Here is a 72089-nt window from a genome sequence, read left to right on the forward strand (position 1 = left end):
GCTTTTTGTACGGACTGCTGCTGCACACCTTCCATTTTCTCACCCTTGTCCGTCGCCCGGACACGCCCTGGCGTGCCTTGTTGCCGTCCGGCGGCGGCGGAGGCCCCCGATGGGAGGCCCTCTACAGAGGTGTCCTCCCCCTTTCTATCGGGGGCCTGGGTTGGAGGGTGTTGCATGCAGCAGTCCCTTATAATAAGAGGATGCATAGGTTCATGGACTCTCAGGACACGTGCCCTTTTTGCGGTCTTGTGGAGTCCGTGGACCATGTATACATAGGGTGTTGTAGGCTGCACTCCCTTTTTAGTTATTTGAAAAACCTTTTATTGATGTTTTGTTTGCACTTCAGCCCCACGCTCCTGATCTATGGCCACCCGGTGCGGAAGGGGGTCGGGAAGGAGGAGGACCTCCTCGTGAACCTGCTCCTGGGCCTGGCCAAGTTGGCCATTAACAGGTCCAGGCAGCGGGCGATCGACGGGGGAGTCCCGCCCGATTGTTTGTCCCTCTTCCTTGGCTACGTTCGCTGCCGGATGTCCCTGGAGAGGGAGCACGCGGTGTCTGCTGGCACTCTCGAGGCCTTCCGTGCTCGGTGGGCACCGCGGGGACTGGGGTGTTTTGTTGACCCCTTTAATCACGTTTTGATTTAAAGTTTGTAAGTTTCCTTTAAACTTTGTTCTTGGTTTTACAGCTGACCTGAATTAAGGGCTGTGCCTGATTTATCCCAAGTTTGTTGATTTGGTTTTCATTTAAAAGATTATCAAGAGTTCAAATCTCACAATGGCAAACTATGAAACAACGTAACTTCATCTGAAACAGATGGAAACGGGTTTGTACTCGAAAGAGTTACATCTTCTTCACCTTCCTAACCCTGCCACTTCGTCTTGGTGCTCCCCTGATATCCACAGCAGAGATGGAGGCAGTCTGCCGACTGCTACACCCTGTCTATTATGACCTTAATGGCCGTCCTCTGGAGGACCAAGAACTGGAGGACCCTGGCCTACTTTTGGGTTCTTGATGTGAGGCAGTGGCACCCTCCTTGGCCTGTGGAGCTGGAGATGTGGGGGTTACAGGAAGAGTGGATTTGGATGGGCTGGACACCCTCACTGTCACCTGGGTGGATGGCTCTGGTGTGTGCACCTGCTGATCCTCCTCCCTATGGGTGCCTGAGGGCTCCTGCTGCCTCCTTGAGGAGAAGGGGAAGCTGGAGTGAGATCAAGCTGCCCCACAACCCTCTCATGTTGATACTATTGGAATCCAACTATGATGTCAGCAATGGAGTTCAGCCCACACAGCAGTACAGGACCAAGGTCTCCATGGTGGCTGCCATCCTATCAATGTTGGCTTTGGTCTGTTGGTAAGCTGGTGTGATCACCACAGCCTGAAGGTGAACTGACATCTCCATTGTGCTTTGCAATCTGAGGAGTGCAGGGGACATCCCCTCCTGGAGTTAGCAGGACAATGTCTTTATATGCATTAAATTTCATCTGACTACGTGCCACACACAAGAGAAAACAGACAACATAATACTCCATGAAAGGTGTTGAAAACACCAGCAATTAAGCCATTCTTATCAAAGGTTATCGGGGTTAGATCGGAATGTGGAAATCGAAACACAAGAAGATCAGCCATCATCTTATTGATTGGTCTAGCAGGCTTGAGGGGGTGAATGATCTACTCCTGTTTCTATTTCTTATGCTGTTATATCCCCAAGATTGCCTTAGCAGCTTCAGCAACCTTGACATGACCAAGTCATGTCTCACCTGACTCAGACTCAGCAGATATCAGGCCTCCAGCAATCCTCTAAGTGCCAGCAACCTGGGAAGTCCCTGCTGCTGCCTGCTGTGGATCAGACAGTGTGATGTGCTCAGCAGATTGCAGACCCCGAGACTACTCTAGAACTAGGTCCTGCCAAGGTGTGTCTCTCTGCCCTGGTGGAGGGTGTAAGTGAGCACTGTGACAGGTCTTCTGTTAGGGCGTCTTCAGGTTCTTCTTCAGAGTTGTCTTTGGGGCTTGAGTTGAGGACCTGGAGTTGTGGAACCACTTGGCTGCTTTCCAGATGTGCCTACAAAAGCAAGGAGAGATAATTAGTGCATGGCAGTTGCCTGTGGAACAGGACTCATCACTCACAGCATGGTTATCTGATGGAGGTTGCACTGCTGGATCCTCACTTGGCTGAACACCACCAACCTCACCCTCAGCACAGGATCGGTCCAGGTTGTTGCTGGCCAGGTAGAAGAATCTATTTTCAAAGTCTGTGAGGATCTTGATGTCGGGCATTCCTCCACCAGTCTACTTTTGTTGTGTGCCAGCTTGTCCTACAGGAGTACAGATGGAGAGAGTGTAAGCAGGACCCCTGCCAGGCCAGATGAGAAGGATGCTTTGCATGTTTAGGTGGTGAGTGGTCCCATGGATTGGATGGGTAAGGACATGATCTGCAGGGTAGATGTTGATGTGTGAGAGAGTGAAATGATTATGTCCCTTGAACTGGCAGTGAATGAGATCCCTGTGGATATGTGATGGGTTTGTATATGTGAGTTGAGAGTGATGAGAAGAATGACTTACCTTGGCGTAACAGAGGAGATGATTCATCCTCTTTTGGCATTAGTTGGCTATCCTGTTTTGCAGGGCATTGGCACTGGCCACTGCTGCCACCGCCTCCCATGCTGGATTGGTGACCTTGCTTGCTGGTCTTCACCCAGAGTGGAGGTAGAGGGCTTCATAGCAGGCCTCCACAGATTCCAGTAGGTGCCCAAGGGGGCATCACTAAATTTGGGGGCAGCATGTTTCTTCCCTTTGGCAGCCATTACTTTGCAGCAGCTTCCTATGCCTTAGAGAGTGCTGGGTCTGTGTAAAGGCACCCATTAAATATGGCGCCGAGATTACCAAAGGCCTGAGGTGTCATTGGGGTAGGTGAATCAGAGACCACCACACCAGTGGCCTGGCATGTTTCCCAGGAAAGCATTATTAATCAGGTGGGATGCGCTGAGAATGGGATGATACAAGGCGAAAAGCCACTATTGCAGCTGGCGGGTAAAATGCTCTTTTTCCCACCCACTACTGCACTTTGTGAGATTCTGGGATGACTCCTCACAAGGGCTTCAGGAAAGACAGGAAAGGGGGAGGAGTGGAGGTATTGATTAAGGAGACCCTTGTAGAGCTGGAGAAAGAGGATGACTCAGACGGATCAAGGACAGAATCTATTTAGCTTGCGCTAAGGAATCAAAAAAGTGCAATTATATTGCTTGGTGTGGTCTATAGGCCAGCGACTAGTGGAAACAATGTAGAGGAACAAATTTGCAAGTAAATTACAGAGAGATGCAACAATTATAGGGTACTTAGAATGGGGGACTTTAATTTTGCAAATATAGACTTGAATAATTTTAGGGTAAAGGGCAGCGAGGGTCAAGTGTGTTCAAGAAACTTTTCTCCAGCAGCACGTTTCCAGTCCAACAAGGAAAGAGTCACTGCTCGATTTGGTTCTTGGAATGAGGTGGGACAAGTAGATCAAGTGTTGGTAGGAGGACATTTAGGGGGCAGTGATCATTGCATCACAAGGTTCAGGTTGACTATAGAAAAGGACTAAGAAAAGTCCAGAGTGAGAAAAATATTTTGGAGGAAAGCCAACTTCAATGAGATAAGAACAGATCTGGGCCAAAGAAATTGGAGTCAAAGGTTGGCAGGAAATATGGTACCTGATCAATGGGCTACCTTCAAAAAAGAGCTAATTTGGGCACATCAAGGTATATTCCTTTCAAAGGGAAAGATAGAGCAAACAAATCCAGAGCTCCCTGGATGATAAAGAAGATAGAAATTATGATAAAGAAGAAAAAGTACACTTATGACAGCTGAATGTTCGAAGGTTCAGAGGGGAGGTGAAGAAGCAAATAAGAGAAGCAAGAGGAAATATGAAAAGAAACTGTTAGTAAACATTAAAGGGAATCCCCTTGTTTAGGAAAAAGATGCTATAAGGGGGAATAGGGATGATGAAGGACCATAACGTGAATTTGTGCGAGGTAGAGTGTATAGCTGAGGTACTAAATGAGGTAGTCTGTCTTTACCAAGCAAGAAGGTGCTACACAGGCCATGATAAAAAGGGAGGTAATTCAGGGAAGGGTTTAAAATTGAAAAAGAGGAGTTATAGGAAAGGTTATCCGTACTTAAAGTTAATAAGGCACTGGGGCCGAATGAGATGCACTCAAAGATACTGCGAGAAGTGAGAGTGGAAATTGTGGAGGGGCTAGTCATGAATTTTCAGCCTTCCATAGACTCAGGGGTGGTGCCAGAGGACTGGAGAATTGGAAACGTTACACCCTTGTTCAAAAAAGAGTGTAGGGATAAGCCAAGCAACTACAGGCCAGTCAAATTAACTTTGTTGGTGGGGAAACTTCTAGAAATAATCATTTGGGACAAAGTTAATAGTCACATGGACAAATGCAGATTAATTAAGGGAATCCAATTTAGATTTCTTAAGGGAAAATTGTGTTTGACTAACTTGTTGGAGTTTTTTGAAGAGGTAACAAAGAGGGTTGATGAGGGCAACACTGTTGATGTGCACATGGACTCCCAAAAGATGTTTGATACAGTGTTGCACAACAAACTTGTCAGCAAAATTATAGCTCATGGAATAAAAGCAACACGGATATGAATACCAGAAAACAGAGAGTAATGGTTAATGGATGGGCAGAATCTTCCCAGATTTCCACTGATTGTGGTAGCGGGTGGGAAAAATGACATTTTGCCTGCTGCCCGCAATGGTGGGTTTTCCCGTCATATTGTCACAATCCCACCTCATTAATCATGCATTCCTGGGAAACATGCCGTTTCACAGGTGGGCGACCACCGATTCGACCATCACACCATCACCTTGTCGCTTCCTCATGCCATGAGCCATAATTAAAGTGCAGCTACGCACACACATCTCAGTGCTTCCAGCCCAGGACTGCTGCACAGAAGACATGGCCCCGAAAAGCAAGAAGGCTGCAGCCCCACCACCATTGATTCAGTAACGTGTCCCTGGAACACATTTTGGACACTGTTGAGGCCCGCCATGATGTCCCTTACCCCCAATCTGAGTGAAGGCCAACAAACAAAGTCACCAATCCCACATGGGAGGCGGTGGCAGTGGTGGTCAGCACCAATGCCCTGCAAAAGAGCACAGCCACCCAGTGCAGAAAGAGGATGAATGGTGACTTATCCACCAGGATAAGTCACTCTTCTCATTACTCTCAACTCACACACTCACAAACCCATCACATATTCACAGGGATCTCATATCTCAAGGGACAACACCAATAACTCTCACACACACCCTCCCATCTCCATCAGGCTCATACCCCCTGGAGCTTGTGTCCTCATCCCGTCCATGATGCCGCTCAGCACACAAACATTCCATGCAGTGCCATATGTCCTGCTCACACTCTCTCTACCTGTTTTCAGGCAGGAGAAGCTGGCTCACATCAGCAGGGAGAGGCCTTAGACTGAGGGTGGAGTGGCCCACAATAGGCTCCTCACTCACTTTGAGGAGTGTGCCATCGCGCTGACTGGTGAGGACTTGGTCCATGCCTGTGGCGACAGTGAGGTCAGCGGCGAACACCCACATGAGGATCCTGCACTACATCATCCCTCTGTCAATGCAATGGTGAGTGCTCTCTCTCCTGCTTTTGACTCTGCTGCCATGCAGTAATTATCTCTACTTTGGTTCACAGGGAGCTCTGCCAAATGACTGACACCCTCAGCCAGCCAGTCCCTCAGTTCCATCCAGGTCCTCACTTCTAGCCAAGTGGACACCTCCTCTATTTAAGAGCTAGAAATAAGCAGCTTAGAAGACCCATCACAGCACTTACCCACATCCTCCACCAGCGCAGAGCTACATACCTTGGTGGGACCTAGATCTCGAGCAGGTTGGGTTCACAATCTGGTGGTCAGTGCACAGACACGTGTCCGAGCGGGAGAAGGCAGGTTCCAATGGGCTCCCCGGCACTCAGAGGACTGCTAGAGAAGAGGCATATGTGAGATCCGAGTCATGACGAGCCTCTGGATTCGGCCTCCTAACTCATCGTGCAGAGTCAGCAGGAGGTGGGGGAGCATCACACAGAGCTGTTCAAGCCCTCAACAGAGTGACACACGAATTGCAGGAGTGTGTCCACCTGATCTCTGATGAAATGGTGCCCACATGTGCGTGCCTGGAGGTATCCATGGGAAGGATGGCAATCACCACGGAGACCCTGGTCCAGCAGAACGCGGAGGTGTGTACAGACCTGAACTCAATTGCAGTAGTCAAGGGTGAGTTCCTCCAGTGGCAATGCAAGAGGGAAACAATGCACTTCAATGTCCCCCCAGGTGCTCCTTCCCCTCATGGAGTCAGGTCGTGGCCCTCGGGCAACCAAAGGAAGGGGGAACTACAGCTGGACACCCCTGTGTCATCTACTCAAGAGTCTCAGAGGCTGTCCTGTCCCTCTGAGTCCCCTTTGCCTGTAACCCCATCAACCTAGTCCTCTGTCACTGCAGAGGGAGCAGTTGGCCCACAGGAGGACAGCCAAAGTGAGCCTGGGCCTCCAAGGCCTTGACCGTCCAGAGGACCCATGCCAAAATCATCAGAGACAACAGGGTCAACCATTACACAGGCTGTCTCCATCCCTCCTGCAGATGTCAGGGCAGCACCTAGAAGAAGTGGTAGGCATAGAAAAGTTAAAAAATCCTGATCACCAGTGGTTGCACGGGTGAACATACTTTGTCAGTTTATTATCTGAAAATATATTCACTTACTTTTGATAATGTGTAAAGGTGTATCTCAGCTTCATTTACAGACTTTGTTTGTCCTTCCCCTGCATCCTCCCGCCGCACTAGCAATTCAGCTGCACACAGCCGACCCATGAGTGATTCTGGAGGGAGAAGTCTGTGTGTGTGTGTGTGTGTGTGTGTGTGTGTGTGTGAGGTGTTATGTGTGGGTGTAGGGCTTTTCAGAGCCTCATGCAAGCACTCTCCTCTCTCATGCATGCGGATCCTTCCTCCACCACACTCATCTCAATGTTCCGAGCAATTTCAATGCTGCCTGCTGGGATTCCCTTTCAGTTGTCCACCTGAGCTGACGTGCATGTCCTCCCACATTATTCTGTCACAGTCCTTTTTGTCAGTCTTTGGTTCCATTTTACCTTGATAGATTTCCTCCTAGTCCTCTTCCAAACCAGAAGTTCTCCTTTAGATTGTTCCTTGGTCTTCTCCATTACTAATCTAAATGCTATGATACAATGATTACTCTTATTCAAATAATAACTCATATTTAGTCCATTTTATCTGTCTCATTCCCCAGCATTAGATCCAGCAATGCCTTCTTCCTAGTTAGACTGAGACCTGACAGGTCAGGGAGATTCTCCTGAACATTGTTCAGAAATCCCTCCCCCTCCTTACCCTTTATTCTAACATTAGCCCAATCAGTGTTTGGGGAACTATACCCACTCTATAGTTCTCACACAGCTCTGTGATTGCCCTGCAGATTTCTTCCTCTATATCTCATATTATTTAGAGCACTATAGAATACCACAGTAGTGTGATCAAACATTTCTTGTTTCTTAACTCAAACCAAATGGATTCTGTCCTTGCCCCCTCAGGGACATCCTTTCTTTCCAACACTACACTATCTCTCCTAATCAGTATTGCCACTCATATCCCTTTCTTCCTCCCCTATCTTTTCTGAACGCTTTGGCCAGAAACTTACCTGTGTGGGGCAGGCTGGGCAGGAGTGGGCAGGGTCGGGCGCAGAGCCGAACGCGGGCAGTGATTAATTGCGCGTCACCATTTTACGTGGGCAAGCCATTTAAGGCCCACCCAGAGTGACGCACGGCCGGTAGTGCTACCTGAGCAGATGGGGGGAGGAGGGAGGTTTGCAGCCTATGCTCTTTCGTGCATGCACACAAAAGAGTGCAACAATCTCCCTGAGTCACGGAGCTGCCTCAGGGAGATTAAATACATATTGAAATTTTTTAAATAAAGAAAGAGAAAAATTATTTACACATGTCCCCTCATGTAACAGTGCCACATGAGCTGGGACATGTTTGTCAATTTAGCAAAATTTATTTATTGATTTTATTAAACCTTCAGGAAACCTCATCCCGCCTGTGGATGAAAGCCGCTTGGGCTCTTCGCCTGCCCACCAACCTTAAGGTTGGACAGGCAGCGCTGTTAATTATCCAAATTACTTCCCTAGTGGCCTTAATATGCCTTTGACATAAAGGCGCAAAGCCGCCTCTGGCGTGTTCCCGCCGAATGAAAGCTCCAAATGATGTGCAATGACGTCAGGACGCACGCCCGATGTCACCATGCATCATTTAGCACGCCGGCATGTCAGTCCCCCCTCCTCTGCATGCCCACAGCAATATTCTGGCCTTTGTATCCTTAAGTATTAAGCACGCAGTCCTCACCATTTTAAAGCCATGTTTCCATTATTGACTCTATATCTTATTCCTACACAGCTTTTTGTGTAGGAATAAGATATAGAGTCAATAATGGAATAATTATTCACTATCTTGTGTGTTCACGTGCATGCATTCTAAACCTGTCTGTGCATTCCTTAGTCTGCTCCTATTTAATATGGTAATAATTCCTTCTCTAGTGCTATCTAAAACTCTTACTCCTTTATGCACCTGTTTCCTCTTTTCTGTTTCTATATACTGATGTCCATCCCCCTGCCAATTCAGTTTAAACCATCTCTAACTGCACTAGGGAACCTTCCTGTAAGGACATTGGTCCCAGTCCTTTTGAGGTGCAGCCCAATTCTTCTGAACAGGTACCTCCTGGCCTCAAGGCCCATGGATCTTAAACCCTCACTCCTGAACCATGCTTCAAGTCACTCATTGATCCCCCTGGTCTTCCTATTTCTATTCTTGCTAGCATTGGAGTAATGCAGAGATTACTACCTTTGGGGTCCTACTTTTTAACTCCTTCCCTAGCTCCTGAAAATTTGGCCTTAAGAGCTCAATACCTGCCCTCTCTATGTCATTAGTTCCACAGCTTATGGCTCACACACTCCCCCACGCACCCCCATAGAATATCCTGCATTATCCCCATGTTATCCTTTACTCTGGCACCAGGGAAGCAATACATAATGTGGGACTCACAATGACAGTGGCAGAAAAGCCTGTCTGTCCCCTGAACAATGCAATCTACTATAATGACTGCATTTCTACACTTTAATGTACCCTCCTGTGCAGCTCCTTGCCCATTGATACCATCGTCTGGACTGCAACCCTTTGAGGTTTTCCCACATGGTGCAGGAATTGCAAGCAACAGGTCTCAGCTGTTGATTTATGATCTGAAAGAATTCTTCATTCCCTCTTTTAGAATCTAGTTATTACCTTGTTTAACCATTAATCTTAATTAATACCTCTAGCCCTGCTTTGTGCTAATCCTCTTCTTATGAAGTTACTTACCCCCATTGATATTTTCAATTCCTCAGCTCTGTGTTAAACCATTGCCCTATTTTAAGAAAGAAAAAAAAGAAAAATACCCATCAATCACTCATTTAACAGCTTTTCAATGATGTCACACTTTGATTTTCTTTTCTTAAAACCCGGTATGTCTGCTCCCAACTGTCACTCTGCTTATCCCCACCAGTCTTGCTCTGTTCTCACTCCTGATCACTGGCTTCCTCCAACCCCATTCTATTTATCACCAACAGTCTTGCTCTGCTCTTGCTCCTGGTCCCACTCCTGTACTGATATATTCAAAGCTTCATTTTCTACATTCTCTTTGGTAATTCACTGTCAATGGCAACCTAAGTTAGCCAATGGAATGTTAGACAAAGTAATTGAAATTAAACAACTTAAAAACCAATAAATGACCCACTTAACCTTTGGTAATGAGCCTGCCTGAGTTGATGCTGGCATTAAATCCAGGAAAATGACATGAAAAACTAAACTAGCTTATCAGGTATATTGCAGGAAATAGGAGCTTCATATTTCAGTTCAATGTTACTTTCTATCTTATTCAACTCTAATACAATTAAATTCCAATCGTCAAACCAAAGCTGAACTTTATGATATTTCAGTTCTCAAATTTGATTTCTCACCAGCCTTCCCCCAACCCCGTCCCTATCCCGCCTGGCACATGCCAAACAAAATTCAGTTAATTTAAAAACAAAAAACAAAAAAACTGCGGATGCTGGAAATCCAAAACAAAAACAGAATTACCTGGAAAAACTCAGCAGGTCTGGCAGCATCGGCGGAGAAGAAAAGAGTTGACGTTTCGAGTCCTCATGACCCTTCGACAGAACTTGAGTTCAAGTCCAAGAAAGAGTTGAAATATAAACTGGTTTAAGGTGTGTGGGGGGTGCGGAGAGAGAGAGAGAGAGAGAGAAAGTGGAGGGGGTGTGTGGTTGTAGGGACAAACAAGCAGTGATAGAAGCAGATCATCAAAAGATGTCAACAACAATAGAACAAAAGAGCACATAGGTGTTAAAGTTGGTGATATTATCTAAACGAATGTGCTAATTAAGAATGGATGGTAGGGCACTCAAGGTATAGCTCTAGTGGGGGTGGAGGGAGCATAAAAGATTTTAAAATATTTAAAAATAATGGAAATAGGTGGGAAAAGAAAAATCTATATAATTTATTGGGAAAAAAAAGGAAGGGGGAAACAGAAAGGGGGTGGGGATGGAGGAGGGAGCTCAAGACCTAAAGTTGAATTCAATATTCAGTCCGGAAGGTTGTAAAGTGCCTAGTCGGAAGATGAGGTGTTGTTCCTCCAGCTCCCCCATCACCCCCTACTCCTCAAACCCCTTCTGTGGCACCACCCCATGCCCACGCAAAAGATGCAACACCTGCCCCTTCACTTCCTCTCTCCTCACCGTCCAAGGGCCCAAACATTCCTTTCAAGTGAAGCAGCATTTCACTTGCATTTCCCCCAACTTAGTCTACTGCATTCGTTGCTCCCAGTGTGGTCTCCTCTACATTGGAGAGACCAAATGTAAACTGGGCGACCGCTTTGCAGAATACCTGCGGTCTGTCCGCAAGAATGACCCAAATCTCCCTGTCGCTTGCCATTTTAACACTCCACCCTGCTCTCTTGCCCACATGTCTGTCCTTGGCTTGCTGCATTGTTCCAGTGAAGCCCAACGCAAACTGGAGGAACAACACCTCATCTTCCGACTAGGCACTTTACAACCTTCCAGACTGAATATTGAATTCAACAACTTTAGGTCTTGAGCTCCCTCCTCCATCCCCACCCCCTTTCTGTTTCCCCCTTCCTTTTTTTTCCAATAAATTATATAGATTTTTCTTTTCCCACCTATTTCCATTATTTTTAAATATTTTAAAATCTTTTATGCTCCTTCCACCCCCACTAGAGCTATACCTTGAGTGCCCTACCATCCATTCTTAATTAGCACAATCGTTTAGATAATATCACCAACTTTAACACCTATGTGTTCTTTTGTTCTACTGTTGTTGACATCTTTTGATGATCTGCTTCTATCACTGCTTGTTTGTCCCTACAACCACACCCCACCCTCCACTTCTCTCTCTCTCTCTCCGCACCCCCCCACACACCTTAAACCAGCTTATATTTCAACTCTTTCTTGGACTCGAACTCAAGTTCTGTCGAAGGGTCATGAGGACTCGAAACGTCAACTCTTTTCTTCTCCGCCGATGCTGCCAGACCTGCTGAGTTTTTCCAGGTAATTCTGTTTTTGTTTCAGTTAATTTAAAACTCTGCAATCTAAATATGTTTGCTTACATTCCCATATACTCTGTCTTTGCCACTTTCCAATGCCTTTCTGTTTCCCAACATTTTGACTTATGATCTCACACCTTCCTATCTAGGGGTGAACCATTGCTCAGTTGTAGTATTATGATCCCTGAGTCATTCCAGAGATTTGAGCACCAGATCTGGGCTGACATTCCTGACTGAAGGAGTATTGCGCTGTTGAAGGTGCTGTCTTAGGATAAGATATTAAAGCCTCATCTGCCCTCTCAGAGGGCTTAAAATATCCAATGGCCCTAATTTCAATAAGAACTGACAGTTACCCCTAGTGAACTAATTAATACTTATCCATCAGCCAACATCACTAAAACAGATTATCTGTTCATTATCGCAATGCTTTATGTGGGATATTGTTGTGCACAGATTGGCTGTTGCAATTCCTACATTACAATGATGACTACACTTCAAAAATTCTTCTTTGGCTTAAAACACTTCGGGACATCTGAGGTTGTGAAAGACTTTATACAAATGCATGCTTATATTTTACCTCTTTTCTATTTTTCCTTAGTTCTGTTGAAGAGTCATACCGACTCGAAACGTTAACTGTGTTCCTCTCCACAGATGCTGTCAGACCTGCTGAACTTTTCCAGGTATTTTTGTTTTTGTTTTGGATTTCCAGCATCCGCAGTTTTTTGCTTTTATGTAAGTTTTATTCCTTTAACCATTGCCAACCTTGGGTAATTCAGTGAATTGTTAACAATGCTTTTGCAGGAGAATGGTAAAATGGTTGGAAAACAAGCAGATCTTAGATGGACCAGGTCCCAATGTTACACCAGAATTTCCATTTGACCTTGTAAGCTGCTGAAGCTACAGCCTGCCCCTCACAGATCCAGTGACATAAAGAGGGTGGAGCTCAGAACAGAAACTTTTTACATTGGAAATCTGTGTTGTTACATTATTCTTCTTTCAACGTAAATGTACTAAGCGTCCGCAAGGTCAATGGAACAATAATTATGGCTCTTTATTTGAAGATAAGACTACGTATGGATAGTAGTCACTGGGAGACTCTGAAGCACATGTCTGACCGCAAACACTACAGTTTACAGACTGACTACAAGTAATGGGACTAATACATCACATCTTGTCAAGGTAGTAATGATTGACAGTTGTTCAAAATACACACCCTTAAAGGTACATGTAATCCTATCCCAATATATGTGTGACCTTGGTTTTAAGAAAGATTGGAGCATTTATGAGGGCCAGTACATCGAGTGGGGAAAGACACACCAGATCTGTCCTCAGCACAAACAACAGTTTACCCTCTACCTCCCTGCTATTTTTAATAATTTGCCGGATTTGCATGTTAAACTTGAATTAATCTCACCGCAGAAGCTTACTGCTTGTATTCAATGGTCACCTTTTAACAATCTGATAATTGTTAATGCATGCCAATTAATGTCACAGAAGGAGATCTATTTAAACTCTTGTGTCATTCCTGCATGTAATAAATTCTTCTTAGAGATTTAACAAAAAGCATTTTTTACAGTTGTTAAGGTTTTTCTTAAGTTTCTTTCTGTTTCTTTTTCTCTCTCTCTTAATCCAGTCTTTCTAACCCATTCATTATTCCACTTCCTGCACCTGATTTGATTTTAATTCCTCCAGTAAAATTCACTCGGTTGTTGCTCTGTCTCGTCTCAATCATTAAATCTCACTTGTTTAGGAGACACACTGTCCATCCTGTTGCTCATCAAGATCCAGGATGCGCTGTTGTCCTCATTGTGCTGTTATCAGCCCATACTTCCAGCAATTTACAGTGCAAAATGTTTTCAAGCTGAAGAACAAGCTAACTAACAGGGCCTCAGGTTAGCACTTCATCCTGAAGACAACATTTCTGATAGTATAGTACTAGAACATCAGCCCAGATTTTTGTGCTCAAATTTCTGGATTAGGACTTGAACCAATAACCCTCTGACTCAAAGGCAAGACTCCTACCACTGAACCATGGCTGATGCTCCATTTGGTCTGTGTTCCTTCCATGTGTGAATTTACCTAGGGATTTGACTAATTTTTGCTCATGTTTAATGGAGAAATATTTTTTATTAAATGTTTGTGCTCATCAGGAATGGGGATGTTAGTGCTGGGATAGAAATCTTTCTAGTTCAAGCACTCAGCATCAGCCTCAAGAACAGCTGGAGCCCAGCCTGCTGCAGAGTAAAACTTAACATCTACAATAAGCAAAATCTTCAGATACTCGATATTTGATAAAATAAGAAAAAGCTGCACTCAACAGGTCAGTTAGCATTTGTGAAGGTGACTTAAAGCTTCCAGTGTAGACCCTTTGTCAATGTTTCCAACATTTTCTGATTTCCCTGAAAAAGACACCACCTTCTATTACAGTCCAACACCATTCTCAGCCCCATTTTTATGCATTAATGCGATTCATTGTTTTTCCATTTCTCGAATCAGCCATACTATGGTTTTTCTGACTCAGATTTCCATGTTGTGCTTAATTAATGGTAGCTTTGAGAGCCCATTCCCAGTAGAAAATGGATTCAGAGTACCCAACTCATTACACATGTGAACTTGCAGCAATCAGAGGCAATTTTCTTGCCATTTGTTGGGGCTAGATTTGACCCCAAGTCTAAAAGGTGAAAAGCTGGAGTCTTTATGCCATCTAATATGCCATCCAAATTTTCTAATGGAGAACCTTAAAAGGAATACGTTGCGTGCATTAACAAATGCACAGTTTTTTTTCCATTTTATATTTTAATACAAAGTATAATGCACAGTGATAGTCATACGGGGTTGGATATTGGAATAGTGAAACAGGGAATTTGAATTTGCCTCAGAATAGGTTTTCACATGAAAACTACGCATTAGGTAGATTACTAGAAGCAGAGACAGATCCAACATCTCACATCTACCACATATTTGTGCACTTGGAGATTGCATTACACCAGAATTGATGATCAGTTATCAGTGAAAGTAACAAAAAAGAATGGAAGTCAAATGTTATTCTGCCTCTGCATTTTCAAATGATGAATCAAACCAAAAACAGACTTCAAACTTTGCAAAATGTAAAAACAATTTTAAATCTAAAATTAACTTTTATTGACCTCAAATAAGGAGATCAACCAAGTGCAGTAAAGAAATTGATTCTGACCACAGACACATTGACATGTGGCATTTGCTTGTTTTTTACTCTCAGGATGTGGGTATCACTGGCAAGACCAGCATCTATTGTTGATCCTAAGGTGGAAATACGAAATAGGGAAGATGTACAAACAAAAGCTGCTGATTCACTGTCACTCATTTTATATTATTGCACGATGTCAAAATGACTCCCGTCAGTGGATTCCACCATGTAATCCAGACTGAAGTGTTTTATAGAAATAGTGCTTTTTGGTTGTGTAAGGACCTAGAGTATCTGAAACAGAAACAAAAATTGTTGGAAAAACTCAGCAGTTCTGACAGCATCTGTGGAGAGGAAGACAGAGTTAACATTTCGAGTCCGTATGACTCTTCATCAGAACCCAACTTAGAGCTTTGACCTAAAGTTTCTGTTAGGTTGCACTTTTTTTTACAGTGCAATTGATCTGAGATCAGCCCACTGCCAAAGATTGAGGAATTTCAAGTGTAAATTATGTCCAATGCAAATTGAGTTTCCAAGGTCCTTTGTGACAGTTTAAAAAAGTGTCTTGGAATCTGACCCCAACCACAAAACTGCCCAAGCACCCAAGTCAAACTAATCACCATGGCAAGTTCCCACTAATTGAGCCCTTTGCCAGCCTTTAAGGGGGCTCTTAAAATTAAACTCTTTATTTTGGACCCAAGATAACTAACAGGCAGTTTTTAAAAGGCTTTAGATATTTAAAAAATCTATTAATTTACTAAGAATCTGATTGGCGTACATCAAAGTGACTAGCAAATGTTTCTGTATAGTTTTTTAAAGTCATTTTCAGTTATTTAAAATCTGATTACTCACAGCCAGTGGACAAGTGCTTGTGATTAAAGATGTACTTTGTGATATACCTATTTTCAGATGTATTGATAAAAATGCACAAGGTTACTACTCTTAAATTATCAAGGAATATTATTTAATACAAAAGAATGTTAACATTACATTCTAAGTCACTGACTGATTGTAGTGTTTCATGGCAGATTTTAGGTTCGGGGGTGTACAAAGGAATTTGAATAAAAACTCCTTTGGAGAGCCAGCACAGGCACCACAGGTCGAATAGCTACCTCCTGTGCTGTAACCATTCTGTGATTCTCAAAAACAAATCTCTTCTGTAACGCAGAGCAGTTTTGAGAGCAACTTGCATCGGGTTGCCACTTCTTCCCAATGCAGAAACTCTACCCCAATACATACACCGTGTTCTCAGACGTGTTTAATCACCAGTTTCCATTGTTTAATAAAGCTGGACTTTTGATACGAAGAAAAGGTTCAAACAAACAAACCTTTATTTAATATCATTCCCAGCTGCTGTCGCTCTCAATTTGAACAATATGTTGCAAGACCTATGATTTGTTATGGGACTGAGACCAATACAGTAAAAGCAATCTATTTTCAAATAAAGTCAGTCAGCACTGAGCAGGACCCAGATCTTTCTGGGTTCATCTCTAGTCAAGTTATCATACACATGGATTTCATTTTTGTTTGTCTGAAATCTACCTCACTTATTTTTCAGGACCTCTTTATTCATTCGTTTCACCTCCTATTCCAATTACTCTTAGATAAGCAGTGTCAACTATTCCTGTTATAGCATCTCGTTACGATCCTTCTTCATTGCATGCTTCCCAACAAATTGCCCTCATTATTATCATCTGCCTTCTGCTACATGGTGGTGGAAAAGCAGCAGTTTCTTTCCAGACTTCTCCCCTTTATATTATCCCTAAATGACACTGAGCTACTGTGCAGTGATCTTATTGTATAGTGATACAAAGAAACTATACTGACTGAAACTTGCAATATATAAAACAGTAAATAAATTTATTAACACAATGTACATTGACCGGTTTTGATACTGCATGCGGAATGAAACTGATGATCAGTTTGACAGTCAGCAAATGTGTTATTATTTTATTATCCCTGATACATTCTTATTTTATTATGAAACAAAAAGCACAATGTAGACTAAAATGCATTTATTGCTATGACTTACCATGCAAATATGTTTCTGTTAACTTTGACTCAAAGTGCCAATGACACAAGACTGCTTCATTGGTCTAGGGACAGGGTGATTGCAGGAAGAGAGCTAGGTGGTGGGGAGACCTCATTACAGCACCATCCTCATTATATCTCCAAAAACTAATTGTCCCATGCCTGCTAACATGATGAAGGCACACTGAACTACAATCATTCTTCCAGTGATACCTCTGCAGACATGACAATTGTGGAAATCACATACAAAACACAATAACAAGTTACCTAATGCAAAATGACATAAAGCTGTAGACCATTGAAAAACCTGCAGCAAATCTCCTGTTGCCATACCACTCACTGTCTAATGCAATATTTCACACAAACTGTTTTGAAGATTGCAACACCAAAAATATCATGGAATCACAATGCTTCCTGGCAATTCCATATTGCTTTTAACAACAGTCTTTTGCAAAAACAATGGGTCAGATAATGGAAAATGTATCATGATGTTTCTCTAACCTGATCAAAACACGGCTAAACCTTCTTGCTGTCTTAAAACAAAAACAGAGAATTCTGGAAAAACTCAGCAGGTCTGGCAGCATCTGTGGAGAGAGAAACAGAGTTAACATTTCGAGTCTATATGAGTTTTCTTCAGAATTAAAGAGAAGTAGAATTGAGATGGATTTTGTGCTTTTTAAGAGGGAGTGGAGAAGGTGAAGCAAGATAGATGGCCAGGGATAGGTGGAAGCTAAGGAGAAATTTGACAAGGCTGTCATGAACAGAAGGCAAAGGGGGTATTAAAGACTAAGGAAGGTGCTGTTAGTGGCATAAAGGTAAGAGCAGAATGTGTTAATAGCAGAACAAGGGTGAGCTCCCTGTGAAAGTACAACATAGAAACAAGTGACAGATGTCCCTGTTTGGGGAGGGATGGGGGGCACGGAAGGGGGCTTTGGTGTTAGGGAAAAAGAATAAAATCAATGGATATATAAATATAAATAAATGAGAATAAAATGTTAAAAAATGGATTAAAAAGGAGTAGAGATGGAGGAGAGAGGTCATGTTCTGAAGTTGTTGAACTCAATGTTAAGTCCAGAAGGCTGTAAAGTGCCTAATCGAAAGATGAGGTACTGTTCCTCCAGTTTGTGTTGAGCTTCACTGGAACATTGCAGCAGGCCACGGACAGTAATGTGGGCATGAGAGCAGGGTGGTTTGTTGAAATGGCAAGCGACAGGAAGGTCTGTGTTATGCTCGTGGACAGACCAAAGGTGTTCCGAAAAACGGTTTAGTCTCCTCAATGAGCATCGTGAAATTTGCCATTCTCCTGCTTATTCCCTGTACCCTTGCACATTGTTTCTGTTCAAATAATCATCTATTGCTCTCTTGAATGCCTCGAATGAACCTACCTCCACCACACTTCTGGGCAGTGCATTCCAGACCCAAACCACTCGCTGTGTGAAAAAGTTTTTTCTCACAAAACATTTGCTTCTTTTGCAAATCACTTTAAATCTGTGCTCTCTTGCTCTTGAGTCCTTGATGAGTGGGAACAGTTTCTCCATATCCACTATATCCAGCCCCCTCATGATTTTTGAACATCTCTACCAAATCTCCTCTTTGTCTTCTCCTCTCCAAGGAGAACAGTCCCAACATCTCCAATAATAACCTCTTAATAACTCAAGTTTCTCATCCCTGGAACCATTCTTGTAAAACCCGTCTGCACTCTCTCCATTGTGATCACATCCTTCCTATAGCGTGGTGCCCAGAACTGTACACAATACACCAGCTGAGGTCTAACTAGTGTCTTATATAAGATCAGCATTACCTCCATGCTCTTGTACTCTATGGTCCTATTAATAAAGCCCAGGATACTGTCTGCTTTATTAACTGCTCTCTCCACCTGTCCTGCCACCTTCAGTGATCTATGCACATATACACCCAGGTCTCTCTGCTCCTGCACATCCTTAAGAATTGTACCCCTTATTTCATATTGTCTCTCCATGTTCTTCCAACATAAATGGGTCATCTCACATTTCTCTGCATTGAACTTCCACCTATCTGCCCACTCCACCAACTTGTCTATCTCCTTTTGCAGTTCTATACTGTCACAGCTTTTTCCCTAACACCAACACCACCCTCCGCACCCCCCATCCCTCCCCAAACAGGGCCATCTGTCACTTGTTTCTACAACAGTACACAGCTGGTGTATTGTGTACAGTTCTGGGCACCACACAATAGGAAGTATGTGATCATGATGGAGAGAGTGCAGAAGAGGTTTACAAGAATGGTTCCAGGTTTTGTATCACCCACAAGATTAGAAATTGTCCCCTGTACACCAAGATCTAGATCATTAATATATATAAGAAAAAGCAAAGGTCCCAAAACTGAACCCTGGGGAGCTCCACTACAAACCTTCCTGCAGACCGAAAAATATCTATTGACCATTGCCCTCTTGTTCCTATTATGCAGCCAATTTTGTATCCATATTGCTACTGTCCCTTTTATTCCATGAGCTATAACTTTCCTCACAAGTCTGTTGTGAGGCACTGTATCAAATGCCTTTTGAAAGTCCATGTACACCACATCAACAGCATTATCCTCATCAACACTCTCTGTTGCCTCTTCAAAAAACTCCAGCAGGTTAGTTAAACACAATTTCCCCCTTTGAATCAATGCTGACTCTTCCGAATCAACCCACATTTTTCCACATGGCTACTAATTCTATCCCGAATAATTTTCTCCAGAAGCTTCCCCATAAACTGACCGATCTGTAATTCCTGGGCTTATTCTAACAACCTTTTTTTAAAAAACAGCATAACGTTTGCAATTCTCTAGCCCTCTGGCACCTCTCCTGAGTCTAGGGAAGACTGAAAGATTATGGCCAGTGCTGCTGCAATGTCCACTCTTACTTCCTTCAATATCCTTGGATGCATCTCATCCAGTCCCGGTACCTTGTCAACCTTAAGTACCGACAGTTTATCCTTATCAATTTTGAACATTTCCAGTGACAGAGTTTCCTCATGTGTCACTGTGGCCTCAGTGGCACCTGCTTCCTTGATAAAGACAGTTGCAACATATTCATTTAACAATTCAGCCATGGCCCCTGCCTCCATGTCTAAATCCCCTTGTTGACCCCTATTGGCTCTACTTCTCCTTTTACCTCCATCTTACTAATTATGTGCGGTGAAGACTTTGGGATTCCCCTTTATGTTAGCTGCCAATCCTTCTCATGCTTCCTTTTTGCTTCTCTTATTTGCTTTTTCACCTCTGAACCTTCTGTGTTCCGTTTGGTTCTCAGTTGTATTTTCTACCTGACACCTGTCATAAGCACACTTTTTCTTCTTTATCTTGATTCGTATCTCATTTTTCATCCAGGGAGCTCTGGAATTGTTTGCCCTACCTTTCCCTTTTGAGGAAATGTACCTTGACTGTGCCTGAACCATTTCTTCTTCATTGTTCAACTACAGTTTTTCCCGCCAGCCTTTGGTTCCAGTCTATCCAGCTCAGCTCCGTTCTTGCCCTATTGAAGTCGGTTCTCCCTCAATTCTTACTCTAGATTGCCCGTTGTCCTTTTCTACCATGATCCTAACCTTATGATACAATGATCACTGTCTCCTAAATATTCTCCCACTGACACTTGATCTACTTGGCCCACTTCATTTCCAAGAACTAAGCCCAAGAGTGCATCCTCTCTTGTTGGACTGGACACATACTGCTGTAGAAAATTCTGAACACAATCTAGGAACTCTTGCCCTCTCCGCTCTTTAGACTGTCTCAGTCTACATCCTGATAATTAAAGTCTCCCATTGTAACTATTCTATAATGTTTGCACCTCTCTGTAATTTCCTTGCAGATTTGTTCCCCTAAATCCTTCCCACTAGTTGGTGATCTATAGACTACGCCGAGCAATGATATTGCTCCCTTTCAGTTCCTTAGCTCTAATCAAATTGATCCTCTTCTTGAACCCTCTGGGATATCCTCTTTCTCCAGGACTGCAATACTCTCATTAACCAATACTGCCACTCCTCCTCCTTTTCTTCCTTTCCTATCTTTCCAGAACACCTTCTATCCAGGAATAATTTAGCACCCAGACCTGCTCTTCCTTGAGCCAGGTCTCTGTTATCACCACAAAATCATATTTCTGCATGGCAATCTGCACCTGTAACTCCACAATCTTATTTACTATACTCCGTGCATTCACACACATGCATTATAACCCTGACTTAAGCTTCGTGGACAGGATTTTCCCCTTGTCCAGCGGGCAGGCCCAGGAGCATCCATGATACTGACCACAACCCAACCACAATTTCAAGCTGGCGGGCCAATTAAAGCTCGCCAAAGTGAAACACTGCTCTGCACTAGTCGGGAAGGGCCGAGCAGGGATGGGGGCTTGTTGGCCGTTGGGTCCAATGATGACATGGCAGCCAGTTTAAAAATGATCCAGGCAGCCCCAGAAAGGCTGCCAGGAAAGGATTTCTGTCTGCCGTTCTAACGATGGGTCCGAGTGTGGTTGCAGACCCCAGATAGGAGGGCAGGTCAGGTGGGCACTCGGCCCCCCCACTTTCCTGATGAGTGCCTCTCAATCCTCCTGGAGGAGGTGGCTGCCAGGAAGGACACCCTTGATCCTGGAAATGGGAGGAGGAGATCGCTGCACCTCACAAAGACGGCAGCTCAGGTGAGCAGCCATGACATGGTGCAGCCCACCTGGGTCTAGTGCTGGAAGCGCTAAATGACCTGCTGCACTCAGGAAGGGTGAGTAGCATGTTGACATGGGTCAGTGTGCAGAAGTGTTAAGGTCTGGCCATCTCCCCATGGATCTCAGGTTGTTAGAGTCTGAGAACCAACTGTCAACATGCCAGAGTTGGCCAGGGGGTGAGTCTTGGCTGCTTGAACTGAGTGCCTTGTGACTCACTGGATGTGCCCTGCCAGGTGCTCCTCAGCTGGGGTTGGCCAGGCTGCAGTGACACTGCAGGTAGAGAGTGGACTAATCAATGCTCCTCTGTCCTTTCAGGAGAAGACAAGCAATAACCAAGCTGAGAGGGCATGTACAGCCGAAGGTCCTCCCAACCTGCAGCTGCTCTCCTGCTTTGAGTAGAATGCCCTAGAACTCGCGGGTCAGCACACCCACATGCAACTGGGCATGGAGAGCAGGGGTGCCAGACAAAGGTAAAAGCACAGTGCACAGAGGTGAGACTTTCGGATTGTGTAAATATCCTAGTGTAGTCTCTTCATTGATGGGAGCCTTGAACCTGGAGTCCCCATTGATCATGGGAAGATGATGGCACCATGATGCAGATCTCCATTGTCTCACCAGGGTACCTGGCATGTACTGTGACAGCGTGATGACTTTAACTAATGACATGTCCATTCAGTGTCCGATCTGTAGACCCCAAAGGGCCACCATGACACCACAATCCCCATTACCAGGGTAACAGAAAGCTGTCTTATAACTGGAAGGGTTCACATGATCCGAATCCTCCGGGGGCCTGGCAGACAGCAATGAGTCCTGAAATGAAGCCTGGAAATGCTAAGAATGAAGCCCGATCAGAGATGAAGCTGCCAAGTACCAATAAGCCACCAGCTGCAAACTATCTCCAAAACTCTTCACTACTCATGCTGGCAATGCTGCTGACCCTTTTTATCCAACACTTGGATGAGGTTTGTGAAAATGTTGTTTGGCCGCCTGTCTGTTTTGCCTGTGCGATGAACAGAAAATCGCATGGGCAATGTAAAATCACAGTCAATTGGATTGTTAAGGGTATTGTTAATTAATGGCGGGCACCACTCTGGCACCACTCGTGTGCCTGCCGAGTGAAATAGCATGCGAGTGAGAGATTACGTCAGGATGCTCATCTGACATCATCGCGTGCTATTTTACTCCCGATCGGGTCGGGCACGCACCGCCTGTGGGACAAAAAATTCTGCCCCATGACTTCTCCCCTACTCCGACTCTACCTATTAACTTACTACTTTCTGTACTAGTGCTATCTATCTTTCCCAGTATTTTCTGCACCCAGATATTCCTCTCTAATACTCTCTCCTGGCTCCCACACCACTGCTGTGTTAGCTTAAAGACACCCCCCACCTCCCATAGCACTAGCAAAAGAAACTCAGTCCCAGCTCTGATTAGGTGAAATCTGTTCAGCTTGTACAGGTGCCAACTTCCCCTGAGCCCGTCCCAGTGTCCCAGAAAGCTAAAGCCCTCCCTCCTGCACCATCTTTCCAGCCACAAATTCATCTGCCTTACCCCCCTATTTCTGTACTCACTTGCATGTGGTACTGGGAGTAATCTGGAGATTACTACATTTGAGGTCTTGCTTGCCAATTTTCTACCTAGCTCCCTAAGTTCTGAATGCAGGCCACATCCCCCTTCCTACCCAAGTCATTGGTACCAATGTGGACCGTGACCTCTGGCTGATTATCCTACCCCAGGAAAATGTCCTGCAGCCGCTCTGTGACAATCCTTGACCCTGCCACCAGGGAGGCAACATACCATCCTGGAGTCACGTCTAAGGCCACAGAAACGCCTGTCTGTTCCCCTAACTAAGGAATCCCCAATCACTATAGCTCTTCCTTTCTTCTTCCTCCCCTCCTGCATAGCCGAGCCGCTCTTCATTCCACAAACTTGGCTCTAACTGCATTCCTCTGAGGAACCAACGGTCTCACCAGTGTTCAAAGCAGAAAACCGATTTGCAAATGGGATCCCAGAGGACTCCTGCACACTGCCTGGTGGTCACTCATTCCTTTTCTGCCTGCTTGGGCAGAAGCAGAATGGAAATAAAAAGCTAAGAATTAGAAGAGACAGACACCCTGCTAAGAGACAAAATTAAATGAGAAAGAACAGCTAGAGAAAAGCTGTGAGATAAAAAAGAATGCAATAGCAATTAAGTTCAGTTGTGCTGGTTACTTCAGTGCAATTGACCCAAAATTGACAAAAGAAGTTCACAAAATTGGGGAATTTCAAGGGTAAGTTACATTGCAAGGCAACTATCAGTGATCTTTTACACAAGTTTAAAATCATTACACTGGAAGATGAATCCTCCCACAAACCTGGACAGACCTTTATATTGAATTATTCACCAATGCGTGTTTCTGCTCATAGAGTCTGTAGTAGTCCTTTGGGGACCTTCTTAAATTTAAACTTTAATCACAGGTACAAGAATGTTAATAGGCATCTTATAAATGCTTTCGGGCTTTTTTTTTAAAGACGATGGAACTGACTACTGTACATCAATATGACTGGAAAGTAGTTACTTTTTCAATTACTTTGAGTAATTTAAAATCAGGTTACTCCCAACTGTAACAGGGAGTTGATTAGAATGCTTATTCTCTCTGATTAGAAAGCTTATTTTCTGGTGATAAGCCCATTTTCAGCTGTATTAATCAAACAGAACCGGGGCAGGATTTTCGGGTCGTCAGGCGGACGCGGCAGGCAAGCCGGAGAGCGACCGGGAAATGGTCTGACAACAGCGTTTGGCCCCCAATCGCAATTGCACGCTGGTTGGCCAATTAATGGCCAGTCAATGTGAAACGCGTGCTGAGAACCTCAGCACTGCCAGGGTCGGGGTTTGAGGAGGGCGAGCGAAGGAGTCTGCACATGCGTGGGGGGTGTGCGCACTGAAAGCTCTCTGAAAGCAGTGAGCTGCCTCAGGGGCCTGAACAATTTTAAAATCAGCAATAAAGATTTTCAAAAAAATGTCCCGACATGGAACTCACTCACAATATCAGCAGAGTTAAAATTCTGCCCAAAAATTCATTTTTATTTTTTATTTAATTGTGGAAACCTCATCACGTCCATGGGTGAGGTTTGCTAAAAAAGCAAAAGGCCGCCTGGCTGACTCGCCTGCCCATTAACCATAAGGTTGCACGGGCAGCAAAAAATAGATTTTAATGAATTGATTAAGGGCCTTAATATGCCTCTTCATTTTTAGCAGGCACGCTGCCAACTCTCACGCATGTCCGTGGACTAAGATATCACGCAAGTGTGAGATGACATCAGGACGCTCGCCCAACATCATTACATACTATTTTATGCCCAATCAGCTCAGGTGTGCGCCTGCCCCGAAACATAAAATCTTGCCCCAGGTTACCATTCATAAATATATCAAGGAATATTTTTTAAAGCATTTCCTTTCTGAAAAAAAATTCTAAAATGCTGAGCTGGCACATGTTATATTCAATGATATGCAAATGAATCTGAGTGGCGCCTTGGAGAAAAAACACTATGAAAACCAATGCAATTTTGCGCGCAATTTGTGCCTAGATATCCGATTGTGTGCAAAGCGAAAACTCTACCCTAATAGCTCGAAAGCTCTGGAAAATGCATCCTTGGACTAATAAAAGGGCCATTCTCATCAAGGCTCAAGCTAATTGTGAAAAAGTACTCAGGTATGTGTGAACTTTAAATTCAGATGGGTGAATGTGTTGAAATTAGAAAAGGTTATATACCATTACACCAAATCTTTTAAATTGAAAACAGGAAGAAATAAACAGGAACCAACAGGAATTGGACATTTTGAAAATCTGTATAAACAATGGGCTCAATTTTCATCCTGAAATGGAAGTGGGCTTGGAGACAAGCTTGCTGGGAAAATTACGGCACCAAGTGTGATGCCAGTTTCCTGACACTCCAGTGATTTTGGCTGAAGCGAACTGGCTGAAATGCTGGTAACGAGCCACTTGAGAACTCATTGCAGAGCTGATTTAGAGTTTCGAGGTGATGCATGGGAAACACAGAGTCAGCAGCCAGTCTGAGGAGATGAAGCGGCTGCACGGAGGGCAGCCAGTCAGTGAAGCAGGAGCTATTCCTGATGCCACATAAATGGTGGGATATGCAGAGAGGAGCTCATGCATCATCAAAGTGGCCGCTGTGTGAGCAGGGATTGCAGAGTGTTTCAGGTGGAGGCACTGGGGCAATTGCAAGTGGAGTGCAGCTATTGCGAGGTGCAGCAGAGGGATCCAGCCAGCTGTTCCCATGCAGCTGGTGATGAATCAGGCCATTCCTGGGCATGGGGTTCAGTTACTCTGAGGCGTTGATAAGTAGTGATGAGGAGAAGCTGTGTCAACAACACATGTAGTCCCCTGGTGCAGATGGACACACAGGTGATACACGAAGGTGGTACACTCACCAAAGGCTGTATCACCAAAGACTCAGCATCCTGGTCATGTCGGAGCAGCAGCCCTGCCGAAGGTTGTGCCCACCAAGACAGGTGGTTGCTGATTTGTGTGCCCTCATGGAGAAGGAACTCAGGCCTCTCCAGTCATGTGGACAGCCTGCCAGTAAACATAAAAGTGACAATGGCCTTGGGTTTCTTTGCCTCTGGACTTTTTCAAGGAGCAGCAGTGGGTCTGTGTGGCAACTCAGAAGTGGCTGCTCATCATGGCATCAGGCACATGACAGCTACCCTATATGAGAGGGCATGGGAAACATTGACTTCCAGGCTGATGAACCCACACGGCCACTGATCTCTGTGAACTTTGCCTCTACAGAAGGATCCCTTCAAGTGCAGGACATGGTTGACTGGACCCACGTGGCTGTGAAAGTCCCAGTAGTGCAACCAAGGGCATTTAATAATTGGAAGTGATTCCTCCCTCAACATCCAACTGGTGTGTGATGACCACAAGCACTTACCACAGGCGTGTTCAAGGTTTCCTGGCAGTTGCCATGGCACCTTCATCCTGAGGCAATCGCAGGGGCTGCAGCTGTTCAGGGCACCAAAGAGGCTCCAGGGGTGGCTGCTAGGGGACAAGGGCTATGTATTGTAGAAATGGCTGTTAAAACCTTTGCGCAACCCCACAATGGAAGCAGAAGGTTGCTACAACCTCTGCCATCTCAACACAAGGGCCACCATTGAACAGGCCATTAGACTGCAGAAGATCAGTTGGGCACAGCGGCAGGTCCAGCTGTTCCTATACAGCTGGTGAGAATAGAAGTCATTCCTGGACATGGAGCTCAGTTATTCTAAGGTGTTGATGAGTAGGGATGAGGACCAGTCAGGGGATGCCCTCCAGTACACTCCATCAAGGGTTTCTTGCATGGTGGTGGTGTGCTATGCTATGCACAACTTGGATCTCCAGAGAAGCGTGGACTTTGAAGAGGAAGATGCAGAGGAGTGGCCCATGTCTTTGTGAGGGAGGAAGGTGTGGTAGAGCATGGTGATTCCGCATCGCATGGCCTTTCAGAGGACCAGCTGAGTTATCAAACAAGTGACCAGGACGGCAAGGAAGCTCAAGCCACACTGATCCAGGCTGCTTTTCCTGAGTACAGCATATCCTGGATTGTATTTGGCCCAGTACCACATCTCTCCTCCAAGAAGAGCCCGCATCCAAAATGCCCGCTATGCATCACCACTGGCCATACAGTGTCCCCAACAATGCATCTTTGCATCAGACATACACTTCATCATGCTGGTGCCTTAATGTCCTCAAAATAATAGGAAGATGCAATTCAGGGTGCTACCATGAACCATCTGATTACATCGAGGGTTTGTCAGTGAACAGAAGCATTACAAAAGTCACCAAAATGAACCCCAAAGTGAAAATATTGACGTGAAACCGTCTGCACTTGGCCATTCCTAAGGCGTGCTCACACTATGGTTGAGGCAGAAGTGGATGCAGTCTGCTTGTTTATTTCCGGATGTGGCTAAGGGGCGGGTGGCACCCATCGTTGGCATTTTGATGCCATTGGGGCCACCAGGTTGGTTGCCCTACCTGCGTTGATGCAGTCTTGGTCACAGGTCTTGTTATACAGGTGGTCAAGGGAGTGGCCGATGACACAGGTGCATGTATGTTTCATTTGCCTGAAACATTGTGGAACACATCACATGAATGGACTCCTCTATTTCCCACCCAATGACTCCACATTGCCTCAGGGAACTCTGATATTTGGCCATACATCTCCCACTATTCCAGAAATACCCACCTTTGTATGTGAACCCTGAAGCTCTGCATCTCCGCTCAGCCAAGCATGGCTAGTGCTATCCTCCATCCTATGAGGGGGACAGTTTACAGCTGGCTGTGCCTCTGTCACCTCTTCCCACTAACACATGATGTGCTGGTCACCTTGTACCATTTGTTTAAACTCACATGAGGCCCCAACCGAACTGAATGTACTGCGCTGGTGTAGGATGTGCCTGACTGTTGTGATAGTGGTACTTTGGATTCCTCACCTGCCTCTGAAGTTGCCGCTGACAGTTACAGTGGTATGCTGGCCCTATGGGAGACATAAGACATTGGTTAGGAGAGTTCTCCTCTGTCAGTCGATGCTGAAGTAGAGCAGCAGCACTCTGTTACACATTATGCATTGGCATGGACTACATACAGGAGGACAGAGTTCCATTCACTTCACGTGGAAGTGATAACATGCTTTCACCCTCTCTTAGATTGGCACCCATCTGACCTGCGCCGAACTCCTGCCAAGCTGTCACTCTGGCAATTTTAAGAGCCTTCTCCTCCATGACTATCAGCAACATGCACAACTCCACCTGATTGCTTACTCACACTTTGTGTAATCTTTTGTTTTGCAAAATCAAGGGTGAGGCAGTTAAGGCCATGGTGCTCTCCTTCTGCACATCTTTCACATTGCTCTCCAAGTGTCCAGTGTCACCTCCGCTACAAGGGTTTGCATGTGAGTATTGTCCATGACTCACCTTGGCACACATATCCTCACTGTCACTGAGCGCTGTGCATCCTCAATATTTCTCAGTTCATAGATGTGCTGGTGACTCCAGAACTGGAGACCTGTCATCTGGATGTCACATTAAACTCACCTTGTCAGAGCTCAGAAAGTCATTGAAGTGCTTTCTGCACAGCACCCATGTCCTGCTGACCACAGGGTGGCTGCTCATCTCCCTGAGCTATCTCCAGTCATGTCTGCTTTGTCTGGAAGCTAGTCACATCAAGTGGAATTAGGTGTAAATGGTCCTGAGATCAGGCTCTGACGCTGGAATGAAAATTCACCCCAATATTCCTATATAAAAATGACTTTACAATAAATAGCATGCTCCATAATTTACCTGGACCAGTGTTGCTGACCAAATTCCACATGGAATGTGGCCACATCTTGTATGGAAGCAGTTTCTTTGTCCTACCCTGTATCCTGAAATGGAAAGAAAAATGTAATAAGACTGTGCATACTTGTGGTAATGGAAATGGTGGTCACATTGTCAGGAAAGTTAAAGGCCTCAATCACCACAATTATATTATTGCATAATCACATCTTTGTTGCTCCAAATATTCATAGGAGGTGAAATTGGCTATGGGAAGGGGCACAAAGCAGGTGGCATCCCTTTGGCAGCCTGTTATACACTTCACCGGATTTTCAACCTATTGATTTCAATACTGCTGAATATCAGGTGTTTGGTATAATGGAAGGCAAAAGTGATTCGATCTGTTTTATGTCTCTGCCAATGCCCAAGTTCAGCCACAATGAACTGAAATCATAACAATTTTGGATGAACAAGAGGAAAAAAGTTGAACTATTCATTTTGAATTTTTTTAAAATTCAAACATGTATGATTGCAGTTTAAAATAAACCCATTAGTGCATCTGAATCCAAACTGGCAACATCACAGACACATGCACAAACATGGCACACAGGAAATGGATTTGCAAGAAGCTGTGCAAATATTTTAAGAGTGTTGATTCATTATACCTGCATGTACACAGAACAAATATTGTTCACCTTTCTTCAATGTGCAGTAAATTTGGTGTTGATTAACTTTAAATAGTCCGGACTTCACAACATCTGTTTGCAAAAATTCTCTATACAATAGCAATTTAAATGTAAGCATTCCCTCCAATCTGGAAGGGCAAAATCACTTTAGCACCTTCATCATTAAAGTCAGTTAATAATGAGACAATGTAAATGTCACAAATATATTTTAGCATGTCTTTAATAACATTTGCATACATTTTTTAAATATTGAGCCCTTTACAGCACAGAGGTTAGACGTTAAATTTTTAATAACAGAATGACAAGTAACAATAATGTAAATACGTATTTTACAGTTCGCAAGGCTTTTTCCATTGGTGAATTTATTAATGGATTCTTCTGACATTTTTAAAGATGTTTTTGTGTTAGACAAAGCATCAATTTATAACTGTACTCTTTAATTATTTACAAGAATAATGTCGAGAAGATTTAATGTAGTTTGTGAAGAACAGACACAATTGTGTGTACACACACGATTGGTTATGAGGCAATCTAATTAAACAAGTGGGCAGAATGTAATGGATTGGAAGTTCTGTACACTCAATCCTCTGCCACAAAGCACTGCTTTTCTATTATTTCAAACTTTACGTCATTACAAACTTTTAGCCCTTTGATCCCACCATAGTCAATATAGCCTAATGACTAATGATGAAATTAGCAGATAACCTCATCATGGAACCTGATCCAAGTTTTAAGACTTGTGTTAACTAATATGTTTAAATGGGTTAATGCTTCTGTTAAAATAATGCCCAATAGCATTGTTAACAGCAATTTATATGCTTATAAGAAATGTTATTCCAATTTACTTTTATTTACAATTACAGCTAAAGCTCAATATCTTATGAAGATACCACAAGAAAACTTTGCATTTATATACCACCTTTCACATTCCTAAGAGTCCCAAAGTATAATGAATTACATTTGGATGTGGTGACTGTTACTTTGTAGGCAAATCTGGCAACAGATTTGTGCACAGCAAGATCCCACATCAGCAATGAGTGGATTAACCAGTTAATTGATTTTTGGTAGTGTTGGCTAAGGGATAAATGTTAAGTCAAGACACCAGAAGTACACCACTGTGCTTCTTTGAAAAGTGCTGTGGGACCTTTGATATCTAGCTAAGCAGGCAGCATGGATCCAACAGCTTAATCAGAAGATGACACCACAAATAATGTACCCTTCAGCAATGGAACTCTTTTTGATTGCCATTTCTCTATCATTAAGTTTGATGGCAGTTTGTTAATCAAAATTTCAGATACGGACTTCAAAATAGCTTGGAGGACACATAGAAAGTGGCTACTAGCGATAAATACCAGCGTCACTGGGGCTTGTGCCTTATTGTGAGTCATTGCCTTCAGGAAATGAAGAAAGCATTTATTGGAAGATAACTGGTGACCGTGTTTGTTCATCCTGACTCAAAAATTCTCAGAAACTGGATTGAATGTGTAGTGGCTTTGTACAGCAGAATTATCTGGCATATCATCATGCAGAGTTTTCTAAACCATGAGAAGTCTGCAATATTTGACCAGTTTTCCAGAAGAAGTCAAATCAATGTTCAATGTTTCACCTCTTCTTTTAATCCCATCAATACCTTATCTCCACTAATTATGACAGTTATGTCTTAAAGTAAATGTATCAATGAGAATCTATTGTAGGCAGTATGGGACTTGTGTCCCAAAACTTTTATTACCTTGATTTCTGATGACCAGACAAACATACCTTCCTGGCAATGATCTTATCCTATGGAATTTTTTGAGAATCACATTTTGATGTTTTAAATGTTTATTGTAAGTATTAGCTTTAAACTAAACAATTTACTTTTTGCTATGATATAAATCAAAGAAAAAGGAAAACAAAGGGAAATAAAGAACAATCATTCCATGTATGTGTGAGAATGATAATGAATAACTGTGTAACGGTGAGGATGTGTGTGAGAATGATGGGGAGGATTTGTTTGAGAGTGATAATAAATAGCCATAAAACAATAGTGTGTGTGAAATTGATAGTGAATAACAATGTGACAGGGAAGATATGTATAATAGTGATAATGAATGACTGTATGATTAGAGTCATTCATGACGGACTGATGGAAAATGATCAACTTCGGAATAGTAGTTTGCAACTATGAACAAAGATGATCAATGTTGAACTAATAATGAATGATGACAGGACAATGCTCATGTAAAAAGCACCAGAATTATAAAGTGCAATTATTTTTCTGAATAAAATTTTAAAGGTGCCAAATCATCTCTTGACCTTGTAACTTCTGTCAGCTCAGTTATAATTGGGCTAGGAACTGAGAAATCTCATCCAACTGAGGCAAATCAAGGGAGTTGAGTTTTGGGACTCAACCTTCCAGTTTCCTGTTTGGCTATCAAATGCCTGATTGTTTGTGTCACTGGGTTGCTCTGTACAAATTCTTCCAGGTAGGTTAGTTACTGTTTTGCGGCCCATTAAGTATGGGATGGCTGACTTAGATTACATGTTTAGAACTTTTGTTTTTGCTTCACTTCAAAAGGCTTGGTTTGCCAACTCTTCCATGCTGTTCTTAGCATCATTGAAGCACAATAAGTAAAAAGACAGCAAAGGCCTCAGAAACCAAAGGTTTCCTGTTCCTCTTTGACAGACAGAAATGCAGTATCTAAGTGCCGCCTCCAGTCAGTCAGGTAGAGCTACTCTTATCTGCAGGGCCACTGAAAGCAATTTCTTTTATGCAAGCTGTATGCAATATCAGGGCAATGATGCCACTTCACAGTGTTCTACGAGATTTTATGCAAATTGTAAGCTGTTACAGATCCCTGGCATCAGTTACCTATGTGAGTTTCGCAAACATCAGACCACACACTTTGGTTCAACTAATGAAGTGAATGTTTTCACAACAGTTTTAACAGCAAATTTCAAACAGCAAGTTTAATCTGACAACTCCATCTATGATGCAAGTTAATGTTTTGAAAACCTAAAAGAGAAACCTGATGACAAGGAGACCAAGTGGAGCAGCACACCATATTGCAACCCACCTCAGGCACAATCAGTCATACAATTTTGTGTCCACATATTTAACCATCAGATAGCCAAGGAGTTTTTATTTCACACATTTCGAGATGTTTTGCAAGTAATGTAGTGATGAGTATTAAAGAAAAGAATGAGAACAAGCTATACAGTTTAAACAAAGGATCTCCATCTTAACATTCTCACCAGTTTCATTGAAAGCAATGTTGAAAATAATCATTAGTTTCGCTTTGAACTGCAGTAGAATCACAATTATTCTCTAAAAGATTTGAGGTATATAATATAAAAAATGATTGCAGTTGATAGCAATAAGTGGCCTTATGGGTTACTAAGTAACTGAGACCGTGCTAAGCCCCTCAGAGGTTGGAATATGTCACTGAGGCAGCCCGACATGATTCTGCCCTATTTTCCCAGCATGCCTCCCCTCAACTCTGCCTCCAACTCTGTCTTCACAGGCTGGGAAAATCCAGCCCAATCTGACAGGAAATAAATAGAAAAGTAAATGCAAGATATTTAACATAGTGAATTAGAGGGTACGCCAAATTATTCCATGTGGTGCACAATATGTTATCAGGCCTGTTGAGTGATTGCAATTGAATAGTCACATTTCATTTTTATCAAGGGATATCGTGTAAGGTTAGAGATAATTTGTGAATGACATGTTCATGTGCACCTTTGTGATTTTCCGTTGCATAGAACATTTAAGATTTCTACTTCATTGTGTATGTGTAAATTTGTGTTGTTGTGCTGGTGTATCTAGTATGCTTTGTCTGGAGTATCTTGGATATATATAATAAATATAAAAAATCTTTAGTGAAAATAGCCATTAACAAGGGGCCATAATAATCAGACCAGCTGCTTAAAGGTCTGGTTTTTACCTGCAATTTTGGGTCTAATTGGTGATTACCATGATTTAAACATGCCTGTAGGCACTAAATCACATACCTGTCGATTTAGCACTCAAGCACAGAATAGGAGTATTTTTTGTGGATCAGCATGGGTAACTTCCACATATCCACTTCCACTGTAGCTAAGGAGTTCTCTAGTTGGCACACATCAGGAGATTTCAGGCTGGCTCAGGGAGCAATGGAAAGGGGGCACAGGTTCTCAAATGCAACATTGGAGCTCCTGGTGGACAAGAACCAAAGAAGGAGGGATGTTCTGTACCTGAAGGAGGGAAAGACTCCTCCTTGTCCTCATGTCCCTTCCGTCCCTCTCTTCTGCAGCAGCTGGTGCTGCTCTGCCTGGCCTCAATTCCTCTTCACATTCCTTGGGCCCTAGCATGACGCCCATGGCCAAAGGTTCTCTTTTTCCCGGTAACTCTTATTTAGTCTCCAGTAAGGTAGGTAAACACAGTGGGGGTCCATATCCAACGACAAATGAACAGTGAAAGTTAGCTTCAGTAGCACGAGAAATCTTCAGCAGTGACTTCCTTTCTCTGTTCAGCTGGTTGCTGTTAGGAGAAGTCATTAGTTGCAGCAAAACAGCCAGTAAAATGGCATGCAGCTTTCTCAATGAATGTTAGTAGTCACGTTGATTGTCAGTGGAGGCCTTAATGATCCTCAGGGCAGCTATACAAAAGAGCTGTTATTCAGCAGTGGAAAGGTATGTGTGGGTCATGATGGCATTGAAGAAAACAATAAAGACTTGCATTTGTATACTGTCTTCGGGATGTCCAAAGTGCTTTACAGTCAATATCTTATGACTATTGAGGCCCCAGGTGCTGGAAGTGCTCTAGAAAATCCGGGGATTTAGGATTGTGGATATGTGACCCAGTTTCTGGTAGCACTGGGAGAGGGAATCTGGGGACTGACATCATGGTGGGTGGAGCTGGATGGAGAGTCAGCATCTCCTCCACTTTATCTTGTGCACCCAGTTTCCTCTCACAACTCATCAATGTCAGATGCAAGATCTGCTTCAGTCTCATCTCACATCATTACCTTAGCCACTTAAATGTTGGCACTTAATGTGCCAAATTAGCTAGAAGCAGTGATTCACAGCTCAATGTAATAAATAAGAAAAATTGATGCAAAGGGAGAAAACAATGGTGGAAATAGCATGACACAAAATATAGAGTCAGGGAATTGTTATACAAGGTAATGTCACATTTACAGCAATTGTGTACACACACAAAACTTATAAGGTAACATTAATAGATCTCCTTTTGCATTCTAATTGTGAGTTAGAGGACAAATTAAAGATAATATCTGAAGCTTGAGATGTCACAAATTAAAATGTGACAAGATATGACTGCGACACTTGCAGGGAACATGTGCTATACCTAAAACAACTAATATCTTACAGATACTTAACCATCAGGATTTCTTCTTTTTCATCTCTCTTTATTTGTCAGCAGGGACTGCATGACAGGAACCTTCATCAGCTTTCCACAATCAAACCATATGCTTTGACAAGTAGTGACACTGGGGTTTATTTTATCAACTTGGAATAAGGGGAATATAGTAGCTTCTTTCAAACAATGTTGTTGGTGTAAGAAATGAAGCCTAAATTTCAAAATAAGAGCAAGCAAAATGAAACTATAAGAAAGACAGAATAAGAAAAACAACCAAAGAATAACAGCAAATTATTCCATCAAGTGTGTCACAAACTGAACTAAGAAATTGCCAGTTGACTGAATCACATTATCACACATATCACCATTATACACACAATGGTGTTTGATGAGAGAAAGTCCTGTTACAATGAGCAATATTTCCAAGATTATTACTGACTTTGTTAAATGTATGATATTGGGGTTAAGCTTCTGCAATGATTGTGTTGGTTGGGGAATGCTGGAGTGCAGATTTCATACCCACTTGAATGACATACACCTGGCCCCAATGGATCTTCAAGAGTTCGACCTAAGTATATATTCTAAGCAAGCCCCCAGCAAGTGAATCATTCTCTGATTCAGGGGTAATATGGTAAATGCCTGTCTACCATAGTGGATGCTTTGGTACCCATTTTTCACATGTAAAATGAATACTGTTCTAGCGTAGTGGTTAATAGATTCAACAGGGCCACCCAAAACATGGTGGCAGCAGTGGAGACATCAAAGTAAAATATACATTGGTGTTATCGACGGAGCCACAGATTGAAGAAAAACTTGAGGTTGAATCTTTCGTCACTCAGGTGGCGGGTACGCGCCCAATCTGATCGGGTGTAAAATTGCGCAAGAAGATGTCGGGCGAGCATCCTGATGTCATCGTGCACTCACATGATATTTCACTCGGTGGGCACATGCATAAGCCGGAAGAACACCCGCCAACTATTAAGAGACCAATTAAACTCATTAATGGTGCAATTATCTCTGATTTTTTGTGGCCCGTCCAACCCTACAGTTGATGGATGGGTGAATCAGCCAGGCGGCCTTTGCATTTTTCATCAAACCTCTTTCAAGGGTGGGATGTCATTTCCATTATGAAATAAAATAAAAATAAATATCCATGGGTAGCATTTTTATCAGCTATATTTTCAGGCGATTGATTGTGAAGCATGGACATTTTTTTTCAGCTTTTAAAACCTTTATTTGGGCATTTTCAGATTTGCAGCTCCCTGAGGCAGCTGTCTGTCTTCAGGGAGCTTTCTCGCAGTGCATACCTGTGCCCGTGGTGACATCATTGCCCGCCCTCTTTCAACCCCCATCCCGGCAGCGCTGAGCATTTCAGCGCACATTTCATGTTTGCTGGCCGTTAATTGGCCAGTCAGCGTGAAATTGTGGTTGGGGGTCGATCGCAATTGGTGGCCCGTTTCCTCACCACTCCCGGGCCTGCCGATCATGTGTGCCCGCCACAGGCAAAATTCAGGCCTTGATTGCAACTCATACTTACAACTTGAAGGAGGAGGAAAACTGGAGAGTGGTAACAATGATTGCATTCAGCGAGCAGTCTCTGCCCCTACCTCGCCCATTTTACTGTCCCAAGAGCCCGCAGAGAGGCCAAGTGTGGGAGATATGTGGCGGGATCTTCTGGTCCTGCCGCAAATCAATGGACTTCTGGCTGGGGCGCTGCCTCGCCAACGGCAGGTCCCACATGCAACAGGGCCAGAAAATCCCGGCCATGGAGATGGCATTTCCTCAGTAGCTTTGCACCTTCAAGCAAAAGAGCATAAAGATCAAGACAGTTTATTTTTGTGAGGCCGGTACAGACGACGTCGTTCTTTTGAGGCAAGGGGTGGAGACGTACACTAGAATTTGATACCATTCTCAAGGCCTTTGACACATATTTTATTTTTCCATGACATCCCATGATCGATCAAGTGGTTTGGTACAGGAGGAAGGCCAAACTCAGAGAAAGAAACTGAGCTATAATTCGGCACAACTCCAAAACTTCACACTGACTGGGCAGTGACCCCACCCACACGAAAGCCTGCCAAGCTGGGCAAAAGGGTGGGAAGCTCCACAATTGCAGCCATTTTGAGATGCTTACGCTTTGGAGCGAAGAACCAGCATAGACACCAGGGCTGCCCAACCGGGGATGTGGAATGCTTCCAGTGTGGGAAAACTTGATATTTTAATCGTTTCTGAAAACCCAACAACTTTAATCAAAGTAGAAGGGAGGAAAATATTTATGAAATACACTCCATCCAAGAAATTGGAAATCAGCACAAAGATGAATTAGAGTTTCTAGGGGAAGTTAATGGTCTTAATCAAGGCTATTGGTCTGTTACATTGCAACATAAAGGCTTTGATATCATCTTCAAAACTGATACAGGAGCTGGCGTTAATGTACTAGCAGGTGATCTGGATTGGCTTCAACCAATACCCTTCACCCATTGGACATCAGGGGCAGGATTTTGAGGTCATTGTGTGGGAGCAGCCGGGAAATGATCCACTGCCCACGATCGGCCCCCGACCATGATTTCACACTGGTGGGCCAATTAAGGCCCACCCAGCAAGAAACAAGGCTCCAGACTGGCCAGGAAGGGGCGGGGGACTGTCAGCCACTGGGTCCAATGGAAGGCTGCCACAGAAGGATGTCTCGTCTGCGTTCCCAAACCGATGTTACGGAGTCAAGTGCAGCTGGACATGGCAGGCGGGAGGGCAGCTCAGGTGGGCGCTTGGCGCCTCCCCCTCTTTACCGATGAGTGCCTCACTGTCCTCCTGGAGGACATGACTACCAGATATGGGAGGAGGAGGAGGCCACCACATCGCACCAAGAAGGCATGGGAGAAGATGGCAGCAATAGTGATTCGGCGCACATGGGTGCAGTGCCGGAAGTGCTTCAATTACCTGCTGTGCTCAGGAAGGGTGAGTACCATGTTGGCATGTGTCAGTTGGCAGAAATGATAAAGTGCGGCCGTCTGTCACCACCCCAATGGACCTCAGAGATGTTAGAGTCTGAGTGCCAACTGTCAATCATGCTGCAGCTGGCCAAGGGAGTGAGCCCTGGCTGCTTGGACTGAGTGCCTTGCAGCCAAAGGGCCATGACTCGGGTGACCTGCCAGCTGTTCCTCAGCTGGGTTTGGCCAGGCTGCAATGGCGCTGCAGGTAGAGAGTGGACTAATCAATGCTCCTCTGTCCATTCAGGAGAAGACATGCCATAACCAAGTCGAGAGGGCACATACAGCTGGAGGGCCGCCCAACATGCTGCTGCTCCACTGGTTCGAGCAAGATGCCCTGGGACTCAAGATCAGCACACTTCACGTGCAACTGGGTATGGAGAGGCAGGGGTATCAGATGACGGTAAGAGTGCAGTGTACGGAGGTGAGCATTTCAGATTGTGCAACCATTCTCATGTAGTGTCTTCATTGATGTGAGCCTCGAACCAGGAGTCTCCATTGATCATTGAAAGACGATGGCACTGTGATGCTGGTCTCCATTATCTCACCAGGGTACCTGACATGCACAGTGAGAACGTGATGATTTTAATAAATGACATGTCCTTGTTCTCTTTTTTAGGTTCGACAGCAGGCATTCAGTCTGTGGACCCCGAAAGACTACCCCTGACATCGGAGGACCACCGAACTCTGTTGCACCTGCATCACATCTGCTCTCAGAAGCAGAAACCAGGGCAGATACCAGCACCTCAGTGGGCATTAGAGCAGCAGCTAGTATCTCAGTGTACATTGGTGAGGGCACTTCACACTCGCTTGAGGTGCAGGTAGAGGCTGAGAGTGCCAAGGGCACTGGTAGTCGGAGGATTGCTGGACACCAGGACGATGCTCAGTCGAAGGCTGATGATGAGCCTCTGGAGTCATCCATTAGGTGGCAGATGCTAGATCCATGAGGATATGCATGCCATGATCTCCATTATGGAGGAGTCCATGTGGACCATGAGCACTGTGCTGAGCATCATGGTCAAGCGCACTGTCTCCTTCATTGAGAAAGTGGTGAGCCTTATTGAGAGGCAGCTCCAGATACAGAATCAGGAGCTCCTGGGGTTGTACTCGGACCTGCAAGCCCTCACACCGGCACTGAGCTCAGCTGGTCAGTGCCAGTGTGAGAGATAGATGAGGCGCCCAGTATCCCAGCTAGGTGCCCGTCCATCAATGGTGAGCAGAGAGGTCCAGAGCGACCTCACGTTGGTGCATGAGCTGCCCTCTCAGGGTGCTCTGGATGACAGCAGCAGCCCCTCCGCCCCTCTGTCAGTGAATATAGCATCTGGTGAGGCTGCGATCACTGGGGAGATGCCAACCATGGCACTGGCGGCTCCCTCCCAGCTGGGGCCAGCACAGATTCCACTGGCCAGAGGACGACCGTCAAGGCCATCGAGGCCAACAAGACAGCAGAGTCAGCAGGCTGTCTCCAATGCTGGTGCCAGCGAGGGGTGGGGGCACCTAGATGTAGCATTTGTAAGCCTAAGTTAAAAGCACCATGAGCACAGGAGGGTCAGGCCATGGATGTCATTTATATTTACTTTATCTATACTGGTCTACGAATGAAGACCAGGGAAGTTTATGTAAATAGTTTGGAATTGTTGCAATGAGATAATTTGTTTTTGCCATCATGACCTGAGTAAGCTTCACCTTTTTATTTTATTGGTGTGGGGAATGCTAGTATGTACTGCTGGATGTAGGTGGCTCTGAACTTTACTGCACATGCACTGAGTGTTCTTTGCGTTCAAACGAAAGAGCCCTTTCACACATTCGGGATGGAGGCGGCAGTTCTGGCATATGGTTAAAGCTGATCTTTGGTAGTGTAGCTGAAGGAGCATTGTATCAAGGCATCCTTCATGCCCCTGCTTCCCTGGAGGTCACTGAGGTCTGCCTCCATGTCCTGAGCATTCTCCTCACCGTGCTCCTCTTCTGACTCAGTGCTGGACTCATGACCTGTGGCCTGTGCAGCTGTGTTAAAACCCTCTTCCTCCAGTGGGTCCCCCCTTGCCACTGCCAGGTTGTGGAGAACGCAGCATGCAACCACGATCAGTGACACCCACTCTTGTATTGTAGTAAATGGTCCAGGCATCGGAAGTGCATCTTGAGAAGATCTATGGTCCTCCCTACCACCATGACCCCTATTATAATGCTGCTTTGCCTCTGTTCTTGGGTGGCGGAGAGATGTCATGAACCACCTTTTCAATGGATAACCCTTGTCTGGCTGGAGCTCTGAAGAGCCTCGGCACCTGGGAGTGTCTGAGGATGTAAGCATCATGGGAGCCTCCAGGGTACCTTGCACAGACTTGTAGAATCTGCATCCTGTGGTCACACACTATCTGCACGTTCATGGAGTGGAAGCCCTTCCTGTTGGCAAAGGCACCCGGCTGACCCGGTGGCATCTTGATGGCCACATGTTTGCAACCGATGGCACCTTGGATGCGGGGGAACCCAGAATTTGTTGCAAAGCCTCTGGCTCACTCAGCCTGTCTGGCCCGGTCCATATGGAAATGAAGGAAAGTCAATACCCACCTGAACAGAGCTTCTGTCACCAGCTTGATGCAACTGTTGACAGCTGATTGGGAGACTCCACAAAGATCACCTGCTGAGCCCTGGAAAGAGCCAGAGGCATAGAAGTTGAGGGCCACTGTGACATTCAAAGCCACAGGCATGGGGTGCCATCCATACAGTCAAAGGTGATCTCAGGCCCAATAAGCTGACAAACGGAAGTCACTGTCTCCCTTGAGAGGTGGAGCCCCCTTCAGTATTGCACCTCGGATATATTGAGGTAGCTGAATCCCCACCTGTAAACCCTGGCAGCAGGAGAGTGGCATCTTCTGCGGCCCCTTCCACCTTGGACTTCCTGCTGGCCCTAAAACCCAGGACCCTTCCCTGGAAGCTGCATTGGAACACCTGGCCTCCTCCCCCTTCTGTCGTTCCCTTCCTCCTCAGAGGAGATGCCACCAGCAGAGGTCACAATCCCCATTACCAGGATAAGGGAAGACTGCCTGATACCTGGAAGGGTCCATACAGTCTGAACCCTCCTTGGGCCTTGCAGACAGCAATGAGTCCTGAACTGAAGCCTGGAAATGCCAAGAATGAGGCCCCGTACAGAGAGGAGGCTGCCAAATATCGGTGAGTCACCAGCAGCAAACTACCTACCAAATTCCTCACTACTCACACTGGCAATACTGCTGACCCATTTTATCCCGCCCATGGATGAGGTTTTTGGAAATGTCGGCTGGCCGCCTGCCCTTTTTGCCCATGCGACGAACGCAAAATTGCATGGGCAATAAAAAATCGCTGTCAATTGGACTCTTAATGGCCTTAAATGGCCTGTTAATTAATAGTGAGCACGGATCTGGCACCTGCACGTGCCTGCCAAGCGAAATATTGTGCAAGTGCTACATTACACCCGATCAGGTTGGGTGCACATCCGCCCGCAGGACAGGAAATTCTGCCTCAGATTGTAGGGCCCAGGTGGCACAAACCTTCCAATCAGGGCAGAATAGTTGCTCCTCTTCGATACAAGTGGCAACAGAACGTTGATTCTTTCTATGTTGTCCACAAACAACTCACATCCTTATTGAAAGGAGATGTTGGCATACTTCTAGGAATTCTGGAAAAACCAGGTGATGCCCAGCATTTGAACAACTCAATGTCTTTCAGGAACAATCTTCAATTATTTATTTAGAAACAGTCGAACTTCATCCTACAGCAGTTGAGGACATTTATTCAATGAGCCGCAAGTTCCTTTCTATCACAAAGACACCATCCACTAGACCCTAGGCAAATTTTGAAGTTATGAATCTCTCAGTTCTTCATGAAGTTAGTCCACAGCTGGCAATACAGAATGCGCTGCATTGCAGCTGACGGTGACCATCCCCATGACCAGAATTGGCCTTTTCCTGAAGGAAGTGATAAGGAAGAAGCAGTTGCAGCACTGAGTGCTCTATTGGAGGATGAGTTCCTAGAGGTAGATTAATCTTTCCAATAGATAGACGCAACATATGAAGCCTCGGCTGCCTTTTCTGGGGAGTCAGTGTGTTTCTAACAGCTGAGTAGCATTCAGATCTGAAATACAGCTGACTCCCCAGAAAAGACATCCAAGACTATATTTGGTTGTCCATGAAGAGTCTTCCAGAGAGAATACCTTGTCTGATTCCATGTTAGCATCCATGGAGGATCACACTGCCAAAGAGCTGGTAGCTTCCAGGGCTCCAAGTCAATTGAGGCCCAAACTTCAGTCCCAGCTGAAAATCATCCTCCCTCTAGAGTTGTATGTCAGCACAGAAGCTGAGGCAGAATCTTTAGTACTTCTAAAGCTTTACAATCCTGTGCGATAAACTTGTCTCCGAGTTATTCGGCTACAGGAAACTCATTTTCATTTTGTTGCTGAAATTCACCCCATTGCAGAAGATGCTGCTGTCTTGTTTCCATACACTCAGCAATTCTTCCCATTGCCCATGGTGGAGAAGACTCATGCAGAAAGAAGTGTGGCTCTCTTACCACTGCCTAGGGAAAATAGACATTCCTTCCAAGACACCATCAGGAAATCATTTCTCCTTCTTTTCCTGGAAGGTTTACTGAAATTTTGTCATTTTTTCCTTTGTCGTCCAGGTTCATTGGAATCTCAGATCTTCAATACCTTTTCTATCTTTGATGCAGCAGTAAATGATGTGACTCTAAGAGTCTTCATTGGTCATTTGCCTTCTGATTGTCTTCCTTGTGTGCTTTGAGGAAGTAAAACATTCATTGGAGAGTCCTGCTTTCTTCTCTCCTGGTCCCAGAAAGTCCAAATGTTGATGCTCTTCTGTCTTTGAAAAAGACTCATTGTCCTGGCAGTTCAGTAAGCCTGCAACCTACATTCTGCTTACCAGCAAGCTGCAACATTTCTGTCCCATTCTGCTGATGATGATGTCCTCCAAGATGAAGACAAAAGTCCACATATCTCCAAGACATCTTCCTAAGGGCCAAGATTACTGTGGGAGACTGAATCCCTCAGGACTGACTTGGAGTGGGAAGAGCAGGTGTTGGAGTTGGGTAGAATCTGTAGTTGTAAAAAGGCAATTTTGGAATGGAAATGCGCTGTAAATAGTTAAAGACATAGGCCAGAATCATCCCAGATTTGCACTAAGTGTAGTAGCAGATGGGAATAACAATGTTTTACCTGCCGGACGCAATGGTGGCTTCTCACACCGTATTGCCCCAGTCCCATCACATTAATCGTGTATTCCCATGAAACATGCTATTTTGGTGGTGGGCAATTTCTCAATTCACCTGCCACACCATTACCTCACCACTTCCTCACGTCGGGCACCATATTTAAAGTGCTTCCATGCACATACCTCACAGTGCTTCCAGCTCAGGACTGCTGCACAGAAGTTACGGCCCCAAAAGGCAAGATGAATGCAGCCCCTGGGTTTAATGGCGTGTCCCTTGAGTGCCTTTTGGATGCAATGGAGACTCGTCATGATGTCATCTACCCCGGTCTGGTCTCAAGAGGGGCAGCAACATCTTTAATCCAGCATGGGAGGCAGTGATAGCAGTGGTCAGCGCCAATGCCCTGCAGAAGAGGACAACCACCCAGTGCCACAACAGAATGAGTTTTCTCATCCATTCTGCCAGGGTAAGTTACTCTTCTCATCACTCTCAGCCCACACACTCACAAACACCTCACACTTCCACAGGGATTTTACACCTCAAGGGATGACACCACTAACTCTCACACACACCCTCACATCTCTATCAGGCTCATATCCTCTCAAGCTCACATCCTCATCCTGTCCATGTCTCCACTCACAACACAAACATTCCATTCAGTGCCATGTGTCCTGCTCACACTCTCTCCATTGGTTTTCATGCACGAAAAGCTGGCTCAAAACAAAGGGAGAGGTCCCAGACTGGGGGTGGTGTGGCCCACATTAGGGCCATCAGTTTGAGGAGCATGCCATTGTGCTGACTGGTGAGGATCCTGCACCACATCATCCCTCGCTCAATGCAAATGTGGTGCTCTGTCTCCTGTTTTTAAATGTGCTACCATGCACTAATTATCTCTACTTTGGCTCACAGGGAGCTCTGTCAAGCAACTGACACCCTCAGCCAGCCAGTCCCACAGCTCTATTGACGTCCTCACTTCCAGCCAAGGGGACTCCTCCTCAATTGAAGAGGTGGAAATAAGCAGCCTAGAAGACCCATCACAGTGCTTACCCACACCCTGCACCAGTGCAGACACACACCTCGGTGGGACTTGGATCTAGAGTAGGCTGGGGTCCACAATCTGGTGGTCGCCACACGGACATGTGTCCGCAACAGGAATAGGAACGTTCAGCCAATCTCCTGGACTTGGAGGACTGCAGGTGAAGAGGCATCTGGGAGGTCCGAGTCAGATGACGAGACTCTGGATTTGGTCTTCCAACTCCTTGTGCAGAGTCAGTGGAAGGTGAAAGGAATATCACGTAGAGCTGTTGGAAGCTCTCAATAGAGTGGCACGCGAGTCGGAGGGGTACGTCCGCCTAGTCTCTGATGAAGTGCTGACCACATGTGTGCGTATGGAGGTCTCCACGGGGAGGATGGCGGATGTCATGGAGACCCTGGTCTAGCAGAATGTGGAGATGTGAGCAGACTTGCACTCCATTGTGGTAGCCATGGGTGAGTTCCTGCAGTGGCGATATGAGAGGGAAATGGGGCACCTCGATGTCCTCCCCAGGTGCTCTTTCCCCTCAAGGAGTTAGGCTGGGGCCCTGGGGCACCTGAAGGGAGGAGGAGCGGCAGCTGAACACCCCTGGGTTATTCACTCAGGAATCCCAGAGACCGTCCTCTCCCTCCAAGTCCCCTTTGCCTGTGAGCCCCTCAACCTCGTCCTCTGTCATCACAGAGGGAACAGTTGACCCACAGGAAGAAGCCAAAGCAAGTTGGAGCCCCAATTCCTCAGCCCTCCAGAGGACCCACGCCGAAGGTATCAGAGGCAACAGGGCCAGCCATTGCACAGGCTGTCTCCACCCCTGCTGCAGATGTCAGGGCAGCACCTAAAAGCCTAAGACATTCAAAAGTTAAGAAATTTTGATCACAGTTGGTTGCACAGGTGAACACATTTTGTCACTTTATAATCTGGAAATGTATTCACTTCCACTGAACAATGTGTAGTGGTATCTTTCAGCTTCATTTACAGGCTTCGTGAGTCCTCCTACTGCATTTTCCCCACCACTAGCTGCACATGAACGATTCTGGAGGGAGAGGTGTGTCCATGTGGCAGGGCCTTTTGGAGCCTCGTGCAAGCACTCTCTCATGCACATGGATCCTTCCTGCTCACACTCATCTCAATGTCCTGAGGATTTTCAATACTGTCAGTTGGCGTCCTCTTTCAGTTGACCATCTGAGCTGACGTGAATCTCCGCCCACCCACTCATCACACTCTCATGCAACACCTGATCTTGCCCACCACGACTCTTGTTTCATTTTTGATTTAGCCAGCATGGTAGTGCTACAGTTTTTCATTCGCTCCCCCATTCTTTCCCCTCCCCCAGTCACCCATTTCTTTTTCCCATCACCATCGACCCCCTGGCTTCCACCTCCCCACCATGACCTACCAGCCACAACCCTTTTCCTTTGTGGATGCCCAGGTGAATGTGCACGTTCCCTTCCTTCCTGAAAATCTAAAGCCCCATCCACATTCACTTCCCCGACTTCCTCACTCCCAATCCCAGGGTCCATGTCTGCCTCCAAGTCGCCACCAACCACCCTCACCATCCCTTCTACCAATACCTTGAACCCTCACCCTCCCACCCTACCACCTCACTCTGCTCTCACTCATTCTCACCATTCCCTCATACCATACCCACCTTCAGTTTGCTCCCCAGGAGGCAGTCATGGACTCATCAGAGCACTCCCTTGCATGTTCACATGGACATTCCACCCTCTGGACTTCTTCATCCCATGGAACTCCTTCCCCCCTTGGCACTTAGCCCCTTCCACCACCCACCTCCCCAGACTCCCTGCCTCCTTAGTCCTTCCCCCTTCTTGACTCCTTCAGAGACCCTTACTACTTCCACCACCCTTACTCCTTCCCCTCACCAGACTGCTTCCTCCACCCTTCTTCCTCCAACCTTACTCATTCCCCCTACCTGAACCTTTACTTCTTCATCCACCCTTATTCTTTCCCCGTTCCTGAGTCCTTCTGGCACCCTTACTTCTTTCTTCACCCTTAGTCCCTCTCCTCTTGCATTCCTTCCTCGCCCCAGACTCCTTCATCCCCCTGGACTCCTTCCCCTGTCTGCACTCCTTCCTCCCCCTGACTCTTTACCCTCTCTGCACACCTTCTCCCCTCTGAACTTCTCCTATTACACCTTCCCCCCCTTACACCTGCCTCCCCAGTTGCTGCCTCCTCCCCCATTATCACCCTTCTCTCGTAATCCCCCCTCCTCCCAACCTCACCCCCTCAACACCTCTTCCTCTCCCAGTCAATCCTAGACTTTCCTCTCTCATCTCACTGGTAGACCTTCCTCTCCCTAACACAGCTGGACCGTCTCTCCATCCCTTCCACCATCATCCATTGTGAGCAGACCCTCAAAGGTGACTTTCCAACTTCCATGAGCTGCTTCATGGCAGAGCCATGTCCATGAGAATCCACCTAGCAGGCTGAGGGTGTTCGTCCAGGATCCCATTTCTGTCAGGCTCCAGCATCTTTTGCTCCTTGGATGTCCATGTGTGAGCAAGGCCCTGGCGGAACGTCCTGACATCTGCACGTTCTACTTGTCAAGACGTGTTCGGCGCTGGCATGTTTTCCTGCTAATGTGGGGGGATGATTCTGGTGAGCTGGGCTTATAATGATATGCAGATTTATTACAATGAGGTTCCCAATGTCCGACGGTGGGAAAAGCAGCTCGCCATTGATGGACAGATGGTATGATTGCAAACTGGTTTCACAGCATCATGAAACCAATTTTTGACCTTCTTACCATATTGTCCGTGCATGGTGCCAAACACTCCTGCTGCCAACAGGCACAGAAAATTCTGCCAACATTTCCATATTGTTGTTCAAATGTAGATAACACAGTTGGGGTGAGGTGTAGTGTAAAGGTTAACAGAATGGATATGCTAATACATTGCGTAGATGATTATGTATCACTGACATCAGTCAGTCATGTGTTAGACTCTCGAGGGAGAGGTTGGAAAATACCACACTCAGGAGAAACATTTATAAGACTCTTAAGCAGGGGGTCCCACTGCTCTCCAAGGTCCTCAACGGCATGAAACAAACTATGGATACAGTTTCCACTTCACGCGGAAAGCCCTTATTAACCCACTAAGCAATAGTATATACTTAGAACACCAGTTGCTTAGTAAGCAGGAGCTCGTTCCCAGGTGGTTGAACTGCTGAATGAATTTCTCCACATGACTTCCCGTGACTGACCAAATCACACTTCCTGGTTGCAATACCAATGTCTTTGGGAGCTATGGCTTTATACCCCTTTCTGACCCTTATTTCTCAGCATATAAGGTAAAGTCTTAAATTAAGCCATCTGATTAGATTATCAAACACACCCTGACCATGCAAAGACCACCTGCATGTGGTCATTTCCTGCTCTCAGCAATGGGGTGTCTCCAGGTACCTGCCAGCAATGGATATGATTTCTGTACCTTGGTAAGGCAAGAGGAAAGCCACTCACACATACCCGGGAGGCCATTGTCTAGGTCAGTTTCTATAATCAGGGTGTCTGGTGGTTAGCCACTGCCCCAGTGGCATGTTCTGACACGTCCGTGTCTGTGTATCCTTGTTCAGTCTTTATCTTTTGAAGAATTCCATATAAGTCTTTGAGTTGATGTCTTCAGTCAAAAATCTCCCTTCGTCCAATATCCACCACGCTCCATGTCCCTACCACCCAGTTCTGAGCTAAGTTTGTTGGTCTACCTCACAACTGGTTACATTCTGACACAAGTATAAAGGTAATATATATTAAAAGGAAACAAAGTAAGGCCTTACAATATCACAGAAATATGCAAAATATCAAAATGCCTTACAGTGTCTGTAACCTGTTTAGATGTTGTACTAATAAACAAGTGTTAAGCAAATACCAGAGCATGACTACAGTTTGCCCAATAACCAAGAACGTCATCAAGAGTCCACGATCAGAGGGACCATCGAGAACAGCTGTGTCATCAACTTTATAGGTCTACAAGAGCACATCAGTAGGAGGATGCATGTATTTACTGAGCTCCTGTTAGATGTGTTAGGAAACTGGCTCTGTCTGAGACTTGCTATAAGCTAATCCATTGCATGAAGTATAGGAGAAGAGCCACATTGCCAATAAAACACAACAGCATCATAAATGTCAACAGTAAACTGTACTAATAAAAGAAAAAAACACCATAATGACCACAGAAGATAGCACAGAAACTGATAACAATCAATACAATGCTGAACTCCTGCCATTGAATTGAAAGTAAACTCCATATAATTACATTTGTCACCTCTGACGTGTGACCTCAGGATGGTGAAACAACTAATAATAAAGACAATATCCAGGCATTCCTACATTGAGTATCAGAGCTAGAGGCAACATTCAAATACCTTATGGTCCAGAGTGATGGTTTAGAAAATAGGTCACAAAGGAATAATATCCATTTTGAAAGATTGACTGAAAGGCAATCCACACAGTTAAGGCCAAATGCTCATTCAGTTTTTGAGTCTCATCAGAAACTATTTTAAAAATCAAATCTTCTTATTTAATTCCAGTCTGATACATTCTGCTAACTGTTGCTGTTATTTTGTTAATTTTGTGTGAATATTTGTAAGGCTTATTTTCATTAAACAGTGAACACTAATGAGATTGGGTCACTGTCTCACAGAAAAAGCAATGAAACCTAATTGTATAAGTTAGCTGAAATAACATTGGCAAAAATAAGGCCAGTGGAGTCGAAATTAGAAACCAGCCTTGGGAACATTACTGGCATAAGTGCAGGAAAGGGGTTGGGAAGTGGATAAAATCTGGTACTATCTTGTTCAGAGGAATCTGAGGAATATTGGTAGAAGATACAAATTAGAAACAGGAGTAGGCCACTTGACCCCTCGAGCCTGCTCTGCCATTCAATAAGATCATGGCTGATCTGATAGTAACCTCAGGCCCACATTCCTGCCTACCTTAGATAACCTTTCACCTCTTTGTTTAATCAAGAATCTATCTAGCTCTGTCTTAAAAATAGGCAAAGGCTCTGCTTCCACCATCTTTTGAGGAAGAGAGTTCCAAAGACTCTCAACCCTCAGAATTTTTTTTTTCCTCATCTCTGTCATTAATGAGCAATCCCTTATTTTTAAACAGTGACCCCCTAGTTCTGGGGGTCCACATCCTCTCCACATCCACTGCCAAGGCCCCTCAGGATCTAAAAGGTTTCAATTAAGATGCCTCTTACTCTTCGAAATTCCAGTGGATACAAGCCTAACCTATCCAGCCTTTCCTCATAAGACAACCCACCCATTCCTGGTATTAGTCTAGTAAACCTTCTCTGAACTCCTTCAAACATATTTACATCTTTCTTTAAATAAGGACACAATACTCCAAATGTGGTGTCACCAATGCTCTGTACAACTGAAGCATAACCTCTTTACTTTTGTAATCAATTCCCCTCACAATAAATAAGAACATTCTATTAGCTTTCACAAATACTTGCTGTACCTGTATACTAGCCTTTTGTGATCCATGCACAAGGACACCCAGATCCCCCTGAATCTCAGAGCTCTGCAATCTCTCACCACTTCGATAATAAGCTTCTTCTTATTCTTCCTGCCAAAATGAATAATTTCATATTTGCTCATAATACACTCCATTTGTTGGATCTTTTCCCACCCATTTAACTTATGTCACTTGGTAGTCCCCTTGCTTCCTCTTCATAATTCACTTTCCTACTGGGAAAGTTCCAGACGATTGGAAAACTGCCAATGTAAGACCCTTTTCAAAAAGGGAAGGAGACAAAATACAGGTAACAATAGGCTAGTTAACTTAACATCGGTCACTGGGAAAATGTTGGAGTCTATTATAAAGGATGTAAGAGCACAGCATTTAGAAATGCATAATATAATCAAGCCGAGTCAGCATGACTTCATGAAGGGGAAATCATGCCTAATGAATTTATTATAATTCTTTGAGGAGATACCAAGCAGCATAGATAAAGGGGAACTAGTAGATGTAACATATTTGGATTTCCAAAAGGCATTTGATAAGATACCACACATAAGGCTACTTAATAAGATAAGAGTTCATGATGTTGGGGTAGTATATTAGCATGGATAGAGAACTGGTTAACTAATAGAAGACAGAGTTGGGTATGTATTAATGACTTGGATGCGGCAAATTAATGACACAAAAATAGGTGGGAAGACAAGTGGTGAAGATGACACAAAGAATCCATGGATGGGTATAGACAGGTTAAGTCAGTGGGCAAAAACTTGGCAGATGGAGTATAATGTGGAAAAGTGTGAGGTTTTGCACTTTGGCAGGAAGAATAGAGGAGCTGAATATTATTTAAATGGAGAAAGACGGAAGAAAGCTCCAGCACAGAGGGATTTGGGGATCCTCATGCGTGATTCCCAAAAAGCTAGCATACAAGTTCAACAGGTAATAGGGAAGGCAAATGGAATATTGACCTTTATTTCAAAGGGAATGGTGTATAAAAATAGGGAAATCTTTTAAAACAATGCAAGGCACTAGTTAGACCACACCTAGAATGCTGTAAACAGTTTTGGTACCCTTATCTAAGGAAAGATATACTGGCATTGGAGGCGGCTCAGAGAAGGTTCACTAGATTGATCCCAGGGATGGAAAGATTTTCTTTTGAGGGGGGATTGAGCAGGTTGGCCCTGTAAACATTGGAGTTTAGAAGAACAAGAGGCAACCTTATTGAAACATAAGATTCTTAGAGGCTTGACAGGGTAGATGCTGAGCGGTTGTTTCCCCTTGTGGGAGAGTCTAGGACCAGAGGGCATAATCTCAGAATAAGGGGGTGTCTATTTAAAACAGAGATGAGGAGGCATCTCTTCTCTCAGAGGGCAGTCAATCTGTAGAATTCTTTACTGAAGAGGGCTGTAGAGGCTGGGTCATTAAAGATATTCAAGGCTGAGATAGACAGATTTTTAATCAGTAAAGGAATTAAGGGTAGGGAAAGTAGAGCTGAGGATTATCAGGTCAGCTATGATCTCATTGAATGGCGGAGCAGAATTGATGGGCTGAATGGCCTACCTCTGCTCCTACGTCTTATGGTCTTATGGTCTACCTATCTTTGTGTCATCAGCAAGTTTTGCAACCATTCCTTGGGTCCATTCTTGACTCAGATTTATGTTGCTACGGTTTTGAGAATGTTCTTGGCAGAACCACTTTGTCCTAATTATCATGTGTACATTGTTATGTTCAGTAGCGTTTCTCCAGCACTTGACGCCCCAAGCACTCTGCCCCTGCCCCATGTGTTGACAAACCCTGGAAAGCCACACAATCCTCATTTTAATAATGGAAGACATTTTGAAGGAGTTGCTCCTCATCTTTCCCATCACTATGCAAGATGCTGAAAGTGAGCACAAGGCCTTTTTCACACATTTTGGATCTGAAAAAAAATCATTGGCTGAGATCTGGGACAGGATTTTTCACTGAGCTGGTGGGTGCATGCCCGACCCGCTCGAGTGTAAAATGATGCGCGATGACATCGGGCGAGAGTCCCGAAATCAGTGTGTACTCGCACAGGAGTCGGCAGCATGCTGGCTGACAATTAAAAGGCCAATTAAGGCCAGTAAGGATTTAATTTATTGTTATTTTTCACGGTCCGTCCAACCTTACGGTTGGTGGGCAGGCGAAAATGCAAGCAGCCTTTGTGCTTTTGAAGAACCCTCATCCACGGCCGGGATGAGGTTTCCAACAGCAATTAAAAATAAAATATAAACTTTAACATTTCTTTAAGAACATGTCCCTGTTCATGTGACAGGGTCACATGAGGGGACATGTTTTTTTAACACATTAATATTCTTTCTCTTTTATTTTCAAAACTGTTCAGTTCACTAAGGCAGCTCTGTGCCTCAGGGAACTTTCTGAGCACACAGCTGCACACATGCGTGAAGTTCACACTCGTCCTCCTCTCACCCCCACACAGGTAGCGGAGCGTTGAAACACAAGTTTCACACTGGGCGGGCCTTAATTGGCTAGCTTGCATTCCCTGGTTCACACTCTGCGTACCTTATAGAATCACAGAATTGTTGCAGTGTAGGAGGAGGCCATTCGGCCCATCGTGACCTCATTAAGAATTCCTGAATGTGATTGATTAAAGAGATGCACAGTTGCTTATTCAGTTCACAGATGTTCTTGATTCCTTGTAAAGGGTCTGCACAGAAGTGGCTTTCTAATCATCCCAGGTTCCAATGCAAAAACCCATGGGCAAGTTTAACTGCAATAAATGGCTGGTGCTGAATGCAAAATCTGGGTCATTATTGTAAATTTAGGACCATGTTTAGGTCTTGAAGTATGGACCAGCAAATGTGCAATTCTCATCGTTATTTATTTATATATAAAAGTCCTGGGCTGTGTGTCTCATTATGCTCCATACATTACAACCCAGACAGATAATGTTCCAAGACAGGTACAAAAAGAGAAAGAACCCCGGCTGTTTTATTCAGGGTTCTCCTGATCTGGAGCCTCCAACTGACAAAGAATTTTTCGATCCCGAATTGGCCAAATCAATTTGCAGGTAGTTACAATTATCGGAATTCCTACAGGCAAGCATTTGTGCAATGGCCTTAAAGGGATAGGCCAGCTGTGATTCAACATTATAGTCCAAATCCTGTGCCACAGGAGACCTGTTAATTTTTTAATACAATATATGCCATAAACTAAATCATTTGGTATGGGATTTAAGCAGCAGGATCATTTTGGGGAATGTTGGCTAAAATATGTTCCATGTGTCAAAAACATTCCTGATACCTTTTAAATTGGAACTGGCTCCTTTTAAAGTAAGATGGCTTGCAGTTAGTTACATGGTGATATATTGGACATCAATAGTTTTTAAAACTACTGCTACTAATTATACAATGTATTTGTACTTCATTTCCTTCTGCTGCACACTCCCATCCTCAATGTGCTTGGTCGCATCCAATGGATGGGAATGTGGACAGCCAATACTGAGCCAGATTACATAGGGGAGAATTTTCTCCCCCGTTGGGGGTGGGGGTGGGGGTGGGGGTGGGGGCGGACACGGACCCAATTGACGCCCCTGAAGGGTCTGTGCCGCCATTTTATGTGGGCGAGCCAATTAAGGCCCGCCCAGCATAACGTGAGCTCGGAAGCGCTCAGCGCTCCCTGTGCGAGCGGCGGGAGGGAGTTCCCTGGGTCAGGGCCTGCTCTCTTTCACACGTGAAAGAGTGCAGAAATCTCCCTGAGGCACAGAGCTGCCTCAGGGATATTATTTTAAGTTCCCAAAATTTTAATAAAGAAAATAAAAATGTAAGTTTCTTTAAAAATTATGGACATTTCCCAACTCATGTGACAGTGTTACATGAGAGGATATGTAAGGGAATTTTTTTTTCTATTTTTAATATTTTTGACAGTAGAGCCGATCTCCCTGAGCAGCACTTAGCCTCAGGGAGGTGAGTACGCTCTTTCGTATGTATGCGCGAAGGAGCGCACTCTCCACTCAGGGAATCTCCCCCCACCTGCACAGGGAGCACATAGCGCTTCCGTGCGGACGTCAGGCTGGGCGGGCCTTAATTGGCCTGCTCACGTAAAATGGCAACGTGCCCCCAATTGGGGGCGTCGACGGGGGGTGTGCCTCTGTGCATCTGCACTTCAATTTTGCCCCTGACTGGGGGAAAATCCTGCCCTTGAACCCTTTATCCAAGCCATTATTATAGATTGTAAATAATTGAAGCCCCAGCATTGATTCCTGTGGAGCCCCACTAGTTACAATTTCCTAACCTGAAAATGATCCATTTATCCTAATTAAGTTTCCTGTTAGTTAGCCAATTCCCTATCCTTGCTAATATATTGTGTTCAACACCATCAGCTCCCTTTATCAAATGCCTTTGGCAATCCAAATGCATTACATATACTGGTTCCCCTTTACACCCCCTGCTTGTTACATCCTCAAAGAACTCTTAATAAATTTGTCGACCACTATTTGTTTCATAAAACCATATTGACTCTGATTGTATTATGATTTGCTAAATGTCCTGCTACTACTTGTTATGATCTCCATAGAGACTGATAACTTTTAAAAAGAAATTCGAGCTTCCAATTCAAAGCTGAAAGGTTGACAACAAGATTTCCCGTTTTTAGACTTACTGTAACAAAAGACTAAAAGTACTTTTGACTATATATTCTTTGTAGGCAACTTATACTTTAAACCACAATCCTTTAGCACAATCAAAAACAGACTTCACAAATATACTTTACAATGAAGGTGAAGTGGACATTCAATTCACCAGGAACCAGTCCAAGGTAATTCTTACCTCTCTGAAGTTTTACTTCTGATCTTTTCCTTTCCCAGGCTGGGAACCTTTAACTCCAGGTCTATCTTTCATGGTGTGACTTTTTTATTTCTCCCCTCCCAGGAGATTCTTCCTCTAGTTAAAGCTAGGCAAATCTTCCAGCCTCGTTTTAACTATTCATGGGGTAGAATTTTCCCATTGGCATATGGGGGCAGTCCCTGCATGTCAGCACGTAAAATAACACACAGTGATGTCGGGTGAGTGTCCCGACGTCACTGCGTGCCATCGCGATATTTCATTGGGTGGGCACGTGATGATATCTGCTGCACACCGCTATTAATTAACAGGCCACTTAAGGCCCTTGACTCACCAGTTGACGCTGATTTTTTGGCACCCATGCAATCTTCGGGTCGGCGCACAGGCACAATGAGCAGACGGGTAGGACACATTTCTTTCCACGAGCAGGATAAGAGGGCTCACTGGGGTCAAGAGTGTGCTCCCTCAAGTATTGATCTTTCAAAGTTCTGAAGCTTGCCTGTGTGATCTGCAATACTTCAAAACACATACCAGCTGCTTAGCCTGGACTCTTTTCCTTCAGGTCAACATTCTGCAGTGAAGAATCTTTTTTTGGGCCTGCAGGTTTCAGGAAGCCTTCCCTTAACCTGGGAATGGAAGCTGAATTGTCCACTGGAGGCAGATCCTCTGAGAAGGAAGGGAGGGCTTGACGGGGGAGGAGGCCAGGAGTGCACATTCAGCCTCCAGGGGAGCCATCTTTGGAAGGACAGGCGCAGGCACAAGGGGTGCAGGGTCAAGAGGTACACCAAGGTGGAAGGGGCTGCAGAAGACGCCACTCTCCTGCTGCCAGGGTATACAGGCGGTAAAGCCGTTACCTCAACATGTCTGAGGTGCAATGCTGAAGGAGGCTCCATCTCTCAAGGGAGACAGTCAACTATATCTGTCAGATAATTGGGCCTGAGATCTCCGCTAACTGTGTGGGTGGACACCCCATGCCATTGGCTTAAAGGTCACAGCTGCCCTCAACTTCTATGCCTCTGGATCCTTCCAGGACTCGGTGGGTGATCTTTGTGGTGTCTCCCAATCAGCTGTCCACACTTGTGTCAAGCAAGTGACTGATGCTCTGTTCAGACATGCATTGACATTCATCCACTTCCGTTAGGACCAGGCAAGCCAGTCACAGTGAGCCAGAAGCTTTGCAGCAATTGCTGGCTTCCCCTGCATTCAGGGTGCAATAGAATGCACACATGTGGCCATCAAGGCACCAGCAGTTGAGCCCAGCGCCTTTGTCAACAGGAAGGGCTTCCACTCATTGAACGTGCAGATAGTGTGTGATCACAGGGTGCTGATTCTACAAGTCTGTGCAAGGTACCCAGGCAGTTCCCATGATGCTTACATCCTCAGACACTCCCAGGTGCCGGGGCTCTTCAGTGCTCCAGCCTGGCTTGATGGATGGCTGCTGGGTGACAAGGGCTATCCCTTCAGAAGGTCTCACCAACACCAGTGGCTCTGGGCGCAAGGGCCTCCTGTTCAAACCGGCTGAGAATGGTGATCTGTGCCTGGCCGCTGCCAGTCCTCACACGCTCTGCAGCGTTATGAGCGTTCTTCTCCTGAAAATGAGAGAAGAACATTGATTTGTGCAAATTGCACATGAACTTTCTTCATGCACGGCCCACCCCAACCAGAGTGGGACATATCTGGGCTCCAGTGCCTCCTCACCCCACTGCTGCCAAATACTCACACAAAGGTACAAGGCCTGTTCCCCACCCGCCCACCCCCCCCCCCACCCCGCCTTGGCCACATACTGCCTACATCACATCAGACACCACACGGTCTTTCCTTCCATAGCAAGGAGGTGCAAGTGGAGTGCAGAGGGCAGCAGATGGTTCGTTGCCATGCCACCTTGAAGCTCCCCTTCGAGCATGTCATCACCCTGACTTTGACATGTCCTGCAGTTCCAACACTGCACCTAGGTGCAGCTCCTCCAGGTTGCCGCCAAAACAGTCATGTGGGTCTCAGTGTACCACATACTGCAGGTGCACAACCCATCTCTTCACCACTGTCTCAGGGTTACCTCAGCATGGGTAATATCTGCTGGCCCACCCAGCGAAGGACACATGCCGTCAATGATTCAATGTAGTCACAACATTTAGACTTGGAGGGTGGGGGCAGCAGGGGAGAAAGCCGACCTTGAGGTTAAGTGACCAATGCGAACATGGTACTCACCCTGCCAGAGCACAACAAGTCGTTGAAGCGCTTGTGACACTATCCAGGTGCACCTCACCACGTCATGGGAGCTCATTGTTTCCACCACTTCCTCCCAGGCACATTTCATCATGTTTCCTCCTCCCCCCATTCTGGGGAACCAGCACCTCCCGTCATGCTACCACCTCCTCAAGGAGGGCAGCAAGGCAGTCATCTGAAAAACAAGGGGCACACTGGCACCAGCTACCGCTCCATGTCCCCCCCAACCATCCAGAAAATTCTACCCATAAATTTGGTCTCTTCAATCCAAACATGAGCTCCTGCCTGCATTCCTGCATGGTGAACCACAGCATCTTGCTGCCTATTGCTACCCTCCCTCTTCCGAATCCTGGTAGACTAAACTTGTCTGGTAGTTTTCAGGGATGTCACGGACAGAATTTATTTGTTTCTTACTAACCATGATCAGTGTGCTTTGTGTGTTTCCTTACCCTCAGTGATTGTCCCAATCTAAATAATTCCAGCAGCAAGCTTTTCCTGAATTTTAAATTAAAGAAGGTTATTTATTATCACACACTTGCCCCAGGAGTTTATAAAAGTGATGTCTCTCTCTCACTCAACTTATCCACACTGTCACTTGCACAAAGATTATATACAGATGAGGGAAAAAGCAATACAATTACAATTTACGATTGTCTCAGTCTCTTTCATAGGAAGACGGTAGTTTTTTAGATAATTTGATGCTTTGGTTGAAGAGAAAGTCTGTAATGCAGAAGGTTTTCAGTAAGCTGTGAAGCCTCTTGTCCTCAAATTTCCAGGTGGTTAGTTCTCAAGTGAACCTGAAGTTGGAAAAGGTTGGCAAGAATCCTTCTCTCACTTTCAAGGTATGACTGTTTATTACCCTGGCTATTTAGTTGACTTGCAGCTGAATTGATGGCTGCTCTGTCCTCAAGGAGCTTTTTCCGTTACTTTGAAAGCAGATCACAAAATGGCTTCCTCACCATGTGACTTGTATAAGTTCAAAGGCGATTACACGTCCTGTCTTGTCCTTCTGACACTATAAAATTCGCCCAGTCTAGTTTGGATAAGGGGGCCATCATAATACAATGAAAGGTCGATGGGATCCATTTCACATTTGTCTAACACACATTATGTTTTGACATTTCTTTTGTCCATGTTGAAACAGACACGTTGGCTGGAATGCTATAGTTCATTGTTAGATGGCCTATCCTTAAAGGGACATGCAAATTCTCCAGATTGTTTTAAATGTCCATATTTAATTTGGTATTTGCTTCAGACTCAGGATTACCTAGAATAATTGACTTAAAAGGTTTAATTTAAAGGGATAAGTCATGGCAGGAGTGCTCAAAGCATTGGTGTGCTCCTTGTGCTCCATGTGGGAAGCCAAGGACATTTCCAGTGCCTGGGACCAGTATGTGTGCAGTATGTGTCCAGCTGCAGCTCCTGGAAGCTCGGGTTTCAGAGCTGGAACAGTGGCTCGGGACACTGTGGAGCATCCGTGAGTCTGAGAGAATCGTGGATAGCATGTTTAGAGAGGTGGTCACACCACAGGTGAAGGGACTTGAGGAAGGAAGGGAATGGGTGACAGTCCGAGAGAAACAGGCAGGTAGTTCAGAAGTCCCCTGGGGTCCCACTCGCAAATTGGTATTCTGTTTTGGAGGCTGATGAGGGCGTTGGTTCCTCCAGGGAATGCGGACAGAGCCAAGCTTCTGGCACCACAAGCAGCCTGCCTGTACAGGAGGGGAAGAAGGGAGGAAGAGCAATAGTAACAGGGGATTCTATAGTCAGGGTAACAGATAGGCACTACTGTGGCCATCAATATGACTCCAGGATGGTATGTTGTCTCACTGGTGCCAGGGTCCGGGATGTCACTGAATGGCTGCGGGGCATCCTGAAGGGGGAGGGTGACAAGGCAGAGGTCATGGTACATGTTGGTACCAATGACATTGGTAGAAAGAGGGATGAGGTCTTGCATCAAGAAAATCAGGGAGTTAGGAAGTAGACTAAAAAGCAAGACCTCTCGGGTTGTAATCTCTGGATTACTCCCAGCGCCACATGCTAGCAAGCTCAGAAATAGGAGAATAGCACAAATGAATACCTGGCTTAAGAGTTGGTGCAGGAGGGAGGGTTTTAGATTCCTGAATCACTAGGACCGTTTCTGGGGAAGGTGGGACCTGTACAACCGGGACGGTCTACATCTGAACCAGAGCGGGACTAACATCCTTGCAGGTGGGTTTGTTAGTGCTATTGGGAGGAGTTAAAACTAATTCGGCAGGAGGAGGGGACACAGAATGTTAGCAGAATAGGGACACATCATAATACAGTAAAACAATCAAGTCAGAGGGAGCACAGCTGCAACAAGCTTCAAAGATGTAAGGCAAGGCTGGATGGCCTCGACTTTAATGCCAGGAGTATTACAGGTAAAACAGATGTGTTCAGGGTGAGGATTGACATGTGGAATTGTGATATAGTAGCAATCACTGAGATGTGGTTGAGGGAGGGGCAGGATTGGCAGCTCAACATTCCGGGATATAGGATCTTCAGGCGAGACGGGGGAGGGGGGGGGAGGGGTGATGGGTAAAAGAGGAGGAGGCGTTGCATTATTAGTTAAGGAATCAGTTACTGCAGTAAGGAGAGATGATATCTTGGAGGGGGCATCGAATGAAGCTTTGTGGGTAGAGCTTAGGAATAAAAAAGGGGCAGCCACATTATTAGGTGTTTATTATAGACCCCCAGATAGTCAGCGGGAAATTGAGGAGCAAATATGCGCACAATTTGTGGATGTGTGTAAAAACAATAACAGTAGGGTAATTATCTTAGGTGATTTCAACTTTTCCAACATTAATTGGGATAGACATAGTGTTAAGGGCTTGGATGGAGTGGATTTCTTGAAATGTGTACAGGAGAACTTTTTAGGTCAATATGTAGAGGGTCCAACAAGGGATGGTACATTGCTGGACTTAATTCTGGGGAATGAAGCAGGACATGTGGCTGAGGTGGTGGTGGGGGAGCATTTTAGCGATAGCGACCACAACATGGTACAGTTTAAGTTTGTTACGGACAAAGAAATCGACAAGTTGCAAAAACATGTTTTGGATTGGGGGAGAGTGGATTTTAGTAAAATAAGGCAGGATCTGGCCAAGGTAGACTAGGAACAGTTACTTGTGGGGAAATGTACAGAGGAACAGTGGGAGGTGTTCAAAAAGGAAATGGGGAGGGTACAGGCTCAACATGTTCCCTCTAGGGTGATAGGAAGGAGTAACAAGCCCAGAGAACCATGGATGACCAGAGATATTCAGGTTATGATGAGAAGGAAAAGAGGCTTTTAGCAGGTACAAGGGAAGCAAATCAGCAGAGGCATTAGTGGAGTACAGGAAGTGCAGGTAGAGCTTAAGAAAGCAATTAGGAGAGCAAAGAGGGGATATGAGAAAGCTCTGGCTGGTAAAAGTAGGGAAAATCCCAAGATATTCTATAAGTGTATCAATGGGAAGAGGATAACCATGAAAAGAGTAGGGCCCAAAAGGGACCAAGGGGGCAATCTATGGGTGGAGCCAGAGGACATCGTTCGAGTGTTGAATGAATACTTCATGTCCAGATTCACCCACTTCACCCAAGAGAATGAGGATGAAGGTACTGAACTTGGGTGGAGAGACTGCAAGGTTCTTAAGCAAATTGATAGAGGGAATGACAAGGTATTGGAGGTGTTGGCAGGTTTAAAAGTGGACAAATCTCCAGGTCCAGATGATTTGTGTCCCAGACTGCTGAGGAGGCAAGGGAAGAGATCGCAGGGGCACTGACCCAAATTTTTAATTCCTTTCTGGCCACGGGGGAGGTGCCAGAGGACTAGAGAACAGCTAATGTGGTTCTGCTATTTAAGAAGGATTGTAGAGATAAGCCAGGGAACTACAGACCAGTGAGTCTCACGTCAGTGGTAGGGAAACTGTTGGAGAAAATTCTGAAGGAGAGTATCTATCTCCACTTGGAGAGGCAAGGTTTGATCAGGGATAGTCAGCATGGCCTTGCCAGAGGGAGGTCAGGCCTAACAAATTTGATTGAATTTTTTGAGGAGGTGACACTAATGCAGTTGATGTAGTTTTTTTAATGGATTTCAGCAAAACCTTTGACAAGGTCCCACATGGGAGACTTCTCAAGAAGGCAAATGCACATGGAATACTGGGTAACTTGATAAGTTGGATTCAAATTTGGCTTAGTTGTTGGAGGCAGAGGGCAAAGACAGAAGGATGCTTCAGTGATTGGAAGCCAGTGTCCAGTGGCGTACCACAGGGATCTGTGCTCAGTCCCCTATTAGTTGTCATTTATATAAACGACATAGGTGACTATGTTGGGGGTAGGATTAGTAAATTTGCGGATGACATAAAGATTGGCCAGGTGGTTAACGGTGAGGTTGAGTGTCTTGGGCTACAGGAAGATATAGACGGGATGGTCAAATGGACAGATAAGTGGCAGATGGAACTTAACACTGAAAATTGTGAGATACACTTTGGAAGGAATAATTTGACAAAGAAGTATTCAATGAACAGCATGGCACTAGGAAGTTCTGATAACAAAGGGACCTTGGCGCGTTTGTCCATAGATTTCTGAAGGCGGAGGGGCACTTTAGTGGGTGGTGAAAAAGGCATATGGAACACTTGCCTTTATCAATCGAGGCATAGATTACAAAAGTAGGGAGGTCATGTTGGAGTTGTATAGAATCTTAGTGAAGCCACAGCTGGAGTACTGTGTGCAGTTCTGGTCACCACATTATAGGAAGGATGTAATTTCACTGGAAGGGGTGCAGAGGAGATTCACCAGGATCTTGCCTGGGATGAAACATTTAAGTTATGAAGAGAGGTTGGCTAGACTTGGGTTGTTTTTGTTAGAGCAGAGAAGACTGAGGGGTGAGCTGATCGAGCTGTACAAGATTATGAGGAGCATGGACAGGGTGTATAGGAAGCAGATGTTCCCCTTTGTTGAAGGGTCAGTCACAAGGGGGCATAAGTTCAAGGTGAGTGGCAGGAGGTTTAGGGGGGATGTGAGGACAAACTTTTTTACCCAGAGGGTGGTGACAGTCTGGAATGCACTGCCTGGGAGGGTGGTGGAGGCGTGTTGCCTCACATCCTTTAAAAAGTACCTGGATGAGCACTTGGCATATCATAACATTCAAGGCTATGGGCCAAGTGCTGGTAAATGGGATTAGGTAGGTAGGTCAGGTGTTTCTCACGTGTCGGTGCAGACTCGATGGGCCAAAGGGCCTCTTCTGCACTGTGTGATTCTGTGATTCTGTGATTTTGCATTTGTCTGGAGCGCAAGCCAAAAGTCACATGATATCCAGCAGCCATTTTAATAGAATGTTTGAAGTCAAAATATTGACTGAAAATCCATAATATACTGGAACATGACAGGGATATTGTAGACCCTTCACCTCTAAAAGCCCATCTTAATGGTTACATATGCATGGGCCTTGTATCCAGGTAAAAATGCTGATTAACTATCTTGGCAAGATTTATGACCCAACATTCTCAGCACTTTTCTGGGACTTTGGAGACTCTCAATATATCCACTGTTATACTGCTGCAAAATGAAAGCACCTTGCACCATCTTCCCCTTAAAATGATCTGGGCACCCTTTAATCTCTAACAAAACACACAGGCTTTCTGTCAGGTTGGCCTAAGAACAGGTCACATGACCCCCTTCATTTTTACCTTAAATTAAAGACAGCTCTAAAACACCACAATCTTATAAACCTCATAACTGCAATGCTTCCATAATAATGGATTCCAGCATTTTCCCAATGACAGATGTTACAATCCCCGTAGAGACCGATAACAAAGTTCAAATTTCTCTTTAAAAGTTAATAGCTGAATGACACGTCTTGATTTCACGTTTTAAAACTTTTACTGTAAAGAACAACTATAAAAGACCGTGGATTGAGCACTATTTTCTTTTTGTAGGCAGCTTATAAACTACAGAAAAGAGATTGCTCATTTAACTTTTAGAACAACTGAAAATCTCCGCTACGGTTATATTGTCACTTATGCTGTCAATTAAGTGGACACTTTATTCTCCAGGAACCAGCCCCAAGTTACTCTCAGTTCCTGAGGGTTTGCTTCCTTTATCCTTTCCAAGTCGAGTAACTGCTAATCCCAGAACCGACTTTCACTGTGAGAGTTACACTGGAGATTCTTTCCCTCTAGCTGAAGCTAGGTGAATCTTCCAGCCTCTCATAAATCTTCACAAACTCATCTCTTCAATCTGAGCATGAGCTCCCACCTGTGTTCTGCATGGTAAACAATAATCAGCATTTTATTTTTTGCTTCAGGTGCAGTACCGGCTGCCTCTATCTTTTCCTCTCGCTTCTCAGACGACTGCAGACTAACGTGTATCTGAGAGCTTTAGGGGTTTCTTAAAAACCCTGTAACAAAATGCCACAGTAGCTATCAATGGACATTTTCTTTCCTAAAACTCACCTCAATTGCAAGGTGAACTGCATGGTCCTTGAGTCTGGGTAGAAATGCTAATTAGCTATCTTCCAGGCTGCAGCACCTCAACTCCATCTGCCTTGGTATTAAACAGACAGTCTAAAGTATAACCACTTATAACCTAACATTCCTGGAACCTCCCATGAGGCTTGGAGACTAACCGTCTACCTACGGTGGGCACAACTACTTTTGCTGTTGTCAAAAAGTGTAAACATTTAGCACCTTCTTCCCAGTAAGGTAACCTGGGCGTCCCTTTAATAACCAAGGCACCCAGGCTTATTGTCAGACAGAATTCAGAGCAGGTCACATGACCCCTTCATTCCTCCATTTTATCTTAAGTTAAAGAGACAGTCCCAAAACATAGCAATCTTAAAAACATTTGTATTTGTAACACAGATGTTGGGCTAACTGTCCTATAGTTTCCTGCTTTCTGTCTCCCACTGTTTTTGAATAGATGTGTGACATTTGTGATCTTCCAATCCACTGGGACCTTCCCAGAATCTAGAGAATTTCAGAAGATAACAACCAATGTATCTAATTTCTATAGCTCTTAAGACCCTAGAAGTGCTAACAGGTGTTGGGGACTTGAAAGCCCTTAGTCCCATTTGTTTTCCTAGTACTTTTTCCTCTAGTGATAGTGATTGTTTTAAGTTCCACCCTTGATTTTCTACTATTCTAGTGATGCTTTGTGTCCTCTACTGTGAAACTGATACAAAATATTTACTCAAAGTCTCTATGATTTTCTTGTTTCCATTATTAATTCCCCAGGCTCATTCTGTAAGGAAGCTACTCTCTTACTTTTTATATACTTGTAGTGTTTACGCTTGTTAATTTACTCTCATATTCCAATTTCTCCCTCTATTCTGTTTTTAGAACATAAGAACATAAGAAATAGGAACAGGAGTAGACCATTCGGCCCTTAGAGCCTGCTCTGCCATTCAATAAGATCTTGACTGATCTTCTTGTGTTTCAATCTCCATGTTCCCAGCTAACCCCGATAACTTTTGATTCCCTTGCCTAACAAGAATCTCTACATCTGCCTTAAAAATGTTCAATGACCCCGCCTCCTTAGTTATCCTTTGCTGATTTCAAAATTTTTCCCAATCTTCTGGCTGACCACTAATCTTTTCTTTCACTTTGGCACCATCCTAAACTTGGTTAGTTAGCCATGGAAGGAGCAACCTACTTTGTAATTTTGGCAAGAACTGTTTCAGTGCTATGATGGGGGTGAAAGCCTAAAAGGAGGAATTTGAACAATACGTTCTGAGGAAGTTGGGTATGGATTTGGGTGGTGGCAAAACGTTCAAGGACTTTGGAGAGGAAAGGGTGGTACGAAATTTTTGAAAGGACAAAGGAATCAAGGGCTGCTCTTTGAAGAGAGGAATGATGAAGGCAGATTTGAAGGAAAGAAGGCAGTGCCTGGGGAACATAACCATAAATAATGTCTCGTGTCAACAAAGATAGAAGCCAGGGAGGGAAGTTGTGATCAACAGTTTAGTCAGACTAGAGTTTTTTATTCGTTTCTGGGATGTCCAACATTTTTGCCCATCCCTAATTGCCCTCTAGGGTGGTGGTGATCTGCCTTCCTGAACCGCTGCAGTCCGCTGGGGTAGGTACACCCACAGTGGTGTTAGGGGTGGGGAAGGAGTTCTAGAGTTTTGACCCAGCAACAGTGAAGGACTGGTGATATATTTCCAAGTCAGGATGGTGAGTGGCTTTGGGGGGGCTTCCAGGTGGTGGTGTTCCCACCTATCTGCTGCCCTTGTCCTTCTAGATGGTAGCAGTCATGGGTTTGGAAGGTGCTGTCTAAGGAGGCTTGGTGAGTGTCTGCAGTGCATCTTGTAGATGGCACACACTGCTGCCACTGTGTGTCGGTGGTGGAGGGAGTGAATGTTTGTGGATGGAGAGCAAGAAGTGGGTCTCATTAGCAATATGAGATTGAGGAGGCACTTAACTGGAGAATGGCAAGCTTTCCCCAGGATAAATGATGGGTGGGGGGGAAGGGTGGGGAGGGTGATGGGGCGGTTGTGGTGGGGGGGTGTTGCTGGTGGCAGAATTCTGCCTGTTAAGAGCTGCTGGCTTTTATTGAACAGGAATATCACTGGAGGAGTGGTGTCTGCTGCTAGTGTGGCACCAAGAGATGCCTCGGAGTTTTGTTGCATCCCAGGCTCCAGGTGGGAGGGTGTTCTTGAGGGAGGGGAATTGGCAGGGAGGTGGTTCTCAGCAGGGCCCCCCTTCCAATGCTGGGTCCCTCGATTATGGATGAGGGGACCACTCCACACTCTCCCCCACCCCCAACCTGGGAAGCCCGCTAGCAACCCTGCACTGATTTGCTTGTCGAGCTTCCAGCATAGCAAGCTCCCCTGCCTGCTGTTCAGTTAGTACCAACAGCAGTGGGTTGAGGCTCTCATGTAGTGTATAGGCATCTGTCCATCTGGAGATGATGATGGACTGTGCCTGGGGTGTATGTCACATCTTTATTGAAGATCGAATGTTGTGGCTGTAGAGGCCGAAGTGTGAATGACTCCCTTCCGCAGCTGGCACAGATGAATACTGTTGGGCTGAGGTCGACGAATGTGTTTCTTTTCCTTCTGGTGGGCTGTTTTCCACCATCTGGTCATTTCTTTTGTCCTCTGCTTTTTTCCACAACCTACCTGTCTCCAGGCACTCCGATCATCAGCAAGGACTTCCCGTATGTTGATTCTGATCCCGGTCAACTTGAGATCTCGTTTGCAAATATCCTTTTATCTCAGGCATAGGTGCTGGTCTTCTGCCAATAGCAAGTTTGTCATAGTGCTTGTCTTTGGGGTTATGGCTGTCATCCATTTGGTGGACATGACCCAGCTAACGAGCCGCCACTGAATGAGAGCAAATGTGCTGGGAATTCCTACATACTGGTGTACTTCTGTATTCAGCACTTTGTCCTACCAGGCGATGCCCAATTTTCATCTGAGGCAGCAGAGGTAAAAGCTGTTAATCTGCTTTGCTTGGCTTGCATTAGCTGTCTATGTGTCATTAGTGTAAAGGAGTTGAGAACACAGGTTTGTGCACAGAGCTTTGTATTTTCTGTTAGCTTGATGTTGGTCCACAGTCAACTTCTCAACTTTGACATCACAGCTGTGGCCTTGGTAATCCTGGTGCTGATTTCAGTATCAAGGGATAGTTTACTGGTAATTATAGATCCAAGGTATGTGAAGTTGTTGACTGAGTGAGGCTGTCATTGTTGATGGAAGGTGAAGCCTCTACGTTCTGGCCCATAACTTTTGTCTTCCCAATGCTGATTGACAGTCCAAATTTCTTGCAGGCCCGGGAGAATTGATCTCCGAGCTGAAGCAAGTGAGCCTTATCATGGGATTCCAGTGTGGCGTCATCAGCAAACAGCAACTCACAGACTAGGACATTACGCACTTGGGCTTGGTGTGCAGTCTTGCTAATCTGAACAATTTACTGTCACCTCTGGTATGCATGTAGATACCCTCATTTGAATCACTGAGAGCATACAATAGCAGCATGGAGAAAAATATGCCATAGAGTTGTCGTCAGGATGCAGCCCTGCTTTACCCCGGCGCTGATCTTGAAAGCCTCAGATGATGCTCCATGGTAACTGATGAAACAGTTCTCATGGAAAGAAGAAATTACAACCAGGAGTCCAGGCAGGCAGTCTGTTTGCCGCAGCAGTTTAAAGAGTCTGTCTCTGCTGACAAGATCAAAGACCTTGGTGAGGTCTATGAAGACGATGTAAAATGGTTTGCGCTATTTGTGGTACTTCTCCTGTAACTGCCAAAGTCAAAAAATCATATTGTTTGTTGACCTGTCAGCTCTGAAGCCCCACTGCGGATGCCAGGGTCTTCAATCTGGTCAGAGCAAGGCAAGCATAGGTCTTCCTCACAATACTTGGCAAGGAGATGCCTCAGTAATTGTTGCAGTCACTGTGATCCATCTTGGAGTTTTGTTACAAAGTGTCTATGTTTGCAAAACACATTTCTTGAGGCATAGGTCCTTCCAATGGAGATGCTGCAGCAGTGCAGGTTTTCCACTTCTGGGTGGAATGCCATAATTTCCCAGGGAGTTAATTGCCCATGAGACCTCAATTGGCGTTGGGGCAGGAATGCTGTCCATGTGCCTTCCTGCCACAGCATTAATTGGATTGGAAGTGGGGATGCAACTGGAATCCTTACTGCTACTTTCCCACCTGATTAAATGCCCCCCCCGCCACAAACCTGCCATAGGGGAGGGCATTCAATTCCACCCATCCATCTCTGCTTGCATCACCCTCTTAGACAGTGAGTTCAAGGTCATAAACATTTGCTGAGTTTAAAAAAATTCTTCCACACATTCCCCTGTATCTCTTGCCCAGAACTTTAAATGTGTGTCCCTTAGCCCTTCTACCATCGGGAGATCCTCAGGGTAGTGTCTAGGCTCAACCATCTTCAGTTGTTTTATCAATGACCTTCCTTCCATCATAAGGTCAGAATTGGGGATGTTCGCTGATGATTGCACAATGTTCAGCACCGTTCATGCCTCCTTGGACATTGAAGCAGTGCTTGTCCAAATGCAGTAAGACCCAGACAATATCCAGACTTGGACTGACAAGTGGCAAGTAACATTCATGTGCCAGGCAATGACCAGGCTTAGTTCTCTCTTTCTTGCAGTTTAGACAGGGTAAACTCACTCTCAGCTGTAGGAGTTGTGTAGTTAATTGGCTCACTGGTTGAACCTGGTTACTGGAGCCCTAGTTTAGTTTACTATAAATCCAGGGTTCATTTGTGCAGCCTTGGCAAATGGAGTGCAGCTGACTAACTGAGTGAAGACTTGGAGTTTGGTGAGAGGGGAGTTCGGTGAAGGAGTTGCTTGTTTCCTCTTTCTATCTATGTCACCCCATGGAAATTGGTTCTTGCTCTACTAAAGGGAAAGGAGAAAGCTGTTTGGTGAGTATCTGGTAAGTGGGAAGTTCTGTTCTAGCCCTAAGGTTTAAAACAGTACACAATTAGGTGGTAAAGTTAATAAAATATATAACCAACATTAATAAATGATTAATATAATTAAGTAATTATTTTAAAACACATTAAGGATGGCAGGGCAGGTGATTTGTCAAGGCTGCAGCTTCTGGGTAACATTGTGGTCCAGGGCAAACATGTTTGCAGTAAATGTGTGACTTGAGGAACTTTGGCTCAGTCACTGAGCTGGAGGCTGAGCTGCAGACCCTGCAACACATCAGGGAGGGGGAAAGTTACCTGGATCCTTTACACCAGGAGGTAGTCAGACCACTTAGGATAAGGTCTGCTGATTTGGTTAGTGGCCAGGGACAGGAGGGTGAGCCTCTACAGTTGTCCAAAACAGGTCTGAGGTTCTCTCAGCTTGTTTGGATGAGAGTGGGGACTGCAGGGTGGATGAGCAAACTGACCATGATACCATGGTACAGGAAGCCATCCAAGTCGGGGAGCAAAAAGGAACATAGTAGAAGTAGCAGGGGACAGTATAGTAAGGGGAATTGACATTGTTCTCTGTAGCAAAGAGTGACAGTCCAGGCGGCTTTGTTGTCTGTCTGGTGCCAGGGTTGGGAAGGAACTTGCAGTGGGAGGGGGAGGTTCCAGTGGTCATGGTCCATATAAGTACCAATGACATAGGCAGGACGAGGAAGGAGGCTCTGCATTTTCAATATCACAAGCTAGGTACCAAATTAAGAAGCAGAACCTCAAAGTTGGTATTATCTGGATTATTAGCTGAGCCACGTACAACTTGGCATAGGACAAATAAGATTCGAGAAATGAATGCATGGCTCAAAGACTGGTTGGGAGAAGTGAGTTCTGGTTTGTGGGGCACTGGAACCAGTATTGGGGAAAGTGAGGGAAAGTGTACTTGAGACGGTCTACGCCTGAACTGTGCTGGGGCTGGTGTTCTTGCTAGTTGCCTAACTCGGGAAGTAGAGAGGGTTTTAAACTGAATAGTGAGGGCAAGGGATCAAATTTGGGTAGATGTGGTAAACCAAAGAGTAGAGACAAGGCAAGAAAGACAGGTATTAATATGGGAAATGATAAACAGACTGTGACAGGAAGGGACAGAGTATCCAAATATGAGTAAATCAGCAGATAAGGCTAGACACTACAAAAATAATAAAACGACAAAACTAAAGGCTTTGCCTTTCTAAACGCACATGGCATTCAAAACAAAACAGAAGAGCTGATGGCATAAATACAAATAAAATCTGATAGCTATTACAGAGACATGGCTACAGGATGACATAGATTGGGACCTGAATGTTGAAGGGTATGTGACATTTAGAAAGGACAAGAAGTTAGAAAAATGTGGAAAGGTGGCTCTGTTAATTAATGATGCTATTTGCACATTAGAGAAGATGACCCAAGTTCATGAAACTAGGGTATAGCAACAGTTTTGGCTGAGATGACTAATGATAAAGGCAATAAGTCACTTGTGGGAATCGTGTACAGGCCTCCTAATTGTAACTACACAGTAGGACAGAGTATAAAAGAAGAGATAATGGGAGCTTGCCATAAAGGTACAGCAATAATCATGTGGTGTTTCAATCTACATATAGACTGGAAAAATCAGGTGGGCAGAGGTAGCATAGGTGAGGGGTGAGGGACTTGGGTAGTTCTATAGCCTGCTTCTAACATCAAAGAAGTGTAGTTGAGGTTGTTGCCAAGCTTTCTCAGGTTCTGTTATGTGTGGTCCAAAGCCGTGAAAATTCAAGACAGAGCAAGTAATCAATAGTGAAAGGGATTAATTACCTCCCAAAGATGGCCCAATTCATAAAGCAGAGGATCATCCATGATTGCTTTCACTCCTGGTAGACCATTGACTATCTCATATTATCTGTATTAGTATGCTTCTGGAGCAGTAGAAAGGTTAAAAGCAGTAGAAGATGCATAACTCTCTGTAACTCTCAAGTGGCCTCCAGAACATAATTAGAAAACTGCTGCTTTCATCCATATTCACTTGCCAGTATCGATCCTTAGCATCTAGGGTAATATAGGTGTTTGCCTTGGCAAGGTGAGGCAGGGCCCCTTCAATGGTTGATAGAAAGTAGTGAGACCTCTTCAAAGCTTTATTGAGGTTCTTTGCAGCTATTCACACTCTTAGCTTTCCAGTTTTTTTTTTCACTGCTATCATGCTGCTAACCCAGTCCATAGGAGTTGTCACGTTCTAGGCAACTCCATCTTTTTCAAACACCTCTGTCTTATCTTTCAGGCAGGACTTGAGAGCAGCTGGGCCTCACACTCTCATTGAGATGATATTCAACAGAAAGGCATCGAGGACCTCTGAAAATATCTTTGTAATCTGTCAGGATTTGTTCAGCAGTTCATGACTCGGTGTCATGTGAAACACTGAAAATATCTTCTGGTGCACTGAGGGTTACTGGTCCAAGTTTTTGGCTGGTTTCAGCTGTGTGAGGGGAGTTTGCTTGGTATCCACTCTCTAAAACTAAATTCTTCTTTCATCCAGTTGCATTGGATTCTCAGCTTAGTTTGTCCTCTTGGGCTGAGCATTGTTCCATCTTGGAGTCTCAGCTTTACATTTGACAGCTTTGTATTCAGGTCACCATCTTCAACAACTTCACACAAAACTGAAAAGATCATAATTTGCAAATGGAACCAATGCCTTTCTGACACTTCACATCAGCTTGATGGTTTCCTTCTGCAGTCATCATTTCAACAGTTACAAACAACTTTCTATCTCGAGACTTGATGGCGCCAACCTAGGATGCAGAGTGATTTGTCAGAATCATTGTCTAACACCCCTCCAGAAGCCATCTTTACAGATTGCTTTTTTTCTTACCAGCAAACATTTGCGTGTAAAGTGATTCAGCTTCTCACAGTTAGGGCATTGCTTTCCCCATGCTGGATATGCTTCTATTTCCTTCCTGTGGCGTTCTCCACTGTCTTTTCATCCAGTACTCTGCACTTGATCTTTCTGCTGGCCCTACTGAAAATAGACGTTCTTTTTCATCATTGAATTGCGCTTGGAAGGTTTGGGCTGCCTCTCAGCACAGAGCGCAACCTCATTGGTTCTCCCACTTCAGCTGTTGATTAGCCACCTCAGAGATTCTGTACATGTCAAAAGCTTTCTTGAGCGTAAGCTTCTCTTCTCTCAGCAGATGTGGTCTCAGAGCATGATCTCTTGTTCCAAAGACAATCCTGTCTCAGATTAGATCATCCTTCAGTTGCCCAACCACACAAGACTCAGATAGACATCTTATTACATACTAATCAATATTCTCCCTCTCTTCCTAAGCTCTAGTGTTAAATACATATGACATTAGTGGAGGGTTCAAAGTGGGCCTTCAAGGCCTCCAAAATCTCACAAGCTTGCTTTTCTTCTCCTCAGTGAGGTCCAGGGTGCAATGCAGCTTGTAATATTGCTTCCCAGCTGCTATTCTTATCCATTCAGGATTCTTTCCCAGCTCTGAGGCAATCTCATAATTCTGCCTTGAGACTGGGAGAATTGCCAATTCCCTCTGAAATTTGCCTTCATGTCCACAAGAGCAGGCATTGGAAATAGAAGCCATAATGACTTAACCAGCTGTTGATATCCTGTGTAAAGTTGCAGACAAAAGCTTTATAACCTAACTCCTGTGCAGAATGCACATTTGGGCTTCTTAATACGCTAATCCCATTTGTTTACAGGAGCAAGCTAAATCCAGACAGGTCAGACTTCTGCTCAAAATTCCATTAAAATTCTCCCTGCTGGAGCTTTAAGGGCACAATTATCCTCTGGTGTTTTTCACATCTGCTGGCTGTCTTACAGCTGACATGCCTCAATCCAAGAGCTATCAAAAACGCTTCAAATCCCAGCAAGGCGCTTCTAGCACCATGTTCTATGTGGTGCAAAAATGGCCAAAGCCTTTATCATCAGAGGTCACATGTGTATGCAAGTCAAAGTGTACAAATGCATTTCTCCAAACAAAGGGGGCTGTGCACATACAGACAGGTCCTGATCTAAAGGGGGCTGCATACATAATTTTGATAAGCATTCAAAGACTGCGAGTAACAAATCCAGATAAAGGGCAGCTTGCATAAGAAAAACTGCGTA

Source organism: Carcharodon carcharias, chromosome 3 (assembly GCF_017639515.1).
Source record: "Carcharodon carcharias isolate sCarCar2 chromosome 3, sCarCar2.pri, whole genome shotgun sequence".
NCBI classification, from domain to species: domain Eukaryota; kingdom Metazoa; phylum Chordata; class Chondrichthyes; order Lamniformes; family Lamnidae; genus Carcharodon; species Carcharodon carcharias.